We start from the raw sequence: 69,155 nt of genomic DNA on the forward strand, positions 1-69,155 counted from the left end.
GCAGTAAGAGAGGAGGGAGAGAGTAAGACTCCCCTTCCAGCCTTAACTGTTAATAGACTGGCCATTACCTCTCTCTCTCTCTTCCTCCCCTCTCCCCCCCATCCCTCCCTCTCTCTCTCTCTCTCCCTCTCCCCCCATCCCTCCCCTCTCTTCTCTCTCTCTCTCTCTCTCTCTCTCTCTCTCCCTCCCTCTCCCCCCTATCCCTCTCTATCTCTCTCTCTCTCTCTCTCTCTCTCTCCTCTCTCTCTCTCTCTCTCCCTCTCCCCCCTATCCTCCCTCTCTCCTCTCTCTCTCTCTCTCTCTCTCCTCTCCTCTCTCTCTCTCTCTCTCTCTCCCCCCCCCCCCCCCCCCCCAATCCCCCCATCCCCGATCCCTCTCTGTGCTGTGGGTGAATACAAGCTTTGTGCGACCCCCTCTCTGGGCCTCTACCTGTATCAGTTACACCTGACTGGAATGGGGGTTTTGGGCAGGGGGGGGGGGGGGGGGTGGGGGGGGGGGTTATGGGGCAGTGGGCGTCTCAGATTACCCTTGCACTATCCGGGCACCCGTGTCAACAATGCAGCTAGTACGTGCGGGCATACAGCTTGAACAGATGGAAATACCCAGGACTTATAGCGGACAGTGTGCACTTTACTTTTACCATCAGACTTTCGATTCAGAACTTCTATTCCAAACCAGACAATAAACAGCCCAAAAAGGTTTCACCGTACAGTTACTCCTGGTATGCGCCGTTCGTTGACTGGAGAGGGGTTCAGTCTGTATGTAAGACATCAAGACGTGTACGGATCCATTTTTATGTTGCTTGTGTAAGAGGGGCGTGTGGTTGTTATATAAATGATCAACCTGTTTCATCCTAATCCTGCTGTGTTCATCTCATCTAACGAGTCCTCTCCCTCCTCTCCACCTCTGCAGAGGTAGTTTATGGAAGATGTCGTGGACGTGTCCGTGGCGAAGAAGAGTCCTGCAGCTCTGTGTGCTGTGTGCTGCTCTGCTGTACTGCGTGCAGGACGTTTCAGCGATCGACGGTAGGTCTCGGCTCGGCAGGTTAGAGCTACACTCCCAAACACCACGTTACTGCAGGAATGGGCAGACATCTGTTAGCACATTTGGCTTGTTTCTCTTTCAGCTACGACATGCACACAGTGTTTTATCTTCTATTGAGCAGTCTAATCCAATATATATATCGTTTATTTATGTGTTGTAAATGTGAGACACGAGGAGGATTTAAAAAGCTTTTGGTCCAGGTTGGCCACTCGAATCTGTATGAATTATGCTCCAGGGTTGGAATTAGGAATGTGGCAGCCAAACATCTAGTTAAATAAGTAGATTACCTCAATCACCGCTGCTAGAACTGGGAATTCACAAGATATGTTGCAGATGACCTGCAGGGAACATTCCGCTGGGCAGGGGAGGTGAAACTGGCGTGCTGGGAGGCTGCGTGTAGAAATCATTACTGGTGTGAGAGGAGTAACGTCTGGTGATGGAGCTGAGCCCAGGAGAGTCGAGGCGTTTCCTGACCGGATGTTCTCTGGGTGTCCGCAGATGACGACATGCCCGTGTTCACGGAGGAGCCGCTCTCCGTGGTGCAGAAGCTGGGCGGAGCCGTGACCCTGCGCTGCAGCGCTCGGCCCGCCCACGCCCGCATCAGCTGGCGCCTGAATGGCCGGGAGCTGGTCGCCGGGGAACAGGGGGCGGAGCCGGAGGTGAAGGTGCAGCCCGGCGGTCTTTTCATCGCGGCGCTGTCCAACGGAACCCTGGGCCGGTACCAGTGCGTGGCCAGCACGGGCATCGGGGCGCGAGCTAGTGTCCCCGCCAACGTCACCGCGGCCGGTGAGTCCACATTGCTAGTGCTGCTGGGTAAAGATGCGGAATGATGGATGTTTTGGTCTGGGAGACAACCCAGAGACCCTGTGGCCTGTGGTTGTGTAAGGTAAAATGAAGCCAGTCGGGTGTGCAGTGCCCTTGATGGTGCTGTGTGTGTGTGTACGTGTGTGTGTGTGCTGTTGGTCATTCTGCTCCAGGGTCAAAAAAGTGTATAGTGTAGTTTGACTCACTATATGCTTGTGTGTGTGGTGTCCATTAGTGCAGGGCCTGTTCCCTGTTCTTCAATATGTTCCTCTGGATTTGGTTAGAGTGTGTTTAGGGAAAGTGTGTTTCTGTTCATGCGGAGTGATGGGAAACACAAAGACCTGCAGTTTGTGTGAAGGGCACGTCTGTGTATTTTTGAGAGATGTTATGTATGACTGCGTTGTTTGTGTTCAGATTTTAGGTGTGTGTGTGTTTGTGTTTGCACTTATGAATGATCCAGTAAAATGGCAAAACCAGCCCAGACAGCATCTGCTCTGAAGAGGAGACGTGATGTCAGTCGTCTCCATCTCGGCCTTCACAAACGAGACACAGGCCCTCTCCCTCATCTCTGTCTCGACCTTCACAAACGAGACAAAGCCCCTCTCCCTCGCCTCCGTCTCAACCTTCACAAATGAGACGAAGCCCCTCTCCCTCATCTCGACCTTCACAAACGAGACACAGGCCCTCTCCCTCGTCTCTGTCTCGACCTTCACAAATGAGACGAAGCCCCTCTTCCTCATCTCGACCTTCACAAACGAGACACAGGCCCTCTCCCTCGTCTCTGTCTCAACCTTCACAAATGAGACGAAGCCCCTCTCCCTCATCTCGACCTTCACAAACGAGACACAGGCCCTCTCCCTCGTCTCAACCTTCACAAACGAGACGCAGGTCCTCTCCCTCGTCTCTGTCTCAACCTTCACAAACGAGACGCAGGTCCTCTCCCTCGTCTCAACCTTCACAAACGAGACAAAGCCCCACTCCCTCACACACTCCGTTCTCCCTCCCGCACCAGCTCTTTATGGAGTGGGACACTTTGCTCCAGGCCAACAGTCCTCTTTCCAACACTTCTCCTGCGTCTGATCCTCCCCCTCTCCATGCCTCCTCCTGTTTCTTGTCCTCCGCGTTCTTTCCTTTTTTTCCTCTTCCCGCTTCGCCTGTCTGGCTCCCCTCACCTCGAAGCCTCTCGCTCCCCTGTTTCCTGAGGAATTAGGAGTGAGGGTAGAGCAGGGTGTGCATGTATCAGATGTAATTGATAAGCTCTCTCCCCTATGAATCACCCTGACTGCACTGCAGATGTGGGCCCTTAGCCGGGGCCCCCACCGGCCCCTCGTCCTAATTTAATAAAAGAGCCCTCCTCCCTGAGCCCGCCAGAGAGGAGAACAGCTCTTCTGGGAGGGTGTGTGTGTGCGTGTGCTTGTCTCCATACGTCAAGTCTGTGGCTTTCTTGGGCCGTTTGTTTTTGCTCAGGGAAGGAGCTTGGCTGGTCCTGCTATCAGCCGCTCGAGGAGTCTGACTGAACTCGCTCCCACCAGGGAGGTGCCCTGGGCTTCCATTCACTCTCCACTCAAATACTCAAATTCTTTTGGAGACAAGCAAACCTCCTCTCTCCTGTGAGCCGACACACACTCCACTCGCTCTGTGCCACAGACGCGCACACACACACACACACACACACACACACACACATACATGTGCATCTTGTGCACATACTAATGCCACTAATTCATTTGGAGCTCCAGTTTTGAACACCCACTGAGGTCGACTCACTCTCATGTGCTCTCACACGTTTGATCTTCTCGTGATTAACCGTCAACCACACACACGCACACACACACACGCACACACACACAAATGTGCACATGCACACACAATCGCACACACACACCGCCTTCAAACACACACTGGATACTTACTCGGCTTGAGTTCTAATGTTATATTCCAGGCTCACCAGGACTGCAAATGTGTACACACACACACACACACACACACACACACACACACACACACACACACACACACACACACACACACACACACACAGGCTCCACAGTACCAGACATAAAAATGATGAATGCTAAGTAAGCCTGCAGCATGTATGAAAGCATTGCCAAGTGGAGTTGGAAGGAAGGCTGATCCATTTTATAAATACCATTAATCCTGAGTGACTCCCAGAATCCCCTGCTCCCAGGACACACACCCACACACACACACACATATTGTGGACATGCTTTGGCTCAGATGAAGTGCTCCAGTCCTCCTCTTCACCTTCGTCTCCCCTGTGCACATGTAGACTTTACGTCTGGTATTTATAAGCACACCAAAAACAAACCCAGAGACTGTGTTCTCTGTGGCTTCGCTCTCTGTTGTCAGGTCATATGTACGTTGTTTCATTCTGACAAACACACTGGTGTCCTGTGTCTCTCTGTCTCTGGTGTCCACTTTTGTCCCGTGTCTCTTGGTCTGACTCGTTTTATGACCCTGTCAGCCTTCAGGCACACCTGAGATAGTAAGTCTTGTGGGAGGACTAAGACCGGAGCGTGTGTGTGCGTGTGTGTGTGTGTGCGTGTGTGTGTGTGTGTGTGTGTGTGTTGCGAGGTGGGGGGTTGGTGGGGGAGGAGGGGTTAAAGGTGTGCTGGGTGGAATTTGGGAGAGTAGGTGAGGGGGGGGCTGATTGATTTAGCAAGCGGACCGTCACACCACCTTTCTTCAGCTCCCCTGCAGTCTGAACATATTCTGGGATGCTCATCTGTGTGTGTGTGTGTGTGTGTGTGTGTGTGAGCACACAGGATGGGGGATTGAGAGGTCTAATGGAACTTTGTATTCCTAAGTACATTTTATGTGTTTAGAATAGCACCAATAGCACTGTGTGTTCGTTTTCACATCAAGTCTGCAAGAAGCTTTAAATTCTTAAATATTTACTATGTAGATATATGTATTTACCATATTTACATTCTCTGCTTTTTGATTCTTGATTGTATGTATATCATTTTCATTACTTTCATACTCAGAACTCATTTTACCTGCTTATGCAGCGTAATGGAGTCCAAATGCCCGTCCTTGTTAACACTTCATGGGTATGTGAGCAGTTCTGCACGGCAGTGCACCGCGGGCTTCTCCAGCCCGGTCAGCGGTCCGGCCCAGACAACTGGGCCATAGACACAGTGCCACTCACACACAGCGCAAGACTGAACAGAATCAGAGCGGCTGCCGGTTATGCCTCAGTTTTTCCTTTAGTCTAGCTAGTCGTTGGATCGTTACCTCATGCAACCTCCCCCATCACGGCCCGTTGTGCAACTATGCATGACTGAGAGACTTCTGATTCGCCAAGTACTGAAACCAAACCCCGAGAATAACAACCGTACGTAGAACCGTCAAGAACAATGGACCAGGCCCGGATTCATTAAAGGAGAAATCAACTGTTCTGGGAAGTTGTGATTATGTTCGAACAGCTCAGAAATGGCCTCGTTCTCTAAAGGAAAACAGTCACACACTCACTTGGGCTTAGTCGGGATATTGCATTGCAGTCCAAACTGGTTTTCTTTCACTGAAACCCAAGAAGAAGGTCACCTTTGGCCTTTGACCTCATTCTTGCCCCTGGGCAAAGCAGAGGTTGAGGGAGGCCGACTTTCCGTCTCGGTGTCCTAACGCTGTTGGGTGGGAGCCCATTTGATATCCCTCTCAAGCTCAAAGCAACATTCTGCCGAGATCTGGTTTCCTATTTAGTACACACAGTTTTCAGCCTGCCTGAATGCCCCATACGTTTTGTTTAGCTTTGAGTGTTTTGCTATTTTGTATGTGCCTTTGTATGATTTTGGCTTTTGGTTTTGGCTGATTCATTGTACAAGACATAAAGCCGAGCTGCCTCATACGTGTGTGTGGGTGTGTGTGGCTTTAGCCCCACTGTCACCTAGTCCTGGGCAATACTGAGCTGTGGGAAATTGTTATTTACGTGTGTGTGTGTGTGTGTGTGTGTGTGTGTGTGTGTGTGTGTGTGTGCGCGTGTGCACAGAGCTGCGAGACTTTGAGCCTGACGACCAGCAGGAGATCGAGGTGGACGAGGGGAACACGGCGGTGATCGAGTGTCACGTGCCAGAGAGCCAACCCCAGGCGCTGGTCCGCTACAGCGTCAAGCAGGAGTGGCTGGAGACGTCCAAAGGTACAGCAGCTAAGGTACAGCAGCTCTTGGAGGTGCTCCTCTGAGCCCCTCCCCCTCGCTCACCCAAACTCCTCCGAGCCCCTCCCCCTTCTAGCCCCTCCCCCTGCTCCTCCCACCCATCTGCAGGGCCAGCATCTCTGTTTTTCTGCTTTTCGCCGTCTCTCTGCTCACCTCTGAAAGAACGGCCCTGTCTCTCCTGTCTCTGCCTTCCCCCCAGCTGTCTGAGCTCCAGCGTTTGCCCCTTTTATTTATCTGCGGTGTCACTGTAGCTCTGATAAGACATGTTATCAGCAATATGTTGAAACATGGGAATACGTCTTGTTTATTTTTGCCCCCTTAATTTATTGATGCCGTGTCTTCATGTACTCTCACCATGCCTGGTATGCGGTTTTCTGGCAGCTGTTGACTCACTCAGAGTAATTGAGTCCACAGTGTTGTCTGGTCTTCTTTTTTACATTCTAGGCTGCCCCCTGGTGGTCTTTAAATGCCTGTGACATTAACATCCATTATGACTAGAGCGGGCCTGGAGACAGGTCCAGTTCTGGACCCACGGAAGCCCTGTGGTTTAAGCGATCGGTGAAGCCGTTTGTTGGTGCGTGTTGGGGGCCGTTGTGAAGCGTTACCCTCTGCCCCTGTAGGGAACTACCTCATCATGCCCTCGGGGAACCTGCAGATCGCCAACGCCACCCTGGAGGACGAGGGGCCGTACAAGTGCGCCGCCTACAACCCTGTCACCCAGGAGATCAAGACCTCCACCTCTACCGACCGCCTCCGCGTGCGCCGTGAGTGGACGCCGCCCTCGCTCCGCCCGCTTCTGTTGGCTTCCGTCAGGTTCCGACACCACACGCTGACCTCTGACCCCTGACCCCTCAGGCTCCACCTCGGAGGCGGCCCGGATCATCTACCCGCCCGCCTCGCGCTCCATGATGGTGCGGAAGGGCCACCGGTTGGTGCTGGAGTGCGTGGCCAGCGGGACCCCCACGCCACAGGTCACGTGGGCCAAAGACGGGCGTGACCTGCGACCCCACAACAACACCCACTTCCTGCTCAGCAACCTGCTGATCGACGCCGTGGGCGACAGCGACTCGGGCACATACGCATGCCACGCCCACAACGGCATGGGCGAATCGGGCACGGCGACCGTGCTCTATGATGTACAAGTGATCGGTGAGTGTGCTTGTGGCGTGGGGTGGGCGGGATTGGGGGCGGGGCATGAGGGTGGGTGGGCCTGGGGGCGGGGCCTGGGCAGGCTCTGTGCCCTGAATAGTCAGATCTGCACTGGTCATGCGTTTCTGTTCATACTTAATATGAAGCTTTTCTCACATGGCCAGGGGTGTATTGACACAATCGAAAAGTTTTAAGTATTCCATGTACTGTGATTTGAGTGTAATTTAATGTCTAGAGTAATTAAATGTGGTGAAGTTGCAGGCTTTCGAAAATCACACTTGACTTAATTTCATGCAGGGAAATTGTGTTGCATCTATAGAACAATGAATGCCATTGTGCAAGCTTGGACTGCAGTGGCTGTGTGTGTGTGTGTGTGTGTGTGTGTGTGTGTGTGTGTGTGTGTGTGTGTGTGTGTGTGTGTGTGTGTGTGTGTGTGCGTGTGCGTGTGTGCGCGTGCGCGCGTGTGGGTGCCCACACTGATGGGCTTGTTTTTGTGGGCCCGTCTCCTGGCAGCTGTGATTAATTAAGGTCGTGCTGCTGCCGTTCTAACGAGCACTGACTGTTTCACTAGCAGCCAACCATCAAATGCTGGAGGAGACAGACAGACAGAGAGGGAGGAACGGAGCAAGGAGGGGGGGGGGGGCACGTGAGGTGGACCGCAACGGAGAAATGGGGAGAGGGAGGGAGGGAGGGAGGGAGGGAGGGAGAGGGTAGGCAGGTCTTGCCACTCAGAGACTGTCTCTCACACCCCAGCCCCCTTAACCATCACACTCGTGAGGAACACGACACACACAGCAACCTGTCAGGCTCTGATCATGCTCAGACTTGGTCACGATGAACTATATTCACTTTGTACACACATACACACACACACACACACACACACGTATATTTAATACCTTGTAGGGTGTTGGAAGCATTTTGCTGGTCCTGACGAGGTAGTTTGCTGTTGGTTTCCAGTGCTTTTTTTTACACAGTAAATGCAGTGGTTCGTCTTTAAAATGGAGGCACGCGCACAGCGTTCTGACTCTCCCTCCTTTTCCTCATCCAGAACCGCCTCAGGTGCAGGTGGATCTGCTGCAGCAGGACCCCGTGTGGGGCGACAACGTGCGCTTTACCTGTCAGGTGCGGGGTAACCCCGCCCCCACCGTGGTCTGGCTCCATAACGCCCGGCCCCTCAGCCCATCGGCCCGCCATCGCGTCACCGCGCAGACGCTGCGTGTGCTCAACGTTCAGGCCCAGGACGACGGCGTCTACCAGTGCATGGCCGAGAACTGGGTGGGCGGAGCTCAGGGTGCCACCCGCCTCCTCACCGTGCCTGCAGGTAATGGCTACTGGCCAACATGAACCGTGTGCCAGTTCATATAGATGTGAATATGGATAAATATGGATAAATACGAAGTGTTCGTTTAAAGCAGAAGTGTAGATTTACTTGTCCGTACTTCTGTCTCCGTCTTTTCCCTTTTTTGTACGGTTATAGATGTTCTGTGTTTAGTAGGAATGATAAATCCCATATAATACCATATAAATTTCAGACGTCGTGTGTAAATGCAATAATATGCTTCACGATAAAGCAAGTTAAGCAAGTTTACTAAAGGCCTTGAGGCCTTCCACACGCCATCCAGAACACCGAGCACCTGCTACATATGTACCAGGAGCTGGTGCAGAACACTGGACTGTGAGAAACCGGGTTTAGGAATACAGTCTGAGGCACAGTTCGAAAGAGAGCGCAATGATCGAGACGTTAAAGGTCGAGACGCATCTGCTGTCATCTCTGCTTCCAGCACCTTCACGCCCCGGACGACTGCCTCTCATTCGCCCGCTCAGCCCTGACAAGGTTCTGCGGGAGCAGCCTGCGGGCCGGCCGTCCGGCTCGGGTCCCGCGCCCCCACCCGGGGGATGCTCCGAGCTGCTGGGGCGCGTGTCGCTGGCCGAGGCACCGGTCATCCTCAGCCAGCCGCGCACGGGCACAGCCGACTACTACGAGCTGGTCTGGGAGCCTCGCCACGACGGTGGAGCGCCCGTGTTGGAGTATGTGATCAAGTACAGGAAGGTAATGATCACCGGACAGCCAATCAGCATCGGGGGACACAGACGTGTAATAGGAGTCCTAATAACCTCATTGGTTAACTCATTAACATGCACTCATTAAGTCTTTTCTCTCTCTCTCTCTCTCTGTTAGGCTGGGGACTCTCTAGGTGAGTGGACCATCAAGAACATCTCCGGCTTGGAGCAGAAGCTGACACTCGCCAAACTACAGCCCGCCAGCCTGTACGAAGTTGAGATGGCGGCGAAGAACTGTGCTGGGTTGGGTCAGCCTGCCATGATGACCTTCAGGACCGGCAAAGGTAACGGCGAAGACGCTCTACGATGGTTGCTTGCTTTAGGAGAACGGGGGAGCGTGCAAAACCCGTCAGCACTCGAATACTCAGTGTGTCTCTTTGCTCTACCAGGACGCAAGAGTGTGGGTGGACCACCCGAGCGTCCCAGAACCCCCGTGGCTCCGCCTCCACGGCTCAGCCGTAAGTACTGGGTTGATCTCTTTCATTTAGTATGTACCTGTAACAGTTTGATTTCAAATAAGTACATGTTGATGTATGTTTTAATATTTGTTTTTAATAATATCCAACAATCGTTAATTTCCTCTTAAACGCCTAATTTTAAGAATTTTGTTTCTAACAACCAACTCTACATAGTTATGCTTATCTACTATATACACTGATTTTTCCTATCTCTACTTAAATACTAACTTTGACTTTCCGTCTTTTGATCTCTTACAATCCCAACTCAAATTAAGGACAACAGTAAGTGTGTTGGTGTGATGGTGTCTCTGTATGTCCAGCGTGCATGTATACACACCTGCGTTTACCTCTGATTTACGTCTGACACCCTGCCGATGCCCCTCCCCCCAGCTCCCGAAGCTCCAGACAGGCCCACGGTCACCACGGCGTCGGAGACGTCGGCCTACGTGACGTGGATCCCGCGTGGGAACCGGGGTTTCCCCATCCAGTGCTTCCGTGTGGAGCACAAGAGACTGCGGAAGGACGGAGGAGGCGGAGGTAGCGAGTGGGAGGTGGCGGAGGACAATATCTCCCCATCACGCCTCTCCGTGCAGATCAAAGGGCTGGAGAAAGGTGGGCGTGGCTGTCATTCATAGTACCTGGGCGGAAAGGGAGGGGCTATAGTCCCTCTTCTCCGTTCAGCTCAAGGGCAGTAGGCCTGCAGCTTAAAGGACCAGACTAGAGGTTTCAAAGTTTCAAAGTTTTGCACCAAAAAACCCACTGCCTTTCAGGGTTGGTTCTAAAAATCAGAACAAAAAAATTTGTTTCAGGAAAATTTGTGGCAACAGACCCTCTCATCAGCTGTCCGTTCCATTACAGGCACCTCATATAAGTTTCGTGTTTTGGCTGTGAACGTGTTGGGGGCGAGTCCTCCGAGCGCGCCCTCCAAAGCCTACACCGTGATGGGAAGCAGCCAGACCAACCCTCGGCCTGTTGATGGGCCCTACATCACGTATTCGGAAGCCATCAACGAGACCACCATCATCCTGAAGTGGACCGTGAGTAGCTTTTCCATTACCCAGTCTCGCCCCAAGCCCCATGGTCAGATCTGCCTGAGATGTAACACAGTCCCTCTGCTTGAGGGCTAATGGATTGGCCACTTGCATTTCTTCCTAACCCTTTCTATACAGTTTAGTTCATAAAGAATTGGCCACACCTCGCCAAAAACTGAGAAGTTTGAAGTTTGTTTACTTCAGTTGGTTGTTCAGAATCAGAGCCTCCATTATAAAAATGTCTTTTCTCCCACCAGTACACGCCAGTGAATAACACCCCCATCTATGGTTTCTACATCTACTACCGACCAACCGACAGCGATAACGACAGTGACTACAAGCGGGACGTAGTAGAGGGTGAGTGAGTTGATGGTGTCATCAACTCCAGCTATACTTTCCAGCACCTGTTAATCAGCGAACCGAGGAGAACACCAGAAACAATGTAGTATTGTGTTGTGCAGGTGACCGATACTGGCACGCCATCACAAGCCTGCAGCCTGAAACAGCCTATGATATTAAGATGCAGTGCTTCAATGAAGGAGGTGTCAGCGAGTTTGGCAATGTCGTCATCTTGGAAACCAAAGGTGGGTTCCTCTTGTTCTCACATTCTTCACCCAGTCTATCCAGTAGGTTAAGGTCCAGTCAAAGTGTTATTGCCGTTCTTCTAAACCTACCTTTGGACTTCCAGCTCGGCCGAACCAGAAACACACCACCCCGGAGACCTCCTCGCAGAGCCCCGATCCTGGAAGCCCTGTCCCCCGTCCCAGTGACCTCCCTTACCTCATTGTGGGAGTGGTTGTATTGGGGGCGCTGGTCTTCATCATCGTGGCCTTCATCCCATTCTGCCTGTGGAGAGCCTGGGCCAAGCAGAGTGAGTGTGCAGGAGCAGTTAGGACCCAGGGATAAACCTGCATCCCAGGGACCGATCATTAACGGGGACTTTGTGACATACAAATATGCAGGTTTTAGACACCCAGGTGTCATGGTACAGTAGGGTGTTGTAACATGTTAATGCTTGAATTGTGTGTGTTTCAGAACAAACTTCAGATATGTGCTTTCCAGCGGTGGCAGGGCCTCTCTCATCCTGCCAGTACACTATGGTGCCGCTGCAGGGTATGACACTAGTAGGGCACTGCCCTCTAGACGCCCATGTGGCCCCCAACCGCACTGTCTATGCACCCAAAGGAGAGTACACTGCCAATGGGAAGACCCACACACACTGCCTCCCTGGACTGCACCTCGTAAGTGTGGTGTTAAATTAATAAAAACAAGTTAGCATGCTGAGTTGTTGAGTATGTGCAATGTAATAATGTCCAGTACAGAAAATCGCTGACTTTTAAGCAGATATACATAAACGGGCCTTAATAGTTAAAACATAAATAATACATTCTTACACAGTGATACATTATTTATAAAATATGGTTCTACACATTCTGTTTGATGTGCATGCATGTTTGTTTAAAACCAGCACATGAAATGAGTGTTACTGACATGATTTGAGCTGAAGAAAGCTTATAGGGTTGATTTGTAGGGCCAAATTCTGAAGGCTTGTCTCTTTTGCAGGAGGATACAGACTGTGAAATGGAGTGTGGCACTCTCTTGCCACAAACACTTTCCAACGGACACCCCCACGCCTTTCACTACTCTAACGGGTAAATACAGTCATGCTTTCAGATTTTCATGACACGAGTATCATGACTTAAAGAAGTTCTGATAACGATATCGCAGTATCTACAGAAAATACGTACATGCTGCTGCCCTGTAAATGAAACTGAACCCACGATCCTGATGTTGAGCAGGACCGGTTTAAATGACCTTTAACATTACACATGTTTGTGCTGTGCATATATAACCAACATTTCTCTACTTAAGATATACTAGTGAAAAACCAGCATATGTCATGCGAGTTAAAGGTTCATTAGCCTGTGATATGATCGGGTGCTGGAAGTTTTATAATGGAAGTGATTAATGCCATGTATGTGTTTGTTTGCTGATATTGTTAAGTGGTATGCTACTAATACTATAAGATAAGCTAACCAGTGCTAGATTATAGTTATTTTATTATTTCCTGTATTATTTTAGACCACAACATGTGACAATTGTCATAATCTTATATGAAAATCACATGGTGGGTCAAACCTAGTAAATTTCCCAATTTAACACCTGCTTTAGTTACTGGCACTGGACTATTTATGATATCGTATGTGTTATTATTATCATCACGATTTCCACATTTCATTAAAAAAATATCACAATAATTGCCAGTACCAGCATATAACGACACCCCTATGGGTAACGGTTCATCATTTAGTTCAGATTTTAGGGAACGTCTCTTGGAACTTTGGGGGGAAAAAAAATGAACAGGCAGCGCTATCTGTCCATAGGGCTCCTGTCCGTGCGGAGGAGGAGGAAGATGAGGAGGAAGAGGAGGGTTGTGACCCTGGTGACTACTCCACCCTGGAGCTCCTTAGCCCGCCTCCAGAACATCCCAACCACATGCACAACCACGCACTCAGCAAGACGTTGCACATTGAGGAAGAGACAGCACCCGGTGAGAGCATTTAGTCTCTCATAACTAGAACAGATGCAGTAATCCAGTGTTCAGAGTATGTGCAAATGATAATAACAATAATTATTATTATATTATAATTCTAATCATCCCCTTTTGCAGGCCTACTGCTGTTAGCGGCAGCAGAGAGCACGGGCGGCGTGCCGCCTCTGTATGACGCACCGCAACAGGAAGTCAGCAAAATGTGGTGTGAAAGTCAGCTCGGTGACCGAGGACCACGGGATGGCTGAACAAAAGCTAAAAGAGTAGAAAACAAAACAGAGAAAGTATTTATTTTTGTATAACAGATACTATATTTATATATTTATGCTGTGTAAATAGTCAAGTTTTGTTATGCTGTACATAAGGATTGTTTTATATCGTATAAACTGTATTACCATGTTGGCTCGTCACCACCAGGATAAAGGGAGATCCTAACACAAGAAACACTTTTCTGATCAACTGCCATGAATAACCTTCACATGTTCTATTTCCTTGTTTCTATAGATGTATAGAAAAGGATAGAAATTAGAAACGGTATTATTCATGCTTCATGCTTCACCCTTTAAGAATGCTAGTATATGGAGAGCTTAAGCAAAACGACTTGCTTAAATCTCATTGGGAACACGATACTTCAAACGAAGTGTTTTGGTTTGATTCTAAAATTCTCACTAAGTGAAATGTGCTATTATTGGTGGTGGTAAACTTGGTGCAGTGTCCAACAATTTTGTACATAAATCACCAAGAAATATGTATTTCATCATTAACAAAGTATTAACAAATGTATTCAATGTATAAGCACTCTGCCTTTAGTAACATTGACTATGAATATTTTAATAACTGAATGGGAATCCTGGAATGAACACATCTACCTTTAGAATGTACTGGTTTTTAGATCTTTGATTTTAAGGAGCTACCTAGGGAAACGTGATTGGTCTCATTCCTGTTTGATGGTGATTTCTTTTGTCAAGGGTATTTCAAGCTGCCATCTAAGCTATTTAAGAAAAAAAAAACATTTTGCTGTGACATTGTTAATGACAATTTTAGCAGCCGATATTTGATCATATGATGACTGTCAAATGAAACAGAGACAGAAGCATTGTAAATCCAGCTCCTTTAAGTCATGTTTAGTTATCTTACTGGACTGTACATGAAAACACTACTGTGTCAGTATTAGCGTTCTCTCAGAATGCTGAATTAGGAAATAATGAAGGAAAACAACTCATTTTAGAAGTGTATGTAGCCTGGCTGTTGTGGTTACAATACCTTAAGCACTATTGCATGTAAATAAAGCTAAAGAAATCGGTGAATGTTTCTTCATTTTTATTGAATATGAATCTCCGTAAGTGAAGCAAAACTCTTTTAAAAATACTTTCCATTTACACAACCTAAGAATTCATACTCGTTTTACACTGCAAGTAGCTTCTGACGTTTTGAAAGATTTTACAGGCTTTTTAAATTGACCATGAATGTTCTACAAAATCCTAATTTCTTCAAAACATGCACCTCTCACCAATAAAAGTGTAGTCTGAAAGAGCCATTTAACTTGTACTGTTAACTAAATACACTAATCCAGGTCATTTCTTGTGTATGAACATTTGGGAACTTCTTGCAAATAGTCTACCAAACTGAGTTGTAAAAATGCTTTAGTCTTGGCTCTAATACTGTTAGAATTGACAGCTAGTGTGTGCCTCCATTCAGATCCAAATGCTACATATACATTTTTTAAGTTTCTAATTGGGTTCCTTGATTAAAATATTTACTAGCCAAATGCTTATTTTCTCCCATGTATAATTCTGAAGCACTTACAATGTCTCAGAAGACAAGACGTTAAAAGGTACTTTGCAAAAATATCGTCACTGGACATGGCTCAAAAATGTCAACTATTTTCATATATACTTAAGGTCTTTTTAAACGGGAACTGACAACATACTCAGAACCAAAAGGCATCATTCAGTTCTTTGGTTTGTTTTCATATTTCACCAACAGGTTGTAAATTACATCACTGTGCAGACACCTACCCATGACAATATAAGCCACAGGAACTGTTCCTGAGTTCACGTCCACTAAACCCCCAACCTTGTAAATAAGTGACTTCTGCTTAATTATATGTGGTAATTAACTGTTAGAAAATAATTCTTTTTTAAAACATACAATGCATTGAGTTTCAATTTCTCATGCCTACAAGATCACCTAAAGCCATTACATAAATGAATAAAGCACACAAACGACATTTCAAATTACAAAACAAAAAACATTTTAATAATCTTTTTATATTTACAATATCTACACACATTTCCATAAATAAGTAGAAGTATTTTGACTCATTGATATTTTGCCAACCAATGAAAAATTGTAATCTCTTTAAGAGATGGAAAATCTTAGAAAGAACTTGCTTAAAGCAAGTTCTTTTGAACACCCACCACAGTATCATCATTTACCAAAATCACTGGGTATATTCATCGTGGCAGTTAATGCCTTGGTAATAACTGCTTTAGTCATTTATGCATTTGACATCTCAGTCATTGTTCATGTTACTGAGAACCACACATTAAAGTTTTAGCTAGAAGGACCTGCTCTCCCTATAATGATTAATGTACATGTTGCATACTATAAGCCTAGGCATGAAGCCCTTTGTGACAACATGTGTTGTGAAAAGCGCTATACAAATATATTTGATTTGATTTTGAATCAAATGCCATTATTTCAAATGAAGTCAAGAGTTGTGCTAGTCATGCCACAGTAAGCATTACTTCCATTACGTTCAGATATAATTTTTTTATAGACTGCCAATTGTCTGTGTTGTATACCTAAACTGACTCAAAGACAAATGAATGACATTATAAAAGCCAAGTCAAGCAATTTGTAGCAAAACCAAAAAAAAATGTCAAAATGTAACAAATTCCATTTCAGCAAAAAAATAAATAAAAACAAAAACTCCAATTTCAGTCAACAGATGCTTACACATAGATGTTTATGCATATCCTTGCTGCTGCAGCTTTAAATGGCAGAGGTGCCATCATGCCCAAGAATATGACTGATGTTGTGTGCTGGACGATTAGACTGTTTGCTGGAGTCAGATGAAGAAGTATTGGCAAGTGACAGTAAAGGAGACATTGGCATAGAGGAGCCATCAGGGGGCATCGCAGTGGCGATTTCAGGGAAGAGAGAAGTCAGGTTAAAGTTAGATAAATGAGGAGTTATGCCTGAGGAGTTTGCAATGGGCATTGGTGTGATATCAGTAAGCAGCGGGTAGCTTGCCTGCGCAAAGCCTACAGGGCGTGGTGGAGAAAGAATGGAGCCGAAACGGTTATTGAGCGGTGCGGAGCTACTCTTATCAGCACTCGGACTTGTAAACATCTGGTTAGAGAAATACTGTAAGGGAATGTCACTTGGAAGGCTTGGATGAGCAGCAGGTGAATATGAAGGATAGAAAGATGGGAGAGTATTCTGAGGTTCCACAGGAAGTAGAGCAGGTGTCCGGGAGGCACTGGGCTGGGTGACGGGTGGAATAAAAGAAGCGTTTGCATTAATCGGAGGTGGAGGGTTCATTCCTCCTTCAGCAATAAAGGGAAACCCAAAGTTTTGAGCGAGATGCTGATCGGACACCAAGTTGTTGTCGCTGCTTACTTGTGCGCCATCCGACATAAAACGTACGATGCTCCTGCGCCTCGTCTCACCACCCGACTGCGGACGACCGAGCAATACACCTCCACCCGATGGAAGCGTCAGTGAACTCTCAGGTTCAAATGTGTTCACAGGTCTCAGGTTACCTGACCTGGGCCGATCTCCTGGGCGGATCTTTGTGCTTTGTGGATCTGGTCCAATATGATGGGCTCGCTGACTGACAGCTGAAAGTGATCTGGAGGAGCCTTGTGCACGCCCAGTGTCTGAGCTACTGTGGGGCGTGGAAGGAGGATGGGGCAGAACTGATCTTACAGATGAACCATGCAAATTCCCACTAACCTGAGAAATGGGCACTTTGTTGTTGTCCCCAAGGTGCATCGGAGGAGCCGACTGTGAAGGATGTAAGTTAGGGCTTGAGACTTTTGCCTGGAGTTCTCCAGAAGAAACTCCAGGTACACAGTTATACTCACTTGGTGGACAGCCTTGGCCAGCCCTCTGGTGTCCACTCTGTTCAGGAAGTTGCGGAGCCAAGAGACTTTGCATAAAGCTCTGATGGCACGCATCTTGCTCATGTGGCAACCCTCCAGTTTGCACCCCCTGTGCTGAAGGATGTGTCCCATATGTACCACGAGAACGTCCATCTCCAGTAGGACCAGCCCCTATTCTGAACCCTGCTTGTGGTCCCCTCTGAACCAGTGCCACAGACTTACTGCTCATGTCACCACTGCGAGACACCTGCACTTCAAAGTTGTTTAACTGATGCCCGCTAACAAGAGTCTTGAAAGGCAAACACTCGGATATCCTTTGAATGTCTGCTGTCCCGGGATGATCTTGAGACAGCCTAGATTGAGGATTATGAGCAATATTTCCTTTACCACGTGAGGAGTCGACATAACCTTGTAATTCGGACTGATCCTGTGAATTTCCATGTGGGACCTGCAGGTGAAGACCCATGCGCTGGTCACCAGCAGTCGACGTCTTCCGAATCAGCGCCTCAGCAGAATAACTAGAGAGACGATGGCGATCCTGTCGCGATGGAGTACAGACGAGGTCTGAGGAACGGGAAACAGGATTGCTAGCCTGCGAGGTTAGCTGCTCTAAAGTGCGTGAACCCATTAGTCTTTGCATAGTTCCGTGATCTTGCCCAGGTTGACGGTCCTGCGGGCCCAAATGGCTGCTTTGGTGAGCTCTGGATCCTGCCTGTTGGCCGTCGCAGTTTTTCTCCTGCCTGCTAGCAAAGTGTTGCTGCTGCTGAATCTGCTGCTGAAGGTGTTGATGGCGAGAGTGTGAACTCTGCTGCTGTATTTGTTGCTGCTGTTGGTGTGTCTGTTGTTGCTGTGGTAATTGCTGGGGTTTTTGCTGCTGCTGTTGCTGATGCTGTGGGTGTTGTTGAGACTGTTGCTGAGACGGTTGTTGTTGGTGCTGCTGTTGGGGCTGATGCTGCTGTTGAAGTTGAGGCTGCACACCATTCTTTTCCAAATGACCCTGCTTCTGCAAACCAACGGGAGGTCCCGCCTGGCCACCGCGCACCACTCTCTTCTTGTGAACGTGCTGATCTTGTAGCAGTGCTCTCTGCTGGATATTATGGATCTGAGTGTCAGGTTGTGTCAGGTGATGCTGAAGTTGATAGAGATGTCTCTGTTGGTCCTGTTGTTGTTGTTGTTGTTGTTGATGATGTTTCAGGTAAGGGTTTCCTCCAAGGTTCTGCCCAGACTGTGGAGTGCCGTGTTGTGAATGCCCCTGCTGAAGGTGCACCACACTGGGCTGATTTTGTTCATGTGGAGCATGCTGAGTGGGGCAATGACCTTCTGAAGGACGAAGCACTGTACTCATAAAGGTGTTACCAGAAAACAGGGCCCCTGCCCCATCTGAATGATTTCTTGTCATAACTGCTGAAGAACTTGAGGGCATCTGTCCAGGCATGACCTGAACATGCTCTGTTCCCTTAACCTCTATTCTAGCAACACTGCTGCCTGGGCAAGGCTTTGAGCGCTTGTTAATAGGAAGAACAAGTTCCTCTTGGGCAGAACGTTTTGATAAATCCTTTTGATGGCGTTCAGCTATGCTACCACCTAAATGAGTTCGCATGAGGGCACTTTTCAAAGGTGTATATTCATTACCCCCTAGGCCAGAGCAGCTTGGGGTAACCTGAGATGATGACTGAGACACTGGAATTGTCACTCCCCCTGGTGATGGAACAGACACCTGATGACCAAGGTTCGGAGACCCTGGGTAAGGCTGGATGGAACTTGGCCTGATAAGGTTATTGACATTAAGACTAGTGAGAGTACTTGGTTGTGACTGAGAATAAGCAGTGCTTAGTTGAAGCCGGTTTCCAGTTGTACCACTGCCTGAAGATTCAACTGGACCTGGGGGACCTCGAACAGAGACATGGGATGGAGTCTTTGACACAGTTAGGTCAGCCTGCTTTGCTTGCTTCAACTGTTGACTCGTGACTCTTTCTTTGATTGAAGGGGCTTGATGTGTTTTTGGCAGATCCCATCCTGCGGCTGTTGTATTTGAAGAGCTGTCACTACTACAGCTACCACTCCTCCTCCCTGGGCTGTCCTGCTCAAATATAGCTCTGGCAGCCATTGCCAAGATTTCTGCCTGCTCAGAGGTGAAACTAAAAGCTCCAAATGTACTACTAGACGAGGAGGTAATATTATGACCTGTTGGAAGCAATGATGCTACTGAAAACCCTCTGCTACCTGAACCTCCTGCCATTGGTGAATCAGTCTGTCTGTTTGGTACAAGGGCAGAGTCAAAGGATTCACTCTCCAGTGTAGATACCTCCTGTGATAGAACCGTTTCTTTGTGTGAAAAGGAATCTGACTCTGGTACATTCTCTGTAATGTCACCTGAATGTCCACCACTGACTGGTTCTTCACTCTCATTTGATTCAGTAAGTTTCATATTCAAAGAATTTACATGACTAGTGGGTGCCATAGAGATATTAATTTCTGTCTGTTTAAGTGACTTGTTGAAAGTGGTTGAGTTCCTCGATTCCTGAGGCAAAACTGTGGGTGTTGAGTCTGAGGGTATCGATGTAGCAGGGTCTGAACACGAAGCTGATACTGAGGCCAATGTAAAAGGTGTCTGCACCTGTGGAGAACCCACTGATTTACAGTCTTTGTCATTTGTAGTCTTGGCTTGAACTTCTGGAACATTCTGTAAGAGTGGGACTGTTAGTCCACTCTTTGTTACACCAATACTACTGCATGTATGTATACTCAGGGGGTGGCAAAGAGCAGAATCAACAGATGAAACCACTGATGCCTTTTCTGTAGAGCAAACACTTGTTAAACCAGGTCTTGGTTCTGTTGGTCTGCAAGCAGTAGAACAATTGCTAACTGTAGACTTTTGAGAATTAACTTCAATAACTGCACTGGACACGGAGTTATCACTCATCACTGATCTTGTAAATGAAGTTACACACATGTCCATTGTACTACACTGTGAAGAGGGAACACTTACTGTTGACTCAATTGGTTGAAAAACATCAGTGGTTAAAACAGAACCACTGTTTGTATGAGCAAATAAATTGTTCTTAGTGGAACTAACAGAAGGGTTTACAGTACAAGTTGTTACACTATTAGATGATGAAGTGAGATGAGTGAATTTTCCTGCACTCTTCACTACTTCCACTCCTTCCACCAGGGAAGTAACGGCAGATCCATTTACCAAAGAACAGACAGAACTATCAACTGGTCCATTACTTGAACTGACACAAACGGCCGTAGAACTGTTGGAAGATGGAGCGACGCTGAACACCACGGGTGTACTCTGGGCCGTAGTTTTATGGCTCACATCTTTTCTAGCAGAAACAGAATTAATTTCTGTCGTAGTGGCTGAAAGTCCTGGTGTGACATTTGCTTCAGTGACGTTAGTATTTGTTGGCTTCGCTGCAATGCGGCACATGCTTTTCCGCTGTTTGGTTTCTTTCCTTCTGCTTGATCTGGGCCTTCTAGCCAAAGCCTGTTTGGGTAAATTTCTGGTTGCCACATTGCTTTTCTTTGTCCGGGTGTTAACTGCACAGCTCACTGACGTTGATGTTACAGGTACAGGTACAGCAGGTGTAAGAACCGTATCAGCAGAGGAACTGACTCCCGAAACAGGCTTGGCTAATGAAGGCTGCACCGTAGTACATGAAGGTGGAGCAATGGTCTGCAGTTGTAAATTACTTTGACTTGAAATCTGTGAGATGCTCTGGCTAAGGCTAGTGAGTGCACCCAAACAATTCAATGCAACGTTGGTGCTAGATTCCTCACTGGTGGGTTGAATGATCTGCGTAGCACTTTGACTAACCTGAGAGCTCCCTTTGTCTGCAGACTTTACCGACTGTAAAACATAGACCTGCCCATTCACAGTGATAGTTTGGGGTGTCTGCACCTGCGCTGTGGGACGAGGAAGGATGTGAACCAACTGTTTCATCACATTTGCTTGGACAGCAGCAGTGCAAGGGGAGCTGGAAGTGGCCATCTGATTGGGCAAAACTGGGGCTGTATTTGGCACAATATTAGTCTGATTCTGTGGAGCAGGTGCCACTGTTGGTGTCTGGATTATGACAATGTGCTGGCATGGCGTCTGACTGGTCGTGTCCTCTCTGATTACTTGCGTAGCTGGACATGGACTAGACTGCTGCAGAATAACAACGTTTTGATTGTTTTGAGAGGGGGATGTCCCAACGACTGGTGTCCCATCAGAGTTCATCTGCAGCACCTGCATGGTCTGGAGAACGGGCAGTGTGGCAGCTTGAGGCTGGGGCACAACAGCATGCTGAAGGGGAGGCACGATGGCGGACTGGGCCTGGGGCACCACAGCTGGCAGGGGTTGAGGTTGAGATGGCATAGAAGGCTGAGATTCAAGCTGAGGCGGCAAAGGATTATGAATCTGAGGCTTAAGTTGTATAGATGGGAATGAGTGGGGCCGAGCTGATGGAAGGGCGGGTTTTGGTAATATCGTAGTCTGAGCAACTGCAGCTGCTTGAGGCTGTGGCAATAATGCTTTCTGGGGTACAACAGATGACTGATGAAGCACCGCAGGTTGAGACGCCACAGCTGCTTGCGATAAAAGCGACGTCTGATTAGCTAGAGCTGTCTGAGGGTGGGGGAGAACAGCTGAATACAACTGAGGTCTCGGTTGAACTGGGACGTGTGTTGGTGCAGGGGGTCGCAGTTGTACAGGGACTTGTGGTTGTTGAAAATTAATTGGCTGCACTGGTGGATTTGCCACAATCGGACATACAGACAGCTGCTGAATATGCTGTGCGGAGCTGTTAGCTTCTGTGGTCAGAGCTTGACAGACAGGCTGTACTGTGTTACCAGTGAGCTGTAGCGTCGTCCATGTAGTTTGTGTGCTGCTAGCTGCACAAGTCCTATGATGTGTGGAAGTGGCTGGCAACGTGTGAGCAAGGGATCTGATTTCAGTATCCTGTGGAAACACTGAAGAGGAATCAGAAACCAGTGGGTTACCAATCACAGTAGGAGGCAAGGAGGTTAGGCTAATCACGGGCTGCAATCGAAGAGGCATTGTGGGACTGGTGGAAGACGCAAGACTTGGTGTAGGGTTGTCTGGCTGAGTTTGTTGGGGAGTAGGAGCAGTGACTGCAAGCTTCGGACATAAACTTTGCAGAGTAATATAATTCACCGGGGGAGGCAATTTTGGACCAACTGGTGCCACAGCAGTGTACTGCTCCACCACTGCAAGACATGGCTTGGACACTGCAGGAATTAGAGTTGCCACTGGAATGTTTGAAGATGTAGCAGAGGAGACTACCATTTCATTTATTTGTGTTCCATTTGGGATGGCAAGCGTTTGACCTGTATCCGTCTGGACATTGCAAGATGGCTGGATAGTTACAGCATTGACTGGCTGCTTATCCAGCTGTGAAACCGGATTTGAAGGAATGGATATTTTATCCGTAGAACAAGATGAATTTCCATTGGAATAGACAATTATTCCCTTTGTCAAGTGAGTTGGGGTTATTTTGGCTACTTTTGCACAGCGCTGCTGGCCTTTCCAGTGTATGGTGGGGTCATCCAAAAGGTTGATGCCGTTGGCTTTGAGAAGCTCAAAATAATGAGCACTTTCCTTTCTCATGTCCTCCAGCTGTTGCCGTAAGCGTATTATCTCTTCCGCTGCAGAGACACGTTCAATACAGGTATCAACAAAATTTGTATAGGCAACATACTGGACATTCCAACCAATAATGGCCTGTAATGCACAAGGATAACCTCACTCACTAAAATAATCTGTATCGATTTACTAGAATTTAAAGTGCAATCAGCATTTCACCTGCCACAGCCAATGACATCCCTTACCTTGTACTTTGTCTCCTCCATTAAGTAGCATTTCATCATTCTGTTGCTTTATCTCTGTGATGTAACGAAAGGCTTCTGCTAGGATCATATTCTTGCTCTGTCAGCAAAAATTCAAAGTTAAGAATGCAAACTCACTGTATATTTGCCGTTTCATATGCTTATATAATTCTTCACAATTGTTTTTTTCTTACCTGTTTTAAGGACTGAGAACAGGGCAAAAGATCTCCAATTCGTTTGATACCAGCGTTGATCTTCTCTTTGCGGTGTCTTTCCACTGAATATGGGTGTTTATTGACAAGGAAAACAGGAAATTAATTAGGAAGTGAAAAAGTTAAACTCGTCTATTGAAGATTCAAGATTCTTTTGAAATAAAGGTTATGCACATTGCACTACACTGCAATAACCTCTCAAGTGAGGTTAGGTTCAACAGTATGGGGAAACATTCCTGCTCTGGCTATAATTCAAGCTTTAATGCAGGTGAAGGAAAACAACAGCTTCCTGTGGAAACTATTATATTGAGGCACTGTCCTACAGCAAAGTAATTAATAAAGTAATTACTTTGCTGTAGGTACAAAGTAATTGTACAATGTAAAAAGGTGATACTGCAAAACATTAAAATATTTAAATGTAATTATGTCAATTTCTTCTCTCACCTGCATTGTGTGTTTCTTTGTTTTTCTTCCTCCTGTCATTGAACAAAATTAAAGTCAATATGCATTATGGTTCACAAAACTAAATACTAATGCTAATAAGAATGTAATAACATCCTCATAAAATGATATGCAATAATTAGGTATGTATAAGTCATATCAATGCAGCAATTCAAACACGCTGTTAAAATATCCTTTAATGTTTCATTTGGTAAGAACAGCTATGGCTTCACTTTATGAAGCACACTAAAAATGAAAAATTACCGTGTTGGTTTCTGAGTTGTAGGCTGGCTCTGTATTATCTCTGGCATTATGGCACACACTGCAGCCTAGTGTAAAATACAGGAGGAAAATACACACACACACACACCATAATAAAAAATTGTGAAGAACACAGAGGTGATGTAAATACAACACATACTTTAAAACACATGTGAATGATACGGAAATGTACTAACTACGGCTGTAGACGTAGCTTACCTTCCAGCAGTGGGCAAGTTGGTATTATGTACGCCAGTTTAAAAGTCTTAGGAATCACACATCTGGGATTTTCATGAAAGGATTTACCTGTGAAGAAGGTAAAAAGAAATACAAAACAGGAATGACCAAATATACACAGAACTCCTAAAGCCAAAAAGGAGATTATACCAAGCTTCCCACCGTTGCCAAACCTTATGGTACTTTGATATATCTTCGAAATTTCCCTAATGTTGGTGGTTAAATTTGGTGTTTGCAATGTTATTGTTCATTTTCCTATCCCAAGAAAATCTCCACCAAGTACATATGAATGATGCATCAAAGTCTTGTTAAATTAGCAACCCTGCACCTTAAAATGTAAGTTCAAGGATTTCATCCAAGTCCGGGAAACCAAACCCGTTTACCTGACAGACACACACACACACACACACACACACAGGTTTAAATCACCACCGATTATGGTTGCAAAATTTAATTTTTAACCATGGCATTGAGGAAAACATAAAAGTAAACGTTAAGTAAACCTGGTCCATGTCGATGGGCGTCATTCCAATGATGAACATCTTATCTAGAGAGACGCTGTTTTATTTCTCATTTATAGTTAACGGGCCACACGATATTCATGCAGGGTTATGAGCTAAACACTTACGTTGAAAAGACTTCAAAACCAAACAGCTTTTATCAGGACTGTAAAGATGACCTATGTACACAAGCCGAAAACGGCAGCTTGCATGTTGTAATCTTTAATTCGCCAACTCGGCCAGCGTTGGTTAGTTAGCCATCATCACAGCTACGTGGCTAGCGGAGCTGGGCTGCCACGGCGAAGTGAAGTTAAATTAAAGAGGCGTGTGTTGAAATGTCGTTTGAGTAAATGTGTTTGCGCAGGGAACGTGTGGTTTCTAGCTGGGCGGCTCGCCGTGCGTTGACGGGGTCGGTCAACAAAACGGCTCCGTGTCTTCAAGTAGACTCCTGACAGCCCAGTTTAGCCGCGTTCAGCGGTGTTCAACTGGGGGACCGTCGGACTAGGCCGCGATACAGCAGCTCCGGCGTGTAATGTGAGAAAATAACGCCGATATCCCACAAAACGCCTCGTTATAGCTGCCGTGAAAAGACAGCTAGTTAAGCTAACCCAGCTAGCCTGAATCAACTAGCCCCGACGCTAAGCTAACGCTAAGCTAACCCGCTACTTTGTTAGCTTGTTTGTGCTATACACCGGAAATTCAACCGACATAACTGAGCGTTTCTGCACACACTTCTTCGTGGCGTGGCCCGTGTTCAAAACCTACCGGGATCTTCTGCATCTCTGCACCACAAATGTCTCCGTCAAAAACTTTGTTGATCCTCCTCAATTCACTTAATGCGTCCATGCAAAACACAAACTAGATGGGCGGGTGTAGGATGGAAACGTCTCCCTATCCTGCAGAAGAGGCCCACACAGGCCAATAACCAGGCGATACGAAATCAAACGGGGCTGACTTTGTTTTGCAACATTATTTTGAGCTTTAAAAATAATCTTTGGGACGTGTTTAGTGCATTGCAGTGCAAATTAAAAATATGTGGCCTTTACACTCTCATTCCCACCCCCGCACACCTCCTTTGGAGATATAAAAGTTGGAGGAATTCATGGCAAATAACGATATTTGGTTACAGGTTGAGGACGACAGCACCCAGCCTCAATTTTTTTGTTTGCTTTAAATGTTAACAGTATGTTCTCACAAATAATGCAAATAGTAATTTTTTTATTTAGAGGTTTAAAAGTTTTACAATATAGAGCTCCAGAAAAGACAAAACTCTTCAAAGAAAGAAAGAAAACATGCTTGTACTACAATGGAGAGGGCGTGTGCCACCGGGCATGCAGTGTCATGGCTTCTCCTGGGGGTCTGGTCTTCCCAGTTCCCTATAAGGAACCTACAAATAAAAACTTAGGCTATCCCACAATGCAAATAGGAAATGGATGGTTGTCAGTGAACATCACTGAAATGATAGCGATACACTGGAAGAAGATTTTTAGCTGGCAGTGTTCAAAAGAGGACACCGCTATGCTCAAAATCTGCACCCAGGCAATATATGAACCACAACCTGCTTCACATCGCACCGTTTCCAACTGTGAAAGGTCTGAGGGACAAAAATTCAGGCTGAATTCATTATCAAGAAAACTGATTACAACCTTTGGAGGAATTATTTCTCCCAGAATGTGAGGCCAATGCTAGTACTTTGTACCAGATGAACCTGTGTTCAGGGTCCAAAAATGAACCATCAACATCACCAAGGCTTACATTCAGCATAAATTCACATCAATAGGCTTTGTTTCAGAGAAAAAAATATTACATTTTAGGCTGATGTCACGTTTACCTGTCTCAGCAGTTAATCTGCTCTAAAAATAGGTCTCAAAAGCAATTCAAAAGGAATAAATGAAACACAGCCAATAACATCCTATCTAGCTATTAAACATATTTTGTGGTAATGTTCCAAAATGGAAAGAAGATGGATATACTCTGCAGTATTTGAAGACACTGGAATTGTCTATTAACTGCGTACTGCAAAAAATTTCTTTTAAGTGCATATTTTGCCACATTTTAAAGCAATTCAACCACAAGAATGGAAAAGGATGTGTACATTCAAATATTACTTATTTAGTTAATGAAGCCTATTGAAATGATTGTTTATGGAATGTGAGCTTGTGGCAAAGCACGTGTCTACGTTGGGACGTGTGGAAACAGGGTCCCAGCTTATGGGGTAACCACCAACACAGCAAATCTGTTCTGCGGAACTGATATTCACAACTCTTTTTCCAATCACCAGCACCCCAGGAAAAGCCATGAAACAATCAGCAGTGATGGTGGTGGTGGGGGAAGGGGGTATTAAATAATGGGCAGAGAAACAAAGACATTCAGATATGAGAGCGGAGTGAATTTCCCCAATCTCTCACACTCTGAAACAGTTTTACCATGTTGCCTTTTGTTGAGGGAGCTATGCGATCCTACTGCCCTCCAGGTTCAGTAGGCTGGGAGAAGACTGACATCATCTGTATGTAGTACTCCTCCACTGCGTACTGCCTGGAAAATGAAACATGCCTCAACCACCAGGAGGCTGGTGTCCTTCTCCACGTGTCCTTGGGCTTAGGTGATGAGGTGACCAAGTTCCAAATGTCACCAAGACGATCCACAGCATGACCCCAAGGCTGCAAGCTAGGACCATCTCACGTCAGAAAATGTTCTATTTAAAAGAATTTCCCCCTCTTTTTAGTTTGTCTTGTCCAAACAACAAAAGTCATGCCCCCTTGCCTTTAACAATTTTAACCAAAATGCAAACAGTATGCTTACATAACCGTCACCATGTCTACTGTGGTGAGTACAAGTAAGCAGCTTTTTGGAGCATGTATGTATTCTGCCTGAAAAGAAAAGAAACTCGCGTTTAATTTCAAATCTAAATGGGAAAAAAAGAAAAGAAAATGCAAAACCGATGGGGACTTTGTTTTTGTTTGTTTAGTTTTTTTTTGTTTTATATTTTTTTGCAAAATAAAATGCAGCAATTTTTATGGTCTCATTTTTCTCTTTAAATTGCCCTCTGAAAAAAAGTGGTGTATCTATAGACCCTGGGGCATCTGTCACAGTTCCATTCTAGGCGTGCGGACCGGGACGAATTGCTCTAGTGCGCTTCTGTGGCTACTCAGCCTTGTGCAGCTCTCCTGCTGGGGGTGCACATGGGTTACGCAGGCTCTTCTGGAGGACGTGGGCGTCTGCTGGCTCTATCCTCTTGTAATAGTTCTTTTTTGTTTCAATGATCTCAAAGCCAAACTTCTGGTAGAAGTCAATTGCAGACTCGTTGCTGATCTGCACATGACTGGAGGAAGAGGAGGGAAGGCAGGGATTTAATAGATTATTAATTGCTCAATTTAGAAGAAGATATAGTGTGTCACTCACGTTTCAGTTATCAGCATATAACTAACCTCCTGTACTACTTTGCATAAGCTGGCCAACGTGTTATTGTTGGATACGGAAGGTTGTCACGGTTGTAGTTTCAGCAAAGACATTAAGACATTTTCGCTTGACAACTTACAGGTAAATGTTGTCGAAAGTGCCATCCTTCTCACAAATGTTCAACACGTGGTTCAGCATCTTTGTTCCTTAAATCAGAGCAATAAATTAACTTCCATCTCATTTTTTTTAAACCAAAGACTTAAAATGATTTAACAAACTTTTAGCAGCATATTTTCCCTTTGTCTTTTTACCCCTTTCAAATGTAACAATATTATATTTAAACTTGAGTAGAACAAATAAGAAAATGTGCTTCGTTCAAAAGACAGATTATAGTCAACAAGCAAACTGCCAGTGTGCACTCACTGCAGGAATCCAACATCAGATGACTCCATTTATAGTTTGGATATAGTAGTATAGGTCAGGCTTTTTAGGTTTGGTCTGACTGTGTTCAAGGACGCCTCACCTATGCCCAGTCTGCGGTAGGGTGCTAGACAGCCGAGTGTCATGATGTACAATCTCTTCTGGTTCTGAGAATGGTCCACCCTACAGCATACTGCTCCAACGGCGATGTCATTGAAGTACGCTGCAATCCAAGAGTGAAGAAATAAACCTCAATCTAACCCTATGCCAAAACACTTTTAGTGTGTGTGTTTACTCAGTTACTTACCTAGCTTAGCAAGCTCCCCTACTTCTAGTACATCTTTGTAGAACTTGTCATTGTAACTGACGGGGAAGATGACTTGGTTTAGACGTTTGAGCTGTTTAATGTTGTGGGGGGTAACGTCCCCCAGCTCGATCCGGCTACTGGAACAAAAGCAATATGGTCAACTGGTTGTGCACTGGAAACCAAAAAACAAACTAAGAATGAAAAAGCAGAAGTTTCTTCCTCAACAAAAACAACAACAATAGAACAACTGGCTCATTGATTTAAAATAGAGTTTATATATTGTTTTGTACATTGGATGCGGGTCTTAAATGTGGGCCACATGTTAAACTAAAGAAACTTTTTATAGACTGTCACACCTTTTTCTTTTTTTATTTTTGCTTTAATGTCATCAACAATTAGCTTAAACAGCTTTGTTTCTTTGTGTTAGCTAACCTGTACAAATGAATTTGCTGATAAAGGGTAAATAGGCTTTGCAGGCCTGTTCATGTGAGCAACAACCTGCCATCTCCGTCACCAACACTCAAACAACCTTCCTTTGACTACACACATTTGGTTAAATATAATTTAATCATAGTTCAAAGCTGTCAAATTAGAAGCAATTCGCCAGCTATATGTAATGTAACTAGCCTGAACATGCCTTTATGACTACCAGGTTCAAGTGTTTACCAGAAGTTTGAGCTGCTTCCAATTGACCCCAGTGGTGGAAGTATGGAGGTATTTATAGGGTGCTTGCATGCTAAACTTCCACAACCATCTAACAGCTGCGTGTCATGTTTTTTAGGTCGCACTTCTCCTGCCAGTACACGACCAGTACAGTTTAGCAAGTACGCTGGTATATCTGTTCAGGAGTAAACTAATCTTCCACAGATTTTTTTGGCTTCACCTTTCAGCCTTTAAAACTGGACAGAACCAGGAGTAACTTAACTGTACTACCTGTCCTGAATGTACTGGGCATGAAAAAGGCAGTGTACTACAGCATAGATACTACACTCCTCAACAGGTCAGCACTCGGGTCGCATTTACAAAGCTCGCATTAAGAGCTGAAAACCAGTGTCTGAGTTCAGAAACCCTTCCACAATCCAGTAATCCTAGACCAGTTTCCATCTCGTATTGATACACTGACTTGACAGTACGACCAGGTGAGGATTTACACAAAACCCACCCACCAAGATGCTAGAAAAACACCAAACATCGGGGACAAAATGAGATTTCCAACCTTCTTAAAGCCAGATTTCCCTCAGACAGCCACTACTGGTACTACACCTGATAACTCAGACAGCCACTACTGAAGTGTACTACACCTGATAACTCAGACAGCCACTACTGAAGTGTACTACACCTGATAACTCAGACAGCCACTACTGAAGTGTACTACACCTGATAACTCACAGCCAACTTCGGCTAAAGGCGTTTAAGTGAGCAGCTAGCAGTAATGTCATCTAGGTGAACACACTGAGTGGAGCAAACACCAGCCTGAACACAACCAACAACGACTTCACGACGGTCTGCCTGACCAAAGTAACGTTATCCGCAAATGTACCGGCCCAACACACACTAACTAGCCGTGGAGGACCGAGCTGAGCCCCCTAAACGCCCGGACACCCAGGAGCTCGTAGCCGGCTAGCCCACGCTAGCTAGCGCCTTAGCCGTTGACATGGTGACGCTAACCCACATTCTTCTTCATATCAACGCGTTTGAGAGGCGGATGAATATCCGGAAAATACGATATTTAAAAGTACACAGAGGTACAAAGAAAGTAGAAACGGACATTTATTTATCGTATAACTGAGAAAAAATAACAAAATAAACAAAATAAAACCCCTCAGGCGCGGTGCTCGACTAGCAGACTAACCGTGCTAAGCTAGTTAGCGTGCTAAGCTAACTAGCCTCTTGGTCTGACTCGACACTTTCCGACTCGGGCCAGCCAGCGGGGAGCGCGACGAGCCGCGGTGGCCCGGGTGGTTCGGGTGTACCGGGCCCGGTTACAAACACGCAGCCGCGCGTCTGATGGGCCGACACCGGACCGCCCGCGGGTCGAGACGTGTTTAAAACGGGCCGAGCGGGTGTGAACACTTCGCTCTTGCCGCGCGGAGGCAGCTAGGCGGGTAACGGCGGAGCCGACTCCCCCCTCCCCTCCGGGAGAAGAGCGGGGAGGACGGATCGACGTCGGCCGCGGCGGCCAGGACGGGGAGGGCGGATCCAGACACACTCACCCTTTCATGTTGGACGGAACTCGTCGGTGGTTCAAGGCGCGGACGTCGACACAACGGCTCGGTCCAGACGGAGAACTCGTGCTAACTTCGGCCCGTGATCCGCTCCGCGCTGTGGCCACCACATGTATGTTGCTAACGAACTAGCTAGCAGTTCCCCAGCCCCGCTACTGCCACTGCCGCTGCTGCCGCTCTGGGCGCTTCTGTCAACTCGCTCAGGTCGTGTTACCGTGAACCAGCCACAGCGAGCAACGGGAAGACGTTCCGGAAGTACCGGAAGTGGCATTTGGGAAGCTGCTAAGAGAATAAAAGTCCTTATAGTTGAAAATGGTGTGATGTTCACATTAAGTGGCAGCAGACTTTGCTTTGATTACGTTAATAAAATGAAATGAAATGAATTGAACCTTTATTGTCATTACACAGTGTACTTGTACATTGCGCAACGAAATTGGATTACAACCCCCTCCCCCTCTTGGTGCAATAGAAAATAGATTTTTTTTTATGGTATAGAAAATCTTAAATATACACAAATTACAGATTAAGAGCTACGATGTATTGCACGATGTATTGCTACGATGTAATACATTGCGATGTATTAAATCAAATCAAATCAAAATTTATTTGCATAACGCTTTTCACAACACATGTTGTCACAAAGCGCTTTACAGGATTTACAAGGTTAACAATACTATGGGTCCAAATCCCTAATGAGCAAGCCAAAGGCGACAGTGGCAAGGAAAAACTCCCTATGATGGTGGGGAATAGGAAAAAACCTCGGGAGGACCAAGACTCAAAAGGGAACCCGTCCTCCATTGGGCGGCCCGTTAACACACAAATTACACAGAATCAATTTATACAGACGAACACACAAGTCAAACACAAATCACACAATCAGACTAAGTATAAGGTAGCTAGAATGAAAATACATTCATACATTTTATACATACTTTTATACAAATTACAAATCATAATTGAATAAATATACGTATCCTCACTGCACTCACCAAGGAATGCAAAATGTATGTCACAGTAATACTTTCCTTTGTAGGCTACCTTTATAAAGACCTTTGCTCCATTCGAAATGCCACACTTCCCTCCTATTCAGTACACCAAAACAGTACGAGATAACAGGTAGTGTGTACGAGGTTATGACATAGTGTTTCATATTAGGCTTTTTTAATGTACAGTTATCGAGGATTGTTTTAGCGTTAATTTGGGTTATTAGGTTTGTTAACATACTTTAGAAAATCAACAATAAATATTTATAAAGTGAGGTAATAAATATATTTTTATAAAGTAAAAAGTATTTACTGAGGTCGGTTTGAAATGATCTTTAGAAAACCTGAGCGATTAAAAACAATGCCCTGAAATGAGCCACCACCTCACACACACCCGACCTCTCTCTTGCTTTAACACCAGATGCGCTGCAGCAGCAGTTCAGTTCAGCGAGTGGAAGGAAGCGTCTTCAGCACAACACACACGGTCACAGATAGATTTCTTCTCCCGTGCCCCACCAGTCAGGTTACATACACATCAAGTCAAATCGTACCATTTGCCCTCTAAGCCCAACGTAAAATCATTTTGTTGTGCAGTAAAATGTCTCATACAGCACCAAACTACTAAGCATTTTTAGCCGACTGATCACCTGATAAACTAGTCGCTCTACCCAAATCAATGATAGATAACGTGAGGACGACCACATACAAATAATTAAGGTAGAGTTTGCAAATCTATGTGTTAAGCTGAACGTCTTCTGTTGTATAGGTTTTGATAGGCAACATAAATTAACACATTCATTTGTGAAAGAAGAAACGGGAAGTTCCCCATTACCTGTGAAAAATGCCCATCTGCATTCATGTAATGACAACACTCAGTAGCCTATAACTCCTTCTCGTACTTTTTGGTCTTTTTACTGTCTTAATTGTAGGCCTATATTGATTTACTAATTGCAAAATATATGCAACAAGGCCTGCAGACAGTGGAGGGTAAACAGAAGTTAACTGAATGACATGACTGTGTATAGTTAATATTGGATATGAATTTTAAATTTTATCAGTTCGCTGCGTGACTTTTCTCCATTGAAAACTCACATTTAGAGAATGTTACAAATAAAATGTCAAATTCAACATGTTCATTCAACATGTGCTTGTAATTTTTTTTATAATGAAGTGTTCCACGTGCGCTAAAAAGTGCCCTTCACCCCCCCCCCCCCCCCGAGCACTTGCCCCCCAAAATGTCTGTGCACGCCACTGACATATAATATAATAATATATGTCAACTATAATTAGAGAGATACATAAGCAAGGAAGTGATGGGAATGATAAATAATTATCACATTTGTGTGTATTTATATACATGTGTATCTATGTAATTCTTAAGAGTACTAAGAATCCTTCTTGATGGTCAGTAGTCCAGGGCCGTGGAGTCCTCTAGTATTACCAACGTGGTTTTACTGGCGTCCAGCAGGTGGCACTGTGGGCGTTTCCCCCATAATGTCCTACACTATTCGCATCGAGTGAGTAAAGTCAGCTGATCCTTCCTGTTCGCTTTATCACTTCATTTGGGAAGAATATCTGGAGCTTAGCGGTCGTCTCATCATTTCAGGTCATTCATAATTATTCGTTTTACGACCGTTAAATTCATTGTTTTCATCTCAACGGTTCTGTTGTGGTCCAGTAACGTTTGTTTTCATTGTAAATTCAGACACGGTAGCTCGCTAGCTAGCTGGCTAATTGATTACTGGGTAGCGAGGTTAGCTAGTCAACATGTTTATTTATTTATTTGTGTTCTTTGACGTTTTCTCCGCTTGATGTATTATTGGTGTGTGTGTGTGTGTGTGATATTACATATCTGTTGTGATTTGTACTGTAAATCGACCTTGGGCACGAGAGAGGCGGTAATTATAGAGCGTTAAATGTAACGTATTTATATTTTTATTATTTTCACAACATTAATTCTGATCGTTAATATCACGTCTTCTTTTGCGATATCAGGACACGGCGTGTGTGTGTGTGTGGGGGGGGGGGGGTGTCAGGTTATGGATGTTTGTCATCTTGCTAGCTCAGCTACGTTAATAAGATGTTAATTTCCTCTAATGTTTCCAGCCCCCGTAGTCTTGCACGATAACGGTCCACGTTATTCTTTTACACTATTGCACTCGCTTCTTTGCCAAATGCAGTTTATTTATAGTTTCTCTTGCGCTAGTTATCAGTATAGACACGAAGTGTCACCATTCTTGTTAAAACAACATAAAATAGGATGCTCAAATTCTGAAATGTTCTGAATGTATTTGCAGGTGGTACCGTGTAGATGATGTTCAATATCCTGTATGTTTAGTATTTAGTGATGTTATAAAAGTGCACAATTGAGCAGGATCATGGTCATGTAAATACAGAACAATGTGACATCTCTGCTCTTGGAGATGGAGGTCAGGGCAAAGTGAATCTAGGCTCCATGGGAATTACATTTCTCAAATATAGTTTTTGTCACTACAGTGACTGTTATATCAGTGGGTAATTTCCGGGTGTCAAATACGCACACCATTGCACATTCAGTGAAACACCAGTGTAGAAAGGGCTGAGTCATGTGATGTTTGATCACGAGTTAAACTTGTTCCTTTTTATTTGGGATATTGGTTGTTTTAAGATTCTTTTACTTTCCCCGTTTGTTAATAAGTAGTAGATTGAGGTTTGATTCTTAGATTTGTTTCATTTTCTTTTTGTGTCTTATTTAGTTTATACCTTGTATTCTATCCTTATAAACAAAAATGCAGTTGTGAAGATGTAAAGGCAATAGTTATTCTTTAATAAACATCTTTGTCCCAGTTTCTGCCAGTCAAATGATTAAGTGCAAGTTTCTCTCAGTGATTTGCCTCCACACAGACTCCTAAGGTATACTCCAGTGTGTGTGAGACTTACTTCATGGCCAGGAGTTGTAATGTTTCCTAGTGCAGTTAGGAACTCCTCCTCAAAACTGCTGTGTCATTTTGAGGTGCTGAAGCTACAATGTATGATGCAAATTGCATAAATCTTTGTAAAATAAATGCTAAATAACAATACATAATTAAATGAAGAGTAGAATTCCAGAATGGAGTCAGTTTGGTTATTTTGAAAATAAAATGTTATATATAGAAGTTTCATAACAAATATTGAGTATTATCAGATGCTATTCCTTCATGACTGTAGACTAATACATACTTTAAAATTTCATAAAATCTCACTGATGACACCCTTATTCTAATGCTGTTAATACAAACAGGTTTAATGTGGCATTTGATTCTGATTAAGAGGTGTACAGTTTTTGCACAAAATAAATACAACAGCTGTACTGAATCAGCAGCCACAACTGAATTAGCTGTATTTCTCATGAATGATGTTTGATACTGCTGTCTCATTTTAGTCGCACACTCTAGACATGGACTTCTCCAAACTGCCCAAGATTCGAGATGAGGAGCGGGAGGGACAGTTTGGATACGTGCACGGCGTATCTGGCCCTGGTCAGTAGTGCGGAGAGAGAGAACCGCCTCATCTTTCACTCTTATTGATAGCATGCAAATGCTGAGGACCTTTTGAAGTCACGCAGGCATCTTGTTCCCATGTGTGGGTGTGTCCTGCAGTGGTGACGGCGTCCAGCATGGCTGGGGCCGCCATGTATGAGCTGGTGCGTGTGGGCCACAGCGAGCTGGTGGGGGAGATCATCCGTCTGGAGGGAGACATGGCCACCATTCAGGTGTACGAGGAGACTTGTATCCTTTACCCACAATGCATCAGCTGCACCTCTCCGCGGTGTGTGAAACAGGAGATGGTACTGGACATGCTGCATCATATGAAATATTAATGATAATAATAGAGTAGTAATAAAAGTAATAATTCTGCATTTTATTTACATATATTTAAATATATTTAAATATTTAACATTTTACATATATTTTATGTGTAGAAAGTGCTTCTTAAGCAAAAAAAAAAAGCAGATTAAGGAAACAAAATGGATGTAGGGTGTGCAGTTAAGGCCATTTGGTACCAGCCAAGTGATCCGTGGATGTTCTCAGCCCCCCCCCCCCCCCCCCCCCCGAGTTCACTGCCTCAGGCGTCCTGCTGTGATTAATGTTCCTGAGCGCTGCTCAGCTGGTGTGTGTGTTGGCGATCCAGTCCTGCGCACTGGGAAGCCCCTCTCTGTGGAACTGGGACCAGGGATCATGGGTTCTATTTTTGACGGCATCCAGCGTCCACTCAAAGACATCAACGACCTGACCAAGAGCATCTACATCCCCCGAGGAGTCAACATCAGTGCCCTCAGCCATCACCTCAAATGGGAGTTCTCTCCCGTCAAGGGCCTGCGGGTGCGTCCTCGTGCATCGAAGGGTCGCACTTCACTCGAGTGATTTTCAATACAAATGAACAGAAACAACATTTCTAGCAAATAATAAGCTTTAATAGCAAATAATAGGTTTATTAGCAAATATGATATGCCATAGTGCTTCTGTTTGTTGATGTCCAAGACTCGGGAGATCTTGAGAGCTAATCTGTGTGGGTAAATGAAATATGTATAATTGATTATAGGTCAGATTATAAAGGATCTAAATCACACAGTAGAAAAAAATTATATAATACCACAAATGTATGAAAATCTGCATAATATGCATATGATCAGATTGTGTTATATTTCAGCACTGACACATTTAGCACACTGTGACTTTGATTTCCTTCTCACAGAATGCACACCCAGAAAGATCACAGCATTTCTGCTTGTCAGATGTCTATGGTTTGGTTACACATTTTGAGTCCTTCTCTTTCCTCTCAGGTTGGCAGTCACATCACCGGGGGCGACATCTATGGGATGGTTTCTGAGAACTCTCTAATTAAGCACAAAATCATGCTCCCTCCCAAAAACCGAGGCACTGTCACCTATCTGGCCCCACCTGGCAGCTACGACGTCTCGGTGAGCTCTCGCTAGTTGATCTGAGCCGTTAATAACCTGGCAGAAGCTGATGTTGCGCTGTATGTACATTTATGTGTGTGTGTGTGTGTGTGTGATAGGACGTGGTCCTGGAGCTGGAGTTTGAGGGGGTGAAGGAGAAGTTCACCATGGTGCAGGTGTGGCCTGTTCGTCAGGTCCGTCCGGTTACCGAGAAGCTGCCAGCCAACTACCCGCTCCTGACTGGTCAGAGAGTGCTGGACGCCCTGTTCCCGTGAGTGGCTACCTGACACTTGGATGCATCCTGTGTGCTGAGATTCCTGTTTGATGGTCTGTAGATGATGGTGCAGTTGAACTTGTAGGCAGTCAGTCCTGGTTTGGTCAGTTCTGCATACCTTGGACAATGACCATGATTTTTGTTTCATGAACTAGCAATGTCCTGTTTATATATATATATATATATATATATATATATATATATATATATATATATATATATATATATATATATATATATATATATATATATATATAAACCCTAAAACATCTGTTCTCCACAAACTAAGTACATAGCTTTGCCAGTGACTTTCGTAAATACATATTTAGAAATCCAAGCCTTGTTAAAATCTCTGCATTCAACATCAGTCTTTCTTTTTTAAACATTGCCTGGCATATTTAAGGGCTATGAGCTGCCTGATTCACTGACGCATTCGAGTGAAGGTGCATAAGTGCAATGACTGGACAGACCCGAAATAAATACAACACAGGCCTTCAAAATAAAAGCAATATTTTGTGCACCTATCACATTGTTAATAAGCGTTGAAGTTATACATTTACTTGACTTCTAATTTATCAACAACCTTGCGAGGGTTGGTCGGACATAGAGGGCCGGATGTGGCCCGCGGGCCCTACAGAACCCAGGTCTGCTCTACAGGATTAAGATCTGTGAACTATGAAGCAAGGAGAAATCCCTGTCGTGTTCTTTGAACCATCCACAACTCTGCGACCCACGTAGTGTGGCGCTTTGTCCTGCCAGAAATGTCTTCTGCCTTAGAGTGGTAAACGGCTTCCATGAAAGGATGAGCGTGCTCACCCACAATGCTTAGGTGATCCCCACACGGTTACCCCACCTCCACCCGCCTGGACTGTTGGTGTCTGACGGGCTCATTCATTCATGCTGCTTGTACGGCCCAACAGAAACCAGGATCGGTCTAACCAAGCAATGTTTTTCCACTGCTCAGCGATTCAGCCCTTTTGCCCCTGGAGTCTCGCCTCTTTCCCCATCTGTGCGTGGGGTATAACCGACAGGTTTGCACGTGTCCATCTGGGTGTCAGCGTTGTGTTTGGCTGCAAGTTTCTCCACTGTGCGCCGCCTGTTTATCAGGACGATTCTCTGCGACCTCCTCTGGGGTCTTTTTTTTTACGTCCACAGGGTCCCCCTGTCCCACCGTTTTCAGTGTCCCTTCAATCCCACTGCGTGAGAAAAACCCCACAAGCTTGGCAGTTTTTTTAATTCTGACCCCAGCTAATCTATCACCAGTGATTCTCGTTTGAAATCGCTCAGATCACTCGGTTTTCTCGGTCTGTTGCGCGTTCACACTGAAACTTGTACATGGAGAACTTGCTCACCTGATTTGAAGCTGCACTCTGGGGTCACACAATTTCTAGACAGGGAAGCGAACACGTGTCCCCTGTAAATACACGTGTGCCTAATAAAGTGGTCAGTCAGTGTTTGTCTGCATCCGTGTTTATGTTTTGGTGTAATGTGTGTATTCTGATGGTGTGTGGTATCTGTGGTCCCGTGTCCTCAGGTGTGTGCAGGGCGGCACCACCGCCATCCCCGGCGCTTTTGGATGTGGCAAAACCGTCATCTCTCAGTCCTTGTCCAAATACTCCAACAGTGACGTCATCATCTACGTGGGCTGTGGAGAGCGCGGTAACGAGATGTCGGAAGTGCTGCGTGATTTCCCCGAGGTGCGAGAGGCCACCGCAACCCTGGCTTTGAAGTTCTCGAGGTGGCACTGGCCTGATTGGTCCTTTGAGATGATTGACTGTTCTCTTGTCCAATAGCTGACCATGGAGGTGGGCGGTAAGGTGGAGAGCATCATGAAGAGAACGGCTCTGGTGGCCAACACCTCCAACATGCCTGTGGCAGCTAGGGAGGCCTCCATTTATACAGGTGAGAGTCTTACACGCAGCACATTCCTGTAGAGATTTTCTGCAAGTCATAACCAGCACCGCAATTAATTTAATTCTTGGGTTTGCATATCATGTCTTTCATGTCTTATGTGGAACACGTTTCCCCCAATAGGAATCACTTTGTCTGAGTACTTCAGAGACATGGGCTACAACGTGAGCATGATGGCCGATTCCACCTCCCGATGGGCAGAAGCTTTGAGGGAGATATCTGGTCGTCTGGCTGAGATGCCTGCTGGTAAACATCAAAATCCAGATTTTGTAATTACAAAAGAAGGCTAGAAACCTCAGTTTCACCGTGTGTGTGTGTGTTTGTGTTAATAGATAGTGGTTACCCTGCCTACCTGGGTGCTCGTTTGGCCTCGTTTTATGAACGCGCTGGCCGGGTGAAGTGTCTTGGTAACCCTGAGCGGGAAGGCAGTGTCAGCATAGTGGGCGCGTGAGTAACGCCACTGAACACAAGGGGGAGCTGTTTGCCTTCCTTTTCCTGTCACCACTGCAGAATATGTAAAAGATCTGTTGCTTATATAAAGACCCATAATAAGTGCACAGCACGCAACCCTAAAATAGAGCTGATCCAGATTCTATTATTAGATGTTTGGAAAAATAAAAGGCTTTGGATTTTTCTGCAGTGTATCGCCCCCTGGTGGAGATTTCTCAGACCCTGTGACTTCTGCTACTCTAGGTATTGTACAGGTAAGAACTCATCAAGCGTCAGGCTTGCACACTAAAGATGCCACTTTTAATCCTCACTCACACCATTTCCCCCCTGTCAGGTGTTCTGGGGTCTTGATAAGAAACTGGCCCAGAGGAAGCACTTCCCCTCGGTGAACTGGCTGATCAGCTACAGTAAGTACACCCGGGCGCTGGACGAGTACTACGACAAGCACTTCCCTGAGTTTGTGCCTCTGCGCACAAAAGCCAAGGAGATCCTGCAGGAGGAAGAAGACCTGGCGGAGATCGTACAGCTTGTGGGAAAGGTGAGAGTTCCTGTGGGTGCGTTTACTCTTGACATAAATATCGGTCCTTTTAACCACTCGCACGAGATCTGTAAGGACGGTGAGAATATGTTTGGTCTGTTTGCTTTTGATTATGCCAGGCGTCATTGGCGGAGACGGATAAGATCACACTAGAAGTTGCCAAATTGATCAAAGATGATTTTCTGCAGCAGAATGGTTACACACCTTATGACCGGTAAATACACCTTATGACCGGTAAATACACCTTATGACCGGTAAATACATGCACAGATTTGGGCGTTTGTGTGATTGCCAAGCTGGCGTTTAAAGAATACGTGTATAACAGACCACCTGAAAACCAGTGAGCTGCTGCAAACGCCCGACATTGCCCGACCTTTCCATCTCGCATTTCCAGATTTTGTCCATTCTACAAGACGGTGGGTATCCTGTCAAACATGATCGCCTTCTACGACATGGCCCGCCACGCGGTGGAGACCACCGCACAGAGCGATAACAAGATCACCTGGGCGATCATTCGTGAGCATATGGGAGAGATTTTGTACAAGATCAGCTCCATGAAGTTTAAGGTACGCAGTTGACCGTTTCAGTTAGGGGGAGTTAACCAGAATGTATTGAATTCACATTACTGCTGTGGTCTTTAAAGGGACATCGAAAGCTGAAAATGTAGTTCAGGTCAGTTGTTTTGTGTCCAAGTGTTCATCAATTTGACATATTGGGGTTCTAGATCTGTAGCGCAGAGTTTAGGAAGGACAGCTGTGCAGGACCTTGTCTTGATGAGAAGTTCTGTCCTCCACGTGTCTTCACACATGCTGCACTGTGTGAAGATGCCATTGCGGCTCAGTCATGGTTTGCTAGTTGTCCCTAACTGTCTCTCCTCGTGTCACAGGACCCTGTGAAGGACGGCGAGGCCAAGATTAAAGCCGACTACGCCCAGCTGCACGAAGACATGCAGAACGCCTTCCGCACGCTGGAGGACTGAGGTCCCTCCCTCGGGCGGGTGGACGTACCTGAGCTCAGCTGTCCTCCTCATAGCGGTGTCCACCTTCCTGCAGTGACCCACACTGCAGCCACACATTCCACTGCTATAGGCTCTCCCTTGTTCTTATGTAACGGTCGTAGTCTGAGGTGTCTTAGCATTCATGCATGTGAACCACTTCATTCGGTGTTGTTGCTGAGTTGTGTGTGTGTGTGTGTGTCTGAGAGAGAGAGAGGTGTATTTTCATTCCCACCAACGTCTGCACAGCCTCAACCTCTGGTGTATTTTTGAGATATCTAGATGTAGATTTCATGCATTTATTTGGTGTAATTATTGTGCAAATGTTTCCCTGTGTACAGAAGATTTGGGAGCCATGTTAACTGATTTATTATTTATTGCCAACAGCTGTTGTAGTGCACTGTTTGATGTTTGGTTTTGGTTTTACTGTTTTAAGCTGTATTATCCTGTACAGCCAGCGTGTGTCTGGGGCAGTTCTCTCCTGCACTGCCCATGTGACAGTGTTTCAGTCCTGAAAGAGTAAAGTTATGAGAAATATACAGGTCTTTATTTTTATGTATTTATTTTATGTGCCCGAGTGAGAACTACATTAGTGATGTTGGATGCCTGAAGCTGATCATGTTGCTCCTGTTGAATTTACTCCCTGGAATCCTGTTCAGTCCCTGTACGTTCAGATTCTCTTTGTCAAATATATTGATCGAGTTCCTCATTACACTCCTGTCTGATAGATGTATCTCCAAAATGTATTTATTTTCAAAGCGGAGAGTAAATTCAGTCCTCAGCATGTTATCTGCACTTTCAGACACTGCTGAAGTCTTTTTCCAGTGTTTGCTTTGATTACCGGGTTCAGGAATCGGGTCACAGTGTAGGACGGTTCACTGGTACTGATTAATACAGTGATGATTCCATTCTGCAGGTCAATCAAATCTAGAGAAGCCTAGAAAACACATTTTTTATGACAAGAATGATTCTTCACCAATACTGTAAAACGGAAGAGAGTAATGTCTCCACCCCTTAGCCGTAGCTGGAAGAGTCCTGGTACTCCAGGTTCACACTGACGTAGCAGTGGGTGGAGGGGCTTCACATATAAGGGTCTGCTGTCCCGTCATGCAGTCTGAAGCTGCCTTGCTCGTCCCAATGCCGAATCGTCTAAAGCAGCTGAGAAACCACAGACCTGATTGTTGCACTACACCTGTTCACACACATCGCACTGACTCCTCATCGTTCATCACATTAAATACACGATTCTAGAGCCACGCTCCCGCGTGAGCTAACAAGGATGACGACAACAGACAGGTGTGACACTGAACTATGAAGGGCCGTGACACAAAAGAGAGGTGTGACACACACACACACACACCCACGGGAGCATTCGAGGAGGACCGATATGGTGGGCCGTGCCATGACACCGTCCTTCAGTTTGTGAAAGGTGCTACAGAAGTCGAGGTTAACGTTTAGCTTCATATGAAATAGATCTATTTTCTGTAAATCATACATTCAGCATCACACTTGATAGGCACAAATACAAGTTTACACAGATGTTACTATAATGCTATAATAGTAAAAAGTAAAATTATATACTATAATTTGTAAAAAGTTTTTGAATCATGTTTCAGTGCCAAATCATATTGCTTGAAAAAATATGTCTATAATTATTGTTGATAATGAGCATTATCAACAATAATTGAGTTGGAAGTATGACTTAATAAGAATGTCACATAATTTATAGGCTATTTGGTGGTAGCGCCTTACTATAGCTATCCAACGTCCTGAACAAATTGGGCTCTTAATTTGTTGTGCCCACTATTAGTTTGGTAGACTATGATCAATAGTAGGCTATAATGAGTTATGCATAAACTTAACCAAGCCCTCCATGATAATTCCACTTAAAAATAACTAAAACTCACAGAGCACTTTATTAGGAATGTCTCCTTATAGCTACACTCACTGTCCATTTTAGGATCTCCACGCACCATATAGGGGCCCATATCGGCCATCAATTACGGGCTGCAGGACACCTGCTTCTCTGCACACTTGGTTAGGGTACCGTGGGCCCTGGCCCGTTAGGTGGTGCAGTAGAGGCTAAAGGGGAGCGCCACCATGGTGCTAATGTTAGTAGTAGGACCCAAGTGCTGGACTTAAACAATCGGGAGGCGAGAAATAAATAAACACTTAATCGGTTGAGCATGGCACGTGAACCCGGGTCGTTACCTTCACAACCCAACACTACGAGCCCAACTGGCTCTCCCAAATGCTGAGGAAGAATCAACTTAAGAACTCACTAATTTCCCAACCAAAAGATCCATAACCAGAAAACAAAAGTTTCTCCCTTTAGATTTTTTTGCATAAGACAACACCAGGGATTACTCGAGGGAGATCAAACAACTCGAGTAGAGAGAGAGACCAAGCTTTAGCAAACGTGTTCCCTCGAGAGAGAAGCTCAAGGGAAAATCCCCCCAGGGCTCCTACCGAGAATTACCGGCCGGTCTGAATGTCAGAACACTGAACAATAGACTCAGTAAGGTGAGTCAGCTTTCCCAGGCTCTGTGAAGCCTCGGCCACCTGGTGAGGCTCATTAGGCCTGATTGCCTCGCAGGCTCCCTCTGGTGGTCGCTGCTGCCAACCCTTACAGTTAGCCCTCTTTCACCCTGCTAATGGTCAGGACCCCCACAGGAGACAACAGTATTGCTGCTGGACTGAGAACAGTCCACCAACCAGAAATATCCAGTCATCAGCACAGTACACAGCAACCACAGCAACACTGCTGTGTCTGATCTTGTACAAGTGCAACACACATTAACTCACCACCACGTCAGTGTGACTGCAGCGCTAAGAATGATCCACAACCCGAGTAACACCTGTTCTGTGGGGGTCCTGACCCCCCAGTTTAGGGTGAAAGGGTGCTAGCAAAGTATGCAGAGAAACAGATGGAATACTGTCTTCAGTTGTAAGGCCACAACGTGCTCCTATATGGTATGAGTGTAGCTATATAGCTATATATGGATCCTTTAGTGTGGGAGGCATTACTCTGAATTGACATCTACATTAACAACTAGATCAGCTTCTTAAATTTAATCAAAAGCAAAATGTTAAGCCTGTTGCATCTGTGTTTTTGTCTCTTGTCCGTCTGTCTCACACACACGCATGTGCACACGCACACACACACACACACACACACACACACACACACACACACACACACACACACATTCTTCTCAAGAGTAGAGGGAGGTTGATCCAGGGGTGGGGAACATTCTCAAATACATTTTTCAAATTTCCAAATTGTTTTTGAAATACTGTTTTAAACTCAAAGAGTATAATATCAGGAATTTGCAAAACCTTTTTTCTTTAGAGGCAGTGGTGCCACTGTAGTGGTAACGAAATACAAAGCATAATGTATATAGTATAAAGAATATTTAGAGCTTTATCATCTGATTTCTTTTCATTTGACATTTAATTTGAACTGTTTGCTAGTATATCATTTGCTTTACATCGTTTTAAAGCAAATCTCATCTGAATATTAATCTAACATTTCTGTCTAGTAATACTGCACTTTACAACCTTGCTAATCGAATGCAATTTACATTACATTTCCAAAATTACCTCATCTTTTGCTTAGATCATGTGAATATTTGCAGATGATTAATGTTACTGGCATGAAAGGTCACCTTGAGACCGTGAGCCCTACAGTCAAGGAAGCATTTTCCTGCCATCGTTTTGAATAAAAGCTCAAAGCCTTAATCACAGAGTCAGAGTTCAAGTGCCAATATTATTGACCAGCCCAGTGATAAGGACCATCAGATCATGGGGTACCAAAACCGTCCATCTGGCTGGACAGGAGAGTGAGGCTGATTAAACCAGACGAGAAGGTTAGTCTCCCTGCCACTGGACTACGGACCTGGCATGAAGGGTCACGTTTAGGACGTCTTCATGCTCTTTTGACTGTTCTTCATTTGCATTCCCCATCTGGGGCATTTTCCTGCTGGCGTGGCCCTTGGGCAGTACGTGCCAGACGACGGCCCGGGGGCAGCGCGGGGAGCCGAGGGTAAGAGGAAGTCCTGCGTCGTGCCAGTCTGGGGCACGGAGCAGAGGAGTGCATTTGCATAGCGTCTGTTGTCTTCTGGTCCAGAACGTACGTGTGTCTCCACGAGGGAACACAGAGGAACCGCAGTTCTGTGCCGTAACGTCCTTTGTGAGGTAAGGCACCTCCACAGCTCCTCACAGTAGGAGCACACCGGGTTTGGGTTGGCTGACGCAAAAATGGTTTTTCCTTTGTTTTCATTACGTGATTGTTCCTTAATGTCAGACGAGTGTTATGAGAGGTTATTGACCACTGGTAAATTGTCTTCAGGGATTATTTATTGATTTGTATGCACAGGCTGTATAAAGATTCGATAACATGGTGGGCAGAATGTGTACAAGGTTCATTCATGAGATGAAGAAGCAAGTATGTCAACTGTAAGTCACTCAACAGTACATGAAGTTGATTATAATCTAGGAGGATTCTGAATTACAGGAGACATACGAGTGTTGAATATGAACTCCGATGTGTCTAGGAGAGATGAAGGGAAGAGATTTAAGGGAGAGTGAAGGCATGTTTTTGTGTGGTAGCATCTATGACCTGATTCCATGTTCTGTTGATACCAGCCATGGTCATCTGAAACCAGTCTAATTATGGTCCCGAAAACATTGTAGATTGGCAGTATTCACCCCACTGGGAATGAACTGTCATGTCAAACTGTGAGCCAATCACAGAGCTCCCTGAGCTCCGCACGGGAGAACATCAATTGGGTCAGGAGCTTAATAAGGAGCAAGTCTTCACAGTGCCTTTTGGAAAGAGAGCGGGGAGCAGGAGAAGACCTCAAAGAGATTAGACAAGTCGTGTGCTGTTGTGCGCTCTCACAGCGAGGAAGGAGACGGAGAGAGGAGCTGTGACCTCGCGTGGACCTCGCGTTGACCTCTCGCTGACCTCGTGCTGACGCCTGACCAGGTAATGTCTAGAGGCAGCATGGCTTCATGGCGTCATCACGATCCACTGGTTTTCACGGCATGCCTGAGCTGTCACTTCAGGTCACTGACATGGATTATTAATTGAAGTGTGGAGTTGAAGGTCTTGCTCTGTTTCCCTGCTCACACCTGTATGTACATTGAGGCCATTTTGATCTAGGTTAGAGTTGGCTAAATATACCCCGATGGGGTGCATTTATGTTTCTGCGTCAGCTCCCTCTATAGACCAGATGATGATTTAAAAAACGTTATTGCCACTTCATGTGCTTCTTTTGTCTGTAATTCATTAAGGAGGCTGTTATGCAGCATCGTAAAGTCCTTGTGGCGTCAGTGCTCATTATATGGTTACATATATACAAAGGTGTAGATTTTGGGAGGGGGAGGTGTGTCGCCCCCCCCGTAAGTCCTGCTCAGATGACCCGTATACTTAATTAGGTTGGGTGGTGTGTACAGTGTCAAAGTTGAAATGAAACCTACGCCACTCATTAGACAGGTGAACCGATACCATCAACAACAAGCTGACTGTGATGCCAAAAACATGCACAAGGCTTAAGAAGGTCTGTGTGTGTGAAGCTTCGTGTCTGTGTGTGTGAAGCTTCGTGTCTGTGTGTGTGAAGCTTCGTGTCTGTGTGTGTGAAGCTTCGTGTCTGTGTGTGTGAAGCTTCGTGTCTGTGTGTGTGAAGCTTCGTGTCTGTGTGTGTGAAGCTTTGTGTCTGTGTGTGTGAAGCTTCGTGTCTGTGTGTGTGAAGCTTTGTGTCTGTGTGTGTGAAGCTTCGTGTCTGTGTGTGTGAAGCTTCGTGTCTGTGTGTATGAAGCGACTCCGTCAGGGCTGACACAGCAGTAAGAACTCAGTGCTCATAGCTGCATGGGCCGTGGGAGTGTTTGTAGTACAAGTTTATGTTGTTCAAGTATGTGTTGCTTACGGTGTGGGGAGTAGTGTGGGGAGTAGTGTGTGGGGAGTAGTGTGTGGGGAGTATTGTGTGGGGAGTAGTGTGTGGGGAGTAGTGTGGGGAGTAGTGTGGGGAGTAGTGTGTGGGGAGTAGTGTGGGGAGTAGTGTGTGGGGAGTAGTGTGGGGAGTAGTGTGGGGAGTAGTGTGTGGGGAGTAGTGTGGGGAGTATTGTGTGGGGAGTAGTGTGTGGGGAGTATTGTGTGGGGAGTAGTGTGTTGGGAGTAGTGTGTGGGGAGTAGTGTGTTGGGAGTAGTGTGTGGGGAGTAGTGTGTGGGGAGTAGTGTGGGGAGTAGTGTGTGGGGAGTAGTGTGTGGGGAGTAGTGTGGGGAGTAGTGTGTGGGGAGTAGTGTGGGGAGTATTGTGTGGGGAGTAGTGTGTGGGGAGTAGTGTGGGGAGTAGTGTGTGGGGAGTAGTGTGTAGGTGGTCTGAGCATATTTGCTGGGGAGTGATATATAGGGCGGCCGGTTTGAATGAGAGCCTCGCGTGTGGTCAGTCTGGACAGAGAGCAGGTCCCCTCTGTGCATCACTCTGCTATTTATAGCAAGAACAAATCCCAGATATGAGAGGAATCCCTTTGCCACTCCACAACTTAGAGAGAGAGAGAGAGAGAGAGAGAGAGAGAGAGAGAGAGAGAGAGAGAGAGAGAGAGAGAGAGAGAGAGAGAGAGAGAGATACAGAGAGAGGAGTAGAGTCCTCTCAACAGCACTGTTGAACCAGCCGGGGACCAGACTGACCTGGTAAGGACAGAGCCAGAGGAACAGACGATTACACAGAACAACTGACAAATCTGACCCGGCCTTCCTAAAGAGGAAGAGATTGTTGGACAGTTCTGGCAGTAGGTAAGTGTCGAAAGGAGAGCACGGATGTTCTTATGTGTGACACTTTATGATGTATGTGCACGGGTGTGCGTGTTTGTGTGTGTGTGTGTGTGTGTGTGTGTGTGTCTAAGAGTGTTGAAAGTCATTGGGTAAATGCTGAGTCAGACCAGGTTTTCTTTTTGGAGTCTAAGGTATCTGTTTGTGGAAGTGTCTGGTACATGTTAAAAAACAAACAATATTTATAAATATGTGGTATCACTACTGCTAACTTGTATTTGATATTTCTGTGTTGATTTCGCTCCTTAAGCTACACAGCTGTAGCTCCTGCCCTCTGAGCCCCAAACACAGTCTGCGTAGTGAAAGGCGTAACTGAAGCGACGTGGTATATCCGGATGTACATTTGAGCTCACGCGTGGGCTAAACGTTTGCCCATCTTCCCAGCACTGATGAAGGGCTTGTGTTTAATGAACTGGGGCAGTAGATGTTGGCCTAGTGGGGCTCAGGCATCTAGACTTGATGCATTTCAAGGTCGCTTTCAAGGGTGTTATGTCAGTTTGAGCTTCAGTTGGAGGTCTCGGCAGTGTCAGCTCAAGCACCAGCTACCATGGTGGCCATGCTGCTTTGCATAATAAACAATGTAAGTTTGTGTTGTCGGGTATGTTGTGAAACATGCATGAAATATGTGGCAGGGCAGTTACAGCCCTAGGAAGACTTATTTTCGAATTTGATTTGAATAATCGTGTGTGTGATAAAACACAACATGACGGTAAAGGGGAGGTTGGAGTCATTTTTGCACAGAGAGTCTAAATCTACAGTTAGAAAACAAGACAGTCACGTGTGAGTGACTCATATTTACTTGCATTAAACATATATGATGTTTCTTGTGCATGTAAGCAGTGGAATTGTGTGCAGGACAGCTGGTGGAGACGAGACTCCCTCCCGCTATATAAATATAGCCATGCTCCATGGACAAACAGCACACCACTTTAAGTCCTGAGGCTCCACTGTTGATGTAAACAACGACCCCAGTTACAGTTGCTAAGGCTCCTAGTGTCTCTCCCACTGCGAGCGCCGTCTGGATGAAAGAGGACAGAATCTGACCGAGAGAGACAGGAAGTGATAGTTCGGTCATGAATATGGGCTGCGTGCCCCGAGGTCACCCTGAGGAGCGAAGCCACATCCCGTGTCGAACACTCTCCCCGTGGAGCCACGTGCCAGCCTCTCTGCGTCTCACGCGCCCACGCATTACTGCTGTTTCCATGGAATCATTTACATGTGCAGAAAAAGATGGACTCACACGAGCATATTTCCGCGTGCTGATTTTGAATTGGGGGAATCCTCGTTTAATCTCAGAATCTCACGCTTCTATGAATAACACGTGCGAAAACACATGCGATATTTATTTAGAAAATTTTTTATTAAAACGTGCGATTTAGCCCATGCCTCTTGCACCCGAGTTCCAAAGAAGGCCGTGTGGTCAGACGGCACTGTTAATCAGTCCCGCCGTGTGTGTTCCACGTCGCACACGTGTGTGGCCCATGCCATGATCCCCATTGACTATGGGTATAAATGATTTAGATGGACCAGTCCCTCCCTGCCTCTCACTCTAGAAGTCGCTTAGCAACGGAAAGATCCGCTTACACCTGAAAGCCAGGGGCAGACAATGGCCTAAGTTTTCTCCGCCTGTGGGCACACGTTCGTGCAGTCACCCACAAGCCCCATACTTCTAAACGTGCGCTTGAGTGTGTGTGTCGCTGCACCCTGAACCAGCTCTGTGCCTCTTTACCTGCAGTAGGACCGCGGACGGCAGCCTGCACGATGTCTAAACAGCCGTCGTCAAACGTCAAAGCCTTGCAGGTGAGTGCAACTGCTGTGTGTGTGTGCGCGCGTGTTTGTGTTGATGCGTGACTGTGTTCTCACGCGGAACACAGTGTGGGAGTGTATCCAGCATGCTACGCTCCATCCCAAAGAAGACCCGCGTTTGCCCACGCCTGGTGGATTAAACAAACCAAACACAGCAACTCTTTAGGAGTTTAATCAGAAAAGTTCTGTTGGGAACACTGAGTAATTACTGTAAAAACACATTTCAAATGCACGTCGCATTACAGCAGCATTTCACGTTTCACATCAAGCCCAATGATGTACATCACATAAACAGAGAATGCAGCTCATGCGTTTCCGTTTTTTCTCTTCATCAGAATTGGAAATCGCTCATCTTGCTCAACCACTCTGCGTATAAAAATAGATGCACACACTTCAGTTAAAGTTATGTGATCACTCATTTTTGCAAACTGCTCCGTGTCGTTCTGCTGGGTAAAGAACACGAATGTATCAAAAACCTGGAGCTGCAGACTATGACCACGTTTCACCATAGCGCAGAAACACAGAGCATAACTCACATACAAACATTGGACACTGCAGCCAAAAATATACACCTTTTCTCTTTCCATAAAAACATTCCATATACTGGATAATCGATAAAAAAAGCCCAACATCTATACACATCAGGATCTGTAGCTATGGTCCAGCAGAACAGAACACAGGTCATGCGCAGAGGAAGTGTGTATGGTCATTAATATACAGCCGAGAGCAGAGCCCTCATACTTCTGCCTGTCTCGCTGATCCCACAGGAGTGAGACAGGTAGGTCATGTTTCCCGTCTGGGGAAGTCTGATGTTTGGGTTGGTGAAGTAAGTCTGGCATTAAGACCTCGCTCTAGCTGGATACAACGTCAGCGGGCCACCGTATGATCAGCTATAATGGCATTAATAAAAAAGGACCCAAAGTTAATCAAAGCCGATCGATGGGCTCTGCTGGACAGAAATCGAAGATCATTAGAGGAAATACACAAATGGCCCAGACACTGGGTAATGAGGGTGATGTTCCAGCTCTGACCATCTGAACATACACATCAACTCTGTCGCGCTGCCGTCTGCTGCTCTGCTAATACAACTAATAAGACAAGCGCAGAGGAGGCCTGGCTGAGGTGGAGAAATAAGACCCCTGACTCCACCACTCCTACCTGCACCGTCATCTGCACATTCTCCACTGAAACACCTTGTTCTTTAGAGAACGTGCCGGACCGGCTGGAGTTCAGTTAATCTTTTCTCCAGCAGAAAGATGCAGCCAGTGCCTGGAATTATGGGATGGCATCCTAACAACCGTGACTGCATTACCCTGCTGCACGCCGGCTACACTCCAATTCACCTTCTAGGCCACATGAATAACTTCTGGGGTTGCGCCCTTGTTTTTATTTGAGCCTGATCTCAGCACAAAGCTGTAATGGTAGCGAGGGTCATCTCATTGGCTTTTGTCCATGTCTGTCTTAAAGGCCAACCTCAATATTCCAATGGGAGCTTTGCGTCCGGGGGCGGGGCATCCTGTGAAGAGGAGAGAGGAGACAGTAGACACAGAAGAGGTCAGTGTCTCCAAATGTTCTACAAACATGTCTATGAAACACACACACACACACACACACACACACACACACACACACACACACACATGACGTTCTGTCCTGCCAGGTCCCTCAGGTTCCAGCGGTCTCTCCAGAGGAGAAGAAACAGCTGCCCGGTGCCGTGAAACTACCCGGCCCAGCCGTCAACCTCTCCGAGATCCAGAACGTCAAGAGCGAGCTCAAATGGGTCACTAAGGACTAGCCCCACATAGGTAGGCCTCCCTGTGTCCCCCAGCTCTCCACAGTGCACTACACATCCCACTCCATGTAAGCTTTGGTGCAGAGGTAGTAACTCAAATAACTAGCAGCTAGAATTTGTGCTTTTTGTTTTCTGCTCATTCAATCATTAAAGTTAATATGAGCTCGGTTGTCTTGTAGAACTCTGTCTATGTGTATGTTATTTGACACCCTGTTGTAATTGTTAACTGGAGAGGAAGCAATAGTTGATCACTTACACAGCCACACACACACACACACACACATAGGGCAAGGTCAGATTAAAGGATGGAGTATTTTATTAGTGCGTCACACGCCTGAAACTGCTGCAGACACTGCATGCTGTGCTCACAACCAGCCACAGGGTGTCAGTAGTGCTACCATACTGGTTGGTTCATGAGTTTATATACGAGAATGAGTGTGTGTGTGTGTGTGTTTGTTAAAGGGTGTGAGTGTGAATCAGGGTCTATTAATACGGATGACAGAACTAGGCTTGGTGGGGCAGTGAGAGCCCGTCTGTAGTGTGACTGTCCCAGCACGAGTCCCCAGGGCCTGCTAGCACTCAACAAACACACATGCAGCCTGTGACCCAATCCATCCATCTGGAGACCGAATGTTTCTGTGTGTGTGTGAGAGCATGCAACCCCATGTGTGTGTGTGAACATGCATGCATGAGTGTGTGTGTGTGTGTGTGTGTGTGTGTGTGTGTGTGTGTGTGAACATGCAATCCCATGTGTGTGTGTGAACATGCATGCATGAGTGTGTGTGTGAACATGCAACCCCATGTGTGTGTGTGAACATGCATGCATGAGTGTGTGTGTGTGTGTGTGTGTGTGTGTGTGCATAAACACATACATGAGCAAGAGCAGCACGATGTGACAAGTGATCTAATAGAGGTTAGTTAGTGTATTATTCGTTAGTGTGTTATTCGTTAGTGTGTTATTCGTTAGTGTGCGATGTTAGTGTTATTCGTAGTGTGTTATTCGTTAGTGTGTTATTTGTTAGTGTATTATTCGTAGTGTGCGATGTTAGTGTTATTCGTAGTGTGTTATTCGTTAGTGTGTTATTTGTTAGTGTATTATTCGTAGTGTGCGATGTTAGTGTTATTCGTTAGTGTGCCATGTTTAACGATGTGTTCTCTTTCTGAACAGGTGACTTCCTCTTCCCCAGATCCATCCCTCATGTTCAGGACGCTCTACAAACTTTGTCCATTCAATCTGATTTCTCCATCGACTAAGGGTCAGCTACAGCAAACCCCAACTGTGTAACATACCCCAACTCCAAAACCTCCAGCTGCTCCAAACAAGAGGCCCCTCAATTCAAGTGGGCCAGTCCAGCAGTAACCCCATCTGGCTCTGGCCTTAGGGTGAAAATATGGGAGACCAGAAGAAGACAATGGACCACACCTGCACATGGACTGATGGGAAGAACTCAGATGGTCTTACACCAGGCGTTAGTCTCTGTTTGATGGTGGTCGTCTCTAAGCCTTCTAATGAAACCTGTAGCCTAACCTCCTCTGTGAAACCGTATTTAATCTTAAAATGTGTGTTGTAGCAGTGATTTGATTTCATAGCCAAACCGCGAGTCTCTTTGCTGTCACATGCAAAGTGACATTCTTAAATTCTTTTTATAGATCCTGATTCATGCTGGATTATTATGCAAGCGTACTTACTGAACTGTATACTTGGTAGCACAATTAATCTGCATTGTCCATAGCAATAATGAAAAACGGCACCTCACTGCTCTCATCTTGAACAAATCTGAAATGCTGAAAAAAACACAAGACTCTTTCTTTTCCTTTCGACCCTGTGACCTTTGATCTTCCCTCCGTGCTGCTGCCTTTGCTCCACGTGCTTCTCCGGCTTTGCTGCGTGTGCGCGGTGCCGAGGAGCGTGGGCTCACGCGCACTGAACCGCGACCCCGCGTGCTCACGAGCGGCGCCGGTGGAGGAGGGCGAAGCCAGCGCTTGTTGTTCTTTGAACAAACAGAACCGGACCTCGAACACTTTGCCGATCGGTTAACGATGCTTTACCGGGAGCAGCGTAAACGCTTTCCGGTTACACAGCGATGACGGCGGGGCAGCACGCCTGTCTGTGTCAGTCAAAGTGTCCTTATTTTCATATTCTGTGTTCTTCCTCTACTCAGACTTTGAGGCAGACTATCCTGAGGGATGAAGGTTATACAGTGTATGGAGATTCATTCAAACCTGGGTCACAAATAAAATATTATGCTACGACCTTGACTTACGTGTTATTGAAGGTGCTGACACTGGTTCTGGTTCTGCTTACATTTAGTTCATTAAATTACATTTATCACAATAATTGAATTTGAAATAATCACTGACTATAGCATTTTTATAACAACATTATATATATATTAGTATTAGTGTAATATATGGTATAGTATTATGTTATACAACAGTATTATATAACTACTACCTATAGCAATTTAACAATAACCACATTAATCATAGTGCAATCATGTGAGTGTTTATCTGTAGTGTCTTATTCCATTTAAAAGCCTCAGTATTTGCCTTGCAAATCATATCAGAGAGAAGGTGGCTTCAATTTCCCTACCACTTTTACTTTCAGGACATCTTCTGTCCTTAGTTTTGACCTCTAGACGAAGGAGGTTCCATAAAAACAAAACATAATGGATGAAACCGGCTCTATAGTGTCAGGCTGTCACATGCTGTGGTGCTCAGAAAAAACCGTGTCAAACCGGGTGCTCAGTAAGGGCCTGATGGAAGACAGAGGCTTTAAGGGGGAAAGCTGCTTAAGGCACAGATCCCAGATCAGAGCCTGATGGATGGGACAGGCTTTAGGGGAGAAAGCTGCTTAAGGCACAGATTCCAGATCAGATGGGCAAGTTGGTTCAAAGGGGAATTTCACATTGTCACTTTATTATACATATATATATATATGTATAATAAAGTGATATTATTGGGCACTTTATATATATATAATATATTATTATATATATATAATAATTTGTATGTGCATCACCTTGGGCTTCTCTGATTGGATATTAATTGATAGGAAATGTGCAGTGTACAAAGTACATCAGCATCGTTTACCACCACAGTGAGTGGACATATTTATTTTTAGATTGTGTCTCAGGTCAGTCTGCATTGCAAGGACAACTCTCTCTCTCTCTCTCTCTCTCTCTCTCTCTCTCTCACACACACACACACACACACACACACACACACACAACTGTGTTATGGCCTAAGGAAACACACATTCTACAAACTACTTTCATAAAAATGCCACTGAAAAGATTACTGAAAATGGCAATTATTAAAATTGTTCAACTCTCAAAGTGATTAAAATGAACAATTTACTCTAAAGAAAAATGTCAAAGCATAACAACTAAATAAATTTGACTATACCGTTATGCCTTCATTATGTTCAAAATATACTGCACATCATTTAAAATTCTAGTCAGAATGTAACCATACAGAAACTGTAAGCACAAACACGTCACCCAAATACCTTAACTGGTAAACTGTGGTTTACCTAAGCAAACGCTAAGAATTAGCATTGCCAGGAATATTTTCCAAGAAAACAATGTTACAGATAAAGATCTTTCTTCACCACTGTCTGATTTCTAGAGAAACCAATGAGGAAGTAATTTGAGTAATTACTATCTTTTGCCTCCTGGTGGCCACTTTGGGATGTGTCACTAAAACACAAGCAAGTTTATTGATTTAGGACTATCACCCATGCTTTGTTATTTTTTAAATATGCCTCTGTATTCCTACAGAATTGTGTCAAAGAATCCAGGGAAACCGGATTCAGCAGTGAATATTAAAACGCAATCACGTGGTGCTGATTGGCTGCTGTCTCCTCACTTCTCATCTGCATAAATCTGAGAACAGCTCAACTCTTTAAGGCTCTCTTTGCTCCCATAATCCTCTCTGCACAGTGGCCATGGAAACAAAACAGGTGGAGGGAAAATCGCCGCAGTGCACATGCCGCATCATACATGCCGCATCACTCTCAGCACTGTCACCCTTTTCTCAGTATAATGATGTAATGAGTGAAAGTGCTTCATCCCTTTAAAGGTGATGTTAGTGATAGTGAGGTCCTAGTCTTCGCAATGCTGCTGGCGCGTGGATTCGGTTCTTAGGTCGCAGTTTGAAGGTCTCGCAAGACGAGCCGTGCAGCAGTAACAGAAAGCCTGAAGCTTCCCAGCCAGTTCCAGTTTCCAAGGAGATCAAGGCACAATCTGCACAGCCTGCACAGACCCCAGCGCACAAACACAGGCATGCGCACGCAAATATGCAAACAGATAAATACAGACACACATGTGATGAATACGGGGTCATTTTTAGGTGTGTTGTAGTTCTCAGTCTGGCTCCCAGTGCCGTGAAGTCTATAATGCTCAGGTTACCAGTTACAACAGGATGTGTTGTATTATGAATGAGGACCGAGTCTGGAGTTTCTCCACAGTTCTTCTGAACTGTGGAATCACAGACCACCCAGGCTGCTCTGCTGGGTGTGTTAAACTACAGAACTACACCAGCAGCCCTCATAACCAGCCCTGACACCCCCCCCCCCCACCCAAATACCCTCCCCCAAAACCTCACCACCATCATTCCTCATCCCAGTTCTGTCTGTGCCAGGCGCTATTCAGGGATGATGATGGGATAAATTCATGAGGTGGGGTTGAACCCCCATCCTCCTGGGTCAGAAATACACACACTTCATAAATCACATAGTGGCTCAATAACAATCGGTCTAATGTAAACAAAACAGCTCAACATCACCCACCAAACAATAAATCTATTATCCATTTGTTTGAACATAATTATTGACACAGTTCACCTTTTTTTTAAAAGACTAATAGTGCTACACTAAACCGCTCTGCTTACCCCCTGACCCCTTCCAGCACAGTATCAGTCTCCCACGGTCTCAGCCCTCCCGCCGAGCCTCTGGCTGTCTGTCCTCTTGCCCCTGTTTCTATTCCTGGCCGCATGGCAGTGTGGGCAGAGATATCGGCACGGGTGGTGGCAGACAGGTATTCCGTGCTGCCTAGCTCCTTTATTTACTAAGGGATGAAGTTCACGTGGTGCCAGTCATGGAGAATGAAGACCCTGGCCCTTCTAGCGCCGATACACTCAACAGGACCGACGGAAAGCGCACCGGTTTACGGGTGGAGATGCGGAGGGGACCTGGTGGCTTCCCCTCCCCTGTTGTGGGTACTGAGTGTGCAGACATGCCTGTCCTGGGAAAACAGAGGGGCAGATCACAGGACACTCTCCCATCTCTGCCAGAGTCGTAATGCCGGGGGCTCGTGGGCCGTCTATTGGCTGGGGCACCGATGGTTCTCCCCTCCCATCTGAACGTTTAGCCACAGCGTTTACGGGTCAGTCGTCTCAGCAGCTGCATGGCTGAAGAGTGACCTTCTCTCCCTCGTTCTGCAACAGCAAGGCAACTGGAAACGCCCTGTTCCCTCTGTGCTCCTGGTTACCGTCTTTTCTCTTGCCTTCTCTTTTCTCTTTTGGTCTCATCTCTGCCTCATTTGGATCTTATTTCCTCATCTCACAAAGTAATGAGTTACTTTCTGATGCTCAGTAAATCTCACGGTGACGGAGTGCTATCTCACTACCAGAAGTTGCGGACGGAGGGACGGATGTGCGACGTCACGTTGGAGACGGAAGGCGAGGAGTTTCCTGCTCACCGGACCTTGCTGGCCTGCTCCAGCGACTACTTCTGGTCACTCTTCCAGGAACACACGCTGGAGTCCAGGGCTCGCACGGTCAGCCTACCTGCCCTGTCTTCTGCTGGTCTGGCGCAGATCCTGGACTTCATCTACACCTCCTGGATCTCGCTGTCTCCCTATACCCTCGAGAACACCCTGGAAGCCGCATGCTATCTTCAGGTCACACATGCTGTGGATCTTTGTGCTCGGTACATCTCCGACAGCCTCAGTCTGGACAACTGCTGCTTCTTCGCCAACGTGGCTGCCCGGTATGGACTCTCCGAAGCGTTCACTGACGCCAACCGCTTCATTGGGTTTAACATGGCCAAGCTGCTTGGCACCAGCAGTGGCAGGTCTGGGCTGCTGGAGTTGAACCTCGACTCTTTCCGAGAGGTCCTGGGGTCTGAGGAGATGCCGGGGGTGAAGGAGCTGGCCGTGCTTTACCTGGCTCTGGACTGGCTGGCCTGCAACTCCTTACCTGCCCTGGAGAGCAACTCCTTGCTCAGTCGTATCCGATTCGGGCTCATTCCTCCCAGGGAGCTGTCGCACCTGGGCACCCTGAGACCGGCCCTGCGCACGCCCTTCATCCACAGCCTCGTGCAGAAAGCCCTGCATTACCACATGCAGGTTCCTCTCCAGCCGCTGCTGCAGACCCTCCACACCAGCCTGAGAACCACTAGCAGTAGGGTGCTGCTGGTGGGAGGCGGGCCGGAGCCGGACCGGCCCCGGGCCCAGGTGCAGAGCTACGACCAGCACAGCAGGAAGTTCCGCCCGCTGCTCGTCGGCATGCCAAAAAAGCTCCAGCATCAAGGCGTTTGTGTGGTGGGCAACTTCCTGTTCGTGATTGGAGGGGAGTTAGTGGAGGTGGACGAGGAGAGCGAGAAGACGGCGGTGATGACGACCTCCGACCTCGTCTGGCGCTACGACCCTCGCTTTGAGCGCTGGGAGGAGATGGAGCCGCTGCTGCAGGGGAGAGCGCAGTTCTCCTGCTGCGTGGTGGAGGGTGTTATCTACACCATAGGGGGTCGAGGGCCGAGGGGAGAACCTCCCCTGTCTTCGGTGGAGAGGTACAACATGAGGGCAGGTTGCTGGCGGAGTGGGGCACATTTGCCTCATGCGGTCCATGGGCATGCCTGCGCTACTGTTGGCACTGGGATCTACATCTCCGGTGGCATCCATGACACCCAACCAGAGAGCAGTAAGGAAGTACTACGTCTCGATATCTCAGGACCTGCTGCGTGGAAAAGACGTGCTGCGATGTCTATAGCTAGATTCGGCCACCAGATGGCGACGATTAACGAGTGCATCTACACTTTCCTGGGCATGTATGAACAATTTAGTGACATTGAGCGCTACGATCCTGAGTACGACCAGTGGACGAGACTGAGGCCGCTTCTGAATGACCGCTTTTGCTACGGACTGACGGTCACTCCAGGAGGACACGTGCTGATGTTTGGAGGCAGGAAGTGGCAGGACGGACAGGAAGTATGCACGGCAAACGTGCTCGAGTATGATCCCGAATACGACAGCTGGAGAGAAGTGTGTAAGATGCCCGCGCCATTATCGGGGACTCACTGTGCTGTAATGGCTATCCAAGAACCTACAGAAACATAGACGGTAAAGGTCCATTCCATATACACACAGAGAAAGTGAGGGTTTCCACTGCCATGGGGGACAGAAAGAGAGCATTTTTCATTTGGTGTGAGAGGGTGATGAAGGGCGGTCAGCTCAAGGGGAAGAAAGGACAGTCCTGTCATATCCAGACCTGGTGGACTGTAAAGGGGGTGAAACGCCATCAGTCTCTGCAGATGTGATGGGATCTGAACCCCTGAATGTGGAACCACATCAATTTTGGCACTGGATGCATGACAGTGTGACACAAATTCAGAAAACCATGACAGGATCCTGGAGACGCTGGTGTTCCAAACCAAGATTCAGATTCCTGCGAATCCTGCAGTGCTCAACAGCGCAAAGGACAAAGCGGGTTACGTGTCTTTTTGATTACTGAACAGCAGGAGAAACATACAGAGAGGGACTGACCAAGGGCCTTTCGCAGTGTGAACCGAGGGAAAAGTGAAACTCGGAGCTGCACACATCCTTGGACATGAAGTGCATATTTGGCATTGGATCCAGAGAATAGTTGGAGATATTAAGTGTTATGGCGAGTGAAGGTCAGAGACAGAGAGGGTGGAGGAAAGGACAGTGGACAAGAATGAGAACACGTTCAGAGAGGAGCTGAAGGTTGTGGTTAAAATAGCATTTTAGGATATAAGGTATGCAAATTAACCTGAATTCAGCGTGAGCGTAAAAGTCTCTGAGTGTGTGTGGGATGAGGCCTATAGGTGGATAAAACATAGGTAAAAAAAAATTGGCATAACCTAAACGCAGAAAAAAAACATGTTGCTATTCTTTCAAAACTCTGTGAAGGTATGAAACAGGGTCTAGAGTACTTCCCACTGACAGCTGCGATACTAGCTTCTGAAAATCTGATGTTAGTGTAAAACTGTACAGAAGTCATGAAGGGACGTATAAAGTACATTGAATAGGCTACATGTGAACATTTATTTTACTTTGGCTAAAAATAAAATGAAGCTGCTTAGAGTGAAATCTGCTCTGCTTGCTGAATGTTTGGACCGAATCCTTCAAGCTAATCAAGGTAAAAATCAGCGGTTTCAGCGGTAAATCAGATATAGATTGAGAGCGCGATGACGCCTGCATGGTCCCCTGAAGGAGCCATTTAGAGCCATTCACTTTCAATTAGCTGTAACCAGTTTAAAATAAACTAAATGATCAAAGAGTAGCAATAAAACCAAGAAAAGTGAACTTAGGGTGAGGCGGGGGAGGGGCGGCGAACGAGGGTGCACTGTGCGGCCATGACAGGGAAGGCGGGGCTTATCACAGGGCAGGGTGGAGGTGGGGAGATGACTGGAGATGGATGAAGATGAATGGATCTAGCTGTTCATTAGCTTTGGCTGCTGATGGCAGGAGGCCGCAGTGCTGGCTCTGTCATCCTTTGGTGTCCATTAACACTGTTGAGAAGGTCCCCACGCTTACTGGGAAAGAAGAGCCAAGCTGGAACATCTCCGCACATCTCCGAACGTCTCTACGTCTTGGTCTGGCTCAGTGAAAGTATCCAACTGACAAGGGATGGACTTTGGGAATAAGACCTAGTAAACATCATGACCGTGGTTTCATGAGCAAAAGTTTTATTGACTTTAACCACATTAACCTTAAAATTTGAGAAAGCAATGACCTTGTAAATAAATAAGTAAATAAATAAAACAAAGTAAACTTTTCCAGGTAGTAAGCTAAACACACCACATACTGACGGCACTGTGCAAACCACATGCCTAATTATAACAAATAAGGACAGGTAGTAGGATGGATATAGATTTAGTAGGTATGTAGTTAAACGGTAAAGGCAACTTTCCAGATCTGTTCACTATTAATCTGGATATCTTCAACATTTCAGTCAGTGAGTTCACAGAGAGTTAAAAGGGAATGTAGAGGTATAATTCCCATTAAAATATGAAACCAAAATAGACCATAAAATAAAATAAATTAAAATCTGACAGAATTTAAAGTAACCAATGTAGTAATTCCATATCCAGTGGTAAACGTTTGTAGCCTTTTTGAAAGCTTACTGAATCTAACATGATCTACATAGTGATATTGGCTATATAATCACATTATCAAGTAAATAAAACATCCCTTTAGTATAGAAGGAACCTTTTCTACCACAATATGTTTTGTGAGAGAATTCTCTCTCATAGAACTGCAGTGATGTCAATGTACATTATATTACACATATATTAATTGAGTTAATCTTTATCGTACATTAAACTCTGCTCAGAACATTCAAAATAGTCTAAAAATCACACCCAACGTGTCGTCATAGATTCCTCTGAGAGCTTGATTGCTTTTGGTTGTTGTGGACAGTCACTGAAGATGAGAATTCAGCTCAAAGTGAAACACTGAATTACACTCATCTGCCAGCACTGCTGAAAATAAGAAAACAATCCAAGTAAGGTCATCTCAGTTTTACGGTATCAGAGCCATGCAGCTCGTGAAGAGCTTGTGCACTGCAAGTATTTACAATTGCTGTTCAATACCGGTGTGCCGACGTACAATTAATATCAAGAGTGTCGCTGCTGTGGGCAGCTGTCGAGGAGAGTTCTGTAACCAAGGCAACAGCCTCATTCAGCCCGAACATGTGCGGCGTCTGTACCGAGAGCGGAGGAGTGTGTACGATGTCGCCCGCCGCACACGCTCATCAGCTGGAACGCTCGTCACGACGTGTGTGGTACCATGGCATGATGGGGGGGGGGGGGGGGGGGGGGGGGGATGTTCAGAGAGTCAGGCATTAGAAACAAATGGTCAAGTAACAAAACCGACACTGTCTCGACCCCCCCGTTACAAATTTGGCGCCGTGGCCTGAAATACAAAAGCTCCTCTCTGATGAAATGCTGCAAGGCTAGAATATCCGCAGGACCAGTGCATTTTGGGTAGGAGGCTTTTAGGAACCAGCTCCTGGTGTTTTACAACCGCTCGCTCCGTATTAGCGGAGGAGTCAGTGGGACAGCGGGACACAGGGGCCGGTGTGTGCGAGACACTGGGGGTGGTGTGTATGGGACATGGGGGGGTCAGTGTGTGCGGGACACAGGGGCCAGTGTGTGCGGGACAGCACCTGCCCCATCACGTTCCATGGGCAAAAGAGCCAGACCTGTTGGACCAAGCTGGGCTTGTGACACACAGACATGATCATAGTGTTATCAGGGTCATCTATCTATCTATCTATCTACCTATCTACCTATCTATCTATCTATCTATCTATCTATCTATCTATCTATCTATCTATCTATCTATCTATCTATCTATCTATAGATCAAGATAGATAGATAGATAGATAGATAGATAGATAGATAGATAGATAGATAGATAGATAGATAGATAGATAGATAGATAATTATAATACTAGGAGAACCTGGGAGTCCTGGTAAAGCAGATGTCTGCGGAAAAGTTCTATTGTCGTGGGCACTTAGTAAGAGCTACAGGATGGAGCTCCATGTTAAAATAAACGAGGCAAATTCACCAGCACGCGTAGTTTCTGATGTGGAGAGTGAACCAGCCCTTTCAGTGTGACATTTCATCTTATACACAACGCATCCAAACTCAACAGGTGCAACTCACATTTGCCCGTTCAGAGGTCACCAGCCCATGGAGTGCACAAGTGTGAGTGTGAGCAGACCTGTGAGAGTGAGCAGACCTGTGTCACGCACTGATATGGACTTTGTTTTAGAATAGCTGCTCATGGTGGACGTCTAACATGCAGATTCATTAATCGCTGCTCTGACATTCAATTGACTCAGTGTCCTGTTGTTGTTTTGTTTATTCTGTGTCCTGTTGTTGATCTATTGATTCAGTGTCCTGTTGTGATCCTGTCTTTTGTCCCGGGGTTGGGGTGTGGGTGCGTAGGCCGTGTTCAGGTCTGAGCTGACCGTGCGCTTTCTGTGATAGTCCTTGTCTTTCTGGGAATGGTGGTAGCCATGGTAACCCAGCCATGCCAGAGTCCAGCAGTTAAGAGTCCAGTCCGCTGACCGGATGTTTGAAGCACGTCTGTTCCACTCCTGTACCTGGTAGCAGGCAGCCGTGTCTGCAGAAAGGTCCACTTCGTCAGATGTTTCAGTTTTTAACACAGCCAAGCTGTGAATACTGTTAACACAATTCAGCGGGCCAGTTATCTAAGAGTCCTCGTCCCTACAGTACCGGTGGTGTTCAATTTTGAATTTCAAAATTCTAACCATGAATGCAATGTGTTTTTCGACGATCCTGAGACGGGTTAGGGTTAGCGTTAGCGTGCCGGCGCATGCCTGAATCAGACGTGAGTCTCGATGTAGGAGTGTGTGTGTGAGATAGAGGGTGTGCGGGGGGAGGGCTCGGGCGTGGAGGCGGGGCTGGCCTCGGAGTGGGGGCTGGCCTGCCGCTCCCGCTTGGCGTCCGCCGAGAACAGCTCCAGGTACATTCTCTTCCACTCCTGGAACCCGGAGGACGTGAGCTTGGGATTGGCCAGCAGCTTGTCAATCACTGCTATCTCCCCTTCCCTGTCCTATGGGGGCGCAGAAACAGTGGAGGGTGGGCGTGTTACTGTTAGGAGTTCAGACTCACGTCACGCCACAGGATGTTAGCCAACACATAAAGCGGATGCGCTCACTCAGGTGAGCGTAGAGACGAGAGCGTGCGGGGCGGAGACACACACGCGCACACATACTTACACACATACTTACACACACCATGCTAGGTTCAGAGTCCTCTGGCACTGTGGGCCTCACCGCCCAGAGAAACTACCATATTTCCTCCCTTAGAGGCTGACGCCTACGACACCCACAATGCAACAGGAGTCTGCCGCAGGACAAGCACACAGCAGTAGCACGGAGGCCCCAGCGGAGGCGACCTGAGTACACCCACAGGCCCAAAAGACCGGGAGCCGGGGTGACCCAGGTAGAGACGAACCCCAACCAACCCACAGATCCTGTGACACAGCACCACCAGATGGCGCTCCAAGAAGCCAGGCACATGTTAGGAGACAGCGAGACACAGATGAGGCTCTAAGACAGCAGCACGGTGGGCAGTCATGTTTACCCCTTTAACCCCCCCCCCCAATCCAGCAGTGCTGCAGCTGTCTTCTGAGCCCCGTGGACGCCTGGACGCATGATCAGGGGCAGAGTGACAGGCAGGACACACACAGACGCGCGGGACACACACAGACGCGCGGGACACACACAGACGCGCGGGACGTGCCGGCGGCCCCGGTACCTTCAGCGTGCTCTGCAGGATACGCAGGCGGTGCACTTTGTCGTTGAGCAGTGGATCGTCACAGCGGCGCACGAAGGAGTGTTTGAAGTCCAGACGGCTGGAGAGACGCCGGCCGCCCAGAGGGGACAGGCTGGCACGCTCCAGCGCCCGGTACAGATCACCCAGCGAGTCCGCCTGGCCAGCCCGCTCCCGCTCACCGCCTGAAGGGGGCGCCACACACACACACAGTCAGATGGAAGTGGGCAAATGTCAGCGGTAGACGCCAAGCACAGTAAATACTATGGGTCACTCCTGGCTGGGTGCCTATCGTTCATCCTCAGGCTGAGAAACGGGCCTGTAATGGTGGCGTCTCCCAAAAGCTGTTGGGTCTTAATTATTCATTAACGGCACAGAGATGTGAAAACATCCAGCTCTCTCCTCACTTCTCTCGTCTGTCTCTACATCCTTCATCATGTCCTCCTCCACCCACACACGTTCTCCCAGCTTGCAGTCTCAGTGCACGCACACACACGCACACACACACACACACACACACACACACACACACACACACACACACACACACACACACACCAGCTATGTCTGGCCGTTTTTTTCCCTCTCAGCTTTGAACATTTCTTCCTTTGACACAGATACGCATCCTCCTTCTCCCTCTCTCCCTCGCACACGTGCACAGCGCTCGTGCACACGCGCTCACGTGCACACTCGCAGCCTCCACGCACAAGTACACGCACACACAGCCCCCACGCGCATGCGGAGAGAGGCAGAGAGCCGTATTTACGAACGCCCACTGCTACGGTGCTCAAAAGCGCACGCAAGAGGAACGGAACAAGAGCCGTGAGTACAGGCCCCGGCACGGGCCGAGCTGATGCCTGGCGCCCACGCCGACATTTAGCCGACGCCCACGCGCCCCTCCCACTCCCGCTCCCTCTCGCCTCGGCACCCTCTGTGCTCTGAAGTGGGCCGTCCCTCACTACGGGGAGGGGGGGGGGGCACTGCTGGTTTTCCTCTGTGCTGTATAGTTTGAAGGTGTGGGCGTGTGTGTGCGGTTGTCAAAGAGAGACCAGGGACTGAGAGACGGAGTGAGAGAACACGACAGAGTGAAACAGGGGGGAAGAAAGGGAGCGAGAAAGAGAAAAGTACTGAAACAAAATGATGGAGGAAAAGTATGTGTGTGTGTGTGTGTGTGTGTGTGTGTGTGTGTGTGTGTGTGTGTGTGTGTGTGTGTGTGTGTGTGTGTGGTCTCTGTGTATATCTGCGTGCGAAAAAGGCAGAGATGCAGCATGTAGTGACCCCCTGGGGTCTGGGTGTCTGTGCGAGGCATGTGGCCCGTGTGTAATTAACTGGAATTGATTGTGTTTGGAACATGGAGACCTGCTTTACCTCAGGCGGATTCTCATACACGTGAAACAGTCCGCGTGCTCATGCACTACCACGCATCGCCACATGAGGGCAGCAGGACCCCACACCACTGCGGTTAACGACCTTAGCGCCTTCAGTGCTGATGGGAGAATAGCTTAGTCATGTCTCTTGTTATAATTATGGTCAGGGTTTAGGCAAGGTTTGTCATATGTTAGAGCAAATGTATCTACCCAGAGCACAGATGGCACGTACAAGGTAAAGGAAAACGAACTAAAAGAGGAGATTCCTTTGACTCAGAGCAGGTCACATAGACCATTAAAAACCTGTTGTCGATTGCTGAATCTCTGTAATAAAGTTTCCAGCTGTTGGTCTGAGTGTCTGCTCCTTGACGGGAGCTCTGCACTAATGTTAAATTCTCCGGAGCACCACTCAGCCGCCGGTGCTGGATTAGGGAATGAGTCCTTTGGTCCTCACTGTCAGTGGCTTCTGGGGACCTGCGTGTGGTCCAGTCATAACTGATGGGATCTTCTGCTCCCTGATCTCCAGCAGGTGGTGGAGCAGGCGGAGAACCGTCCTGTGAGGGTGACTAACATCCACCCGCCTCCGTGCATAGAGAGACAGAGGGAGTACGAAAGAAAGAGAGAAAGGAGAGGGAGAGGAAAGGGAGAGAGACTGAGAGAGACGGAGAGATGAGAGGGAGATGGAGAGTGAGGGAATAAGGAGGGAGACAGAGTGGTTAAGAGAGTGAATAAAGGCCTGTCCGTCAAGAGCCTGGGCTCCTATATCGTTTAGATACAGCACATAGCTGGACTGCACCGCTGACAAAGTGAGCTGAAGTTGGGGGAGGGGAGTACTGAGAGGGGAGGGGAGTATTGATGGGAGAGGGGAGTACTGAGAGGGGAGGGGAGTATTGATGGGAGAGGGGAGTACTGAGAGGGGAGGGGAGTATTGATGGGAGAGGGGAGTATTGAGAGGAGAGGGTGGTACTGAGAGGGGAGGGGAGTATTGAGAGGAGAGGGGAGTATTAACGGGAGAGGGGAGGGGAGTATTGATGGAAGAGGGGAGTATTGATGGGAGAGGGGAGTACTGAGAGGGGAGGGGAGTATTGATGGAAGAGGGGAGTATTGATGGGAGAGGGGAGTATTGATGGGAGAGGGGAGTATTGATGGAAGAGGGGAGTACTGAGAGGGGAGGGGAGTATTAACGGATGAGGGTGCTGAGATCACAGCAGTGATACCAAGTGGAAGGTGCAGACCTTCACATCTAACACATGTAACCCTTTTCAGGTGAAAAAAAAATTACATACCACTATTTCTGGGAGAGGAGTGCATGTGTGTGTCGGGGTGTGTGTGTGTGTGTGTGTGTGTGTGTGTGTGTGTGTGGGAGAAGAGAAGAGCGTGCATGCGTCTCAGCACAGCAAGCAGCAGAAGAACAGAGCGCTAAGAGAAGAGCGTGCATGCGTCTCAGCACAGCAAGCAGCAGAAGAACAGAGCGCTCTGCTGACGAATATCCACCAACACACCCACCACGCGTCCCACTGTGCTTGATCGGAAGGAAGGAGGAGAAAGAGAAAGAGAGGAGGGAGGAGAAGAGAGAGAACAAGAAAGAGAAGGAGAGAGAGAGAGAAAGAGAGGAGGGAGGAGAAGAGAGAGAACAAGAAAGAGAAGGAGGAAGGAGAAGAGAGAGAGAGGGAGGAGAAGAATCTAGATCCAACTCATGTCTAGTACCAGCACAACAAAGACGGTTTCGACCAAACAAAGAAATACAACAAAACACCACAAACCCACAGAGCCTACTGCTGGAAAATGTCCCGCAGAACCTACTGCTGGAGAACGTCTAGCAGAACCTACTGCTGGAGAACGTCCCGCAGAGCTACTACTATAGAACGTCCCGCAGAGCCTACTGCTGGAGAACGTCCCACAGAGCTACTGCTGGAGAACGTCCCGCAGAGCTACTGCTGGAGAACGTCCCGCAGAGCCTACTGCTGAAGAACGTCCCACAGAGCTACTGCTGGAGAACGTTCCGCAGAGCCTACTGCTGAAGAACGTCCCGCAGAGCTACTGCTGGAGAACGTCCCGCAGAGCTACTGCTGGAGAACGTCCCACAAAACCTACTGCTGGAGAACGTCCCGCAGAGCCACTGCTGGAGAACGTCCCGCAGAGCCACTGCTGGAGAACCTCCCGCAGAGCCACTGCTGGAGAACCTCCCGCAGAGCCGACTGCTGGAGAACGTCCCGCAGAGCCGACTGCTGGAGAACGTCCCGCAGAGCCGACTGCTGGAGATCATCCTGCAGAGCCGACTGCTGGAGAACATCCTGCAGAGCCCGAATCTCAGGTCCAACTGCCCTGTTCTGCCCTGCTCTTTATATCTCATGAGCAGGACTACAAAAATTTTTTGACCGTTTTTGTGGGGAATTGAATGGCACATCAAGCTTCTGTGAAACAATACAATACACAATACAAACCGAGAAAAAATCCAGACTGCAGCAGCCCTTCACACACCTGAACTCAGCTGCTACTCGCAACACCATCACACGGGCCATCAATAATAAATGTGCTCTGTTGCAGGGCAGCTGCTTTCCTGTGCACTTTTAATAACGCACTTTCTGGTTTATAACAAACTGGAATTCTACTCATTGGAACAAAGACGCTGCATGTAAACCACACTGTTTAATGGTGGCAGACACCCTCATCCGGGTAGACTAGATGGCACAGTGGTGCAGGACTGGGAGAAGTTACGAGGTTCTGCTTTATAAAGGCAAGCCTCTTCTGTCCTGGCGTGACTTTAAGGGCATTACTTTAATCCTATTAGCTTTGCTGGAAGGTTCAGTGATGGGTGACATACTGTAAGTAGACATATTATCCTGGACCATTCCTACCAGGTAATAAAAAAATATTAATCATCTACAACACTGCCTCAGAGTCATCTATGGCAGGCTAGTGTTTATGGACAATAACGTAGCAACCATGTAGACAGCAGTAGTAAATGTCCTAAAGCATACCGTATTATATGGTCTATATGTGCTAATCATCTGGTGGGATGTTTTGTCCGCTCTATGGCGCCCCCGTGTGAGGGCTTACCGTCGGTGCAGTAGCTGTGCCTCAGCTCTCTGCGAGGGCCGTCGCGCTGCTCGGCGATGCTGTTGGAGGGCGTGAGGAGGGCGCGCAGGCCGCCGTCGCGGGGCAGTGTGAAGCTTCGGGGCTTCCCGCCTGCGCCTGCGTCCCGCAGTCTCTCGCCAGCCTCCTCCGCGTCGTGGAAGGGTCCGTAGTGGTCACGCAGGAGGGCCCGCTGGGCGGGAAGCGTGGACTGGGCGGCGGTACTCGGGCGACAGGCCCACGGCCGGCTCGCAGAACACGGCGTCCTCCAGGGGAAGCGTCTGCAGGTAGTGCAGGGCCGGCGCTGGTCAGCGGCGTCTCAATCAGGTCCTGCCACGAACGGCGCTGGCTGGTGGACTTGCGGGCAGGCGAGACGCCGCCGCTGCTGCTGCCCCCCGGTGGCTCAGAGCGGTACTCCTCGTGAGAGGAGCGGGACTGCGAGG

General features: G+C 46.8%; 7 protein-coding genes across 10 annotated transcripts in view; 4 read left to right on the plus strand and 3 right to left on the minus strand.

The window, feature by feature from the left end:
- Positions 1–882: 882 nt before the first annotated feature.
- On the plus strand, positions 883–14,582 carry boc (BOC cell adhesion associated, oncogene regulated). Its single transcript, XM_076995753.1, has 18 exons — positions 883–1,025; positions 1,543–1,830; positions 5,858–6,004; positions 6,643–6,786; positions 6,878–7,171; positions 8,223–8,495; positions 8,956–9,224; positions 9,354–9,519; positions 9,625–9,693; positions 10,084–10,305; positions 10,552–10,730; positions 10,982–11,081; positions 11,186–11,308; positions 11,413–11,595; positions 11,760–11,965; positions 12,288–12,376; positions 13,109–13,275; positions 13,396–14,582. Exons 1-18 carry the CDS (start codon positions 929–931, stop codon positions 13,521–13,523), a joined length of 3,144 nt encoding a protein of 1,047 aa, XP_076851868.1. The 5' UTR covers positions 883–928; the 3' UTR covers positions 13,524–14,582.
- On the minus strand, positions 14,581–25,803 carry usf3 (upstream transcription factor family member 3). Of its 2 annotated transcripts, XM_076995752.1 has the most exons (8): positions 25,636–25,803; positions 24,699–24,753; positions 24,353–24,439; positions 24,137–24,201; positions 23,876–23,907; positions 23,414–23,496; positions 23,223–23,319; positions 14,581–23,039 (listed from the first exon to the last, which is right to left on the minus strand). In XM_076995752.1, the coding sequence occupies exons 4-8, from the start codon at positions 24,181–24,183 to the stop codon at positions 16,273–16,275; spliced, it is 7,026 nt and encodes a 2,341-aa protein (XP_076851867.1). In that variant the 5' UTR covers positions 24,184–24,201; positions 24,353–24,439; positions 24,699–24,753; positions 25,636–25,803; the 3' UTR covers positions 14,581–16,272. The 2 variants fall into 2 exon arrangements, with proteins under 2 accessions (XP_076851867.1, XP_076851866.1); XM_076995751.1 differs by lacking the exon at positions 24,699–24,753.
- A 268-nt stretch (positions 25,804–26,071) lies between these two features.
- On the minus strand, positions 26,072–31,459 carry naa50 (N-alpha-acetyltransferase 50, NatE catalytic subunit). Of its 2 annotated transcripts, none has more exons than XM_076995741.1 (5): positions 31,210–31,459; positions 28,997–29,130; positions 28,793–28,912; positions 28,409–28,475; positions 26,072–28,192 (listed from the first exon to the last, which is right to left on the minus strand). In XM_076995741.1, exons 1-5 carry the CDS (start codon positions 31,215–31,217, stop codon positions 28,015–28,017), a joined length of 507 nt encoding a protein of 168 aa, XP_076851856.1. In that variant the 5' UTR covers positions 31,218–31,459; the 3' UTR covers positions 26,072–28,014. The 2 variants fall into 2 exon arrangements, with proteins under 2 accessions (XP_076851856.1, XP_076851855.1); XM_076995740.1 differs by having other exon boundaries at positions 28,997–29,133; positions 31,210–31,458.
- A 2,216-nt stretch (positions 31,460–33,675) lies between these two features.
- atp6v1ab (ATPase H+ transporting V1 subunit Ab) lies at positions 33,676–41,826 on the plus strand. Its single transcript, XM_076995742.1, has 15 exons — positions 33,676–33,810; positions 35,605–35,701; positions 35,822–35,950; positions 36,330–36,544; positions 37,006–37,143; positions 37,242–37,393; positions 38,931–39,093; positions 39,190–39,298; positions 39,431–39,553; positions 39,640–39,754; positions 39,948–40,011; positions 40,092–40,295; positions 40,415–40,509; positions 40,690–40,861; positions 41,182–41,826. Exons 2-15 carry the CDS (start codon positions 35,620–35,622, stop codon positions 41,272–41,274), a joined length of 1,854 nt encoding a protein of 617 aa, XP_076851857.1. The 5' UTR covers positions 33,676–33,810; positions 35,605–35,619; the 3' UTR covers positions 41,275–41,826.
- A 4,301-nt stretch (positions 41,827–46,127) lies between these two features.
- On the plus strand, positions 46,128–53,972 carry smpx (small muscle protein X-linked). 2 transcript variants are annotated; one of them, XM_076995745.1, is made up of 5 exons: positions 46,128–46,279; positions 49,857–49,921; positions 51,395–51,481; positions 51,588–51,732; positions 52,888–53,972. In XM_076995745.1, exons 2-4 carry the CDS (start codon positions 49,883–49,885, stop codon positions 51,720–51,722), a joined length of 261 nt encoding a protein of 86 aa, XP_076851860.1. In that variant the 5' UTR covers positions 46,128–46,279; positions 49,857–49,882; the 3' UTR covers positions 51,723–51,732; positions 52,888–53,972. The 2 variants fall into 2 exon arrangements, with proteins under 2 accessions (XP_076851860.1, XP_076851858.1); XM_076995743.1 differs by lacking the exon at positions 46,128–46,279 and adding an exon at positions 47,652–48,085.
- Positions 53,973–56,833: 2,861 nt separating this feature from the next.
- On the plus strand, positions 56,834–59,868 carry klhl34 (kelch-like family member 34). The gene has a single exon (XM_076995747.1). The coding sequence runs from the start codon at positions 57,293–57,295 to the stop codon at positions 59,054–59,056; it is 1,764 nt and encodes a 587-aa protein (XP_076851862.1). The 5' UTR covers positions 56,834–57,292; the 3' UTR covers positions 59,057–59,868.
- Positions 59,869–62,345: 2,477 nt separating this feature from the next.
- cnksr2a (connector enhancer of kinase suppressor of Ras 2a) overlaps positions 62,346–69,155 on the minus strand; it is a 66,178-nt gene continuing 59,368 nt past the window's right edge. The window contains 5 exon segments of the mRNA XM_076995746.1: positions 62,346–63,548; positions 64,256–64,455; positions 68,698–68,926; positions 68,928–69,008; positions 69,010–69,155. The exon segment at positions 69,010–69,155 is cut by the window's right edge and continues 58 nt beyond it. Of these exon segments, the coding sequence (XP_076851861.1) occupies positions 63,318–63,548; positions 64,256–64,455; positions 68,698–68,926; positions 68,928–69,008; positions 69,010–69,155 (887 nt within the window). The 3' untranslated portion in view covers positions 62,346–63,317.

Source organism: Brachyhypopomus gauderio, unplaced genomic scaffold (genome assembly GCF_052324685.1).
Source record: "Brachyhypopomus gauderio isolate BG-103 unplaced genomic scaffold, BGAUD_0.2 sc241, whole genome shotgun sequence".
NCBI lineage: Eukaryota > Metazoa > Chordata > Actinopteri > Gymnotiformes > Hypopomidae > Brachyhypopomus > Brachyhypopomus gauderio.

Coding starts and splice junctions, on each gene's coding strand:
- boc (XM_076995753.1), top strand. CDS start 929: ATGTCGTGGACGTGTCCGTGGCGAAGAAGAGTCCTGCAGCTCTGTGTG. Junction 6,787..6,877: donor CGACCGCCTCCGCGTGCGCC/GTGAGTGGACGC, acceptor CTGACCCCTCAG/GCTCCACCTCGGAGGCGGCC. Junction 13,276..13,395: donor TGAGGAAGAGACAGCACCCG/GTGAGAGCATTT, acceptor CCCCTTTTGCAG/GCCTACTGCTGTTAGCGGCA.
- usf3 (XM_076995751.1), bottom strand. CDS start 24,183: ATGCCAGAGATAATACAGAGCCAGCCTACAACTCAGAAACCAACACG. Junction 23,908..24,136: donor ACAACTCAGAAACCAACACG/GTAATTTTTCAT, acceptor GTTCAATGACAG/GAGGAAGAAAAACAAAGAAA. Junction 23,320..23,413: donor GTTCTCAGTCCTTAAAACAG/GTAAGAAAAAAA, acceptor TTTTGCTGACAG/AGCAAGAATATGATCCTAGC.
- naa50 (XM_076995740.1), bottom strand. Junction 28,913..28,996: donor AGGGGAGCTTGCTAAGCTAG/GTAAGTAACTGA, acceptor CTTGGATTGCAG/CGTACTTCAATGACATCGCC. Junction 28,476..28,792: donor CTACCGCAGACTGGGCATAG/GTGAGGCGTCCT, acceptor CTCTGATTTAAG/GAACAAAGATGCTGAACCAC.
- atp6v1ab (XM_076995742.1), top strand. CDS start 35,620: ATGGACTTCTCCAAACTGCCCAAGATTCGAGATGAGGAGCGGGAGGGA. Junction 39,299..39,430: donor GGAGGCCTCCATTTATACAG/GTGAGAGTCTTA, acceptor TTCCCCCAATAG/GAATCACTTTGTCTGAGTAC. Junction 39,554..39,639: donor TCTGGCTGAGATGCCTGCTG/GTAAACATCAAA, acceptor TTGTGTTAATAG/ATAGTGGTTACCCTGCCTAC.
- smpx (XM_076995745.1), top strand. CDS start 49,883: ATGTCTAAACAGCCGTCGTCAAACGTCAAAGCCTTGCAG. Junction 49,922..51,394: donor CAAACGTCAAAGCCTTGCAG/GTGAGTGCAACT, acceptor TCTGTCTTAAAG/GCCAACCTCAATATTCCAAT. Junction 51,482..51,587: donor AGACAGTAGACACAGAAGAG/GTCAGTGTCTCC, acceptor CTGTCCTGCCAG/GTCCCTCAGGTTCCAGCGGT.
- klhl34 (XM_076995747.1), top strand. CDS start 57,293: ATGAGTTACTTTCTGATGCTCAGTAAATCTCACGGTGACGGAGTGCTA.